Source organism: Helianthus annuus, chromosome 1 (assembly GCF_002127325.2).
Source record: "Helianthus annuus cultivar XRQ/B chromosome 1, HanXRQr2.0-SUNRISE, whole genome shotgun sequence".
Classification (NCBI taxonomy): Eukaryota; Viridiplantae; Streptophyta; class Magnoliopsida; order Asterales; family Asteraceae; genus Helianthus; species Helianthus annuus.
This window is the reverse complement of record NC_035433.2, coordinates 127,399,268-127,471,356: the sequence shown is the minus strand read 5'-3', so window position 1 is coordinate 127,471,356 and position 72,089 is coordinate 127,399,268. Positions and strand designations below refer to the sequence as shown.

Here is a 72,089-nt window from a genome sequence, read left to right as displayed (position 1 = left end):
GGTACAAGGGAAATCACCCCAAGTGCAATCGTTGTGGCTATCACCACAGCGGGCCGTGCACAAAGGGCAACTGTCAGAGGTGTAACAAACCTGGCCATGCGGCCAAGGATTGCAGGAGTCTCTATCCTGCGAATCAGCGACGACAGCAGCAGCAGCAGACCCCACCGAATCAGCGTCAGCAGCAACAGCAACAGCAACAGCAACAGCAGGGTAACAACAAAGGATGCTTTCAGTGTGGTGCTGAAGGCCACTTCAAGAGAGACTGTCCCCAGCTGAACCAGATGTAACACCTCGAATTTTTGTGTCCAATAATGTGTTAACACGTGTCATTTGATTACACGTGGCATTGATATTAAATAAAGGACTAATATTGACAAACCTTGAAAGTATATAAATTCGAGGGTTATAAATGTCAATCAAGGGTAAATATACTGTATAGTAACCCTAAATGATGCTCGTACCTTCAAACGAATAAGTCATGGATCGTACGGAAGCAAAACGCGGAAGAAAGTGAGAGATTACAAGCTACAGGGGTTAACCGTGTCAACATGTTTAATTATACCTCTGAGTGACCCTTTAACGTTCCCAAGGCTTTGTAACAGTATTATACGCTCACTAGAATATACTGTATAAATTCCGCGAAGTTCCATTTTAAAACGAGAAAGTTATGATCAGATTCGTACGAGAAGGGTTAAAAGCGTCAATAATAAAATTTAAGGCTTTCCGGATAATAAATAAATTAACCGGGGGCTTAACGATACGGGTAAATAGCGCGAGGTCCTTAATTGTAATTAATCGAGGGCCATATCGCAAAGTTACCCCTTCAAACCCGAAAGGTCAGGTAATTAATTACCGAGATTTTCTAAATCATTACTAAAAGATTTAAAAAGATTTATTTTTAACCCCTTACGGACCGTAAAGGGTATGCCTTACGGACCGTAAGGAGGGGGAATGATTGCTGATGATCCGCCTATGGCTTACGGACCGCAAGGCCGAAGCCATACGGTCCGTAAGCGATGCCCAGCGACAGAAAATTGGCTGTTGGCTGTTGTAAGCGGCAAAACAATAAATGATGGGTCTTCCAGAGTCATGGGCGCCCCCTACTCGACCCATAGCACCATGGGACACCTGCCCATCATCCATGATCAGTTATAGGCCAATGTGTGATGATCTTAGGAGCATTCTTGCACTATAAATAGGCCTTCTTTGTTCACAACTTAAACATAACTCAAACACACCTTCTCTGATCATTCTAAGAGCTTTCAAGCATCCTTCTGTGTTCTCTAAGCAAGCCTAAGCTTCTGTAAGTCGTTTACATCTGTTGTAGTTTGATTTATACTTAGTAAATAGCTAAAAACCAAACCGTCGTAAATACGGTTTGACTTCAAAATAAATCCGTAATGGCTCAGGCTTATGACGGATCAAAAGTAGTTATGAGTTGGTATTTATGTGGGTAATAAACCTCTAAAAGGGTTCCCTCTGATCACCACTCTAACTAGCTCAAATGTCGAGTCAAACGAATGCTTAAAAAGTCAACAGGAAGTTATTTTTGCGAATTGTGCATAATCTATAATGTATATGCTATGGAACCTGTTTAGACACTCATAAAACATGATATTAAGTATATAAACTTGTTTACGCTCGTTTGAATCGACCATTTGCTATATTGACCCGGTTCGGAGCCGAATGTCGCAAAAGTTTGACTTTTGCTTTGACTTCAGTTCTGACCCGTTTTAGTGAGGTATAGATATGCCTTAGGACTCTCTTAGGGCCAGATTACATGATGGTTTAACCCTCTGTGACCGGTTCATGATTTGTCCGAGTCTTTTACGCATTTCCGTTAATCGCCTAAAAGTTGACCGTAACGGCCTTTTTAAAAATAAAACGAGTATTTCGGACACGTGAACGGACCATAACCTTGCTTACTAAATTATAAGCATGTCCTTAAAGTTTCACGTCAATCCGAGGTCTAGAATGAGAGTTATGCTAAAAAGCGCAATTAAAGTAAACTTTTGTAATAAACGGCGCAATTAGCATAATGCATATCTAAACCAAGATTACGTCACCAAAACTTTTACCCACTGTTGTAAAATAATATTTCTGGAATTTTAAAGATTTTTAATAATTTTTACCTTGCTCATAACCTGCGGTTATGGCTACGGTTCGGTAAATACCGAATATGCCCTTTTCGGCCAAAACATGAGTTCTACAAGGTCTTTTGACCCGATTCCAGTTGCTACTAATTTTAAATAATAAATAAAGTATTTTAAACTTTATAAACTGTTCGGGAAACTCAGATTTCCTGTAGAACTCGAAAAGCTCTTTAAAAGTCTTTAAAATGACCGAAAAACCCCTACGGGGCGTAATATTAACTTAAACTCGTTACGGGCATCACGGAAGGTATCCTACTGATACCACAACCTCTTTAAGGCATATTGACTTAGGAAATAAACGTAAGACTCTCATGGTTAACCGTTTCGCCTATTGCGCGCACGGTTCGGCTTATGGAACTAGTTTTCATAAAATAGCCGATACGGGTCAAATTATATTATTTGGACCCCAAAATCCAGAGTGTGAACCTCCAACCTATATAAAACAAGTCTCCGAACTTGTTGGGTCAGAATCACACTCCGTTCCCGGTTTCCGCCTTTTCGCGCGATTAAACCGTATTCACATTTCGGAACCAACCGGTCTAGGCTACAGCCAATATAAAGACTCGTTAGGATTCTAATAGGTTAATTAAAACCTTCGTTCCAGAATAGGAGCCCCAGTAAAAGCTATCGGTGATTTAATCAAATTAAGGAATATACTTGCAAAGGTAAATACTTTAACTTATTTTCCCCTATACGGGCTTGGGATACGGTACAATATTTACCGCTTGATTGAGCATCATATCTTCCATCGCTTAGGTGGTTAATTGAATAATATGATCGGCTCATTTAAACAGTTTTGTTTCTTAAAAGCCTTTGGGGGGTTAATGACCGTTGTCCCGGATATCCTTGGCATCATTTTACGAAATGGCCATGACCTCGACATCCCGGTGTAGGCGTACACCCGGTATATTATGTCGACATTATTATTTAAAAGACGTAGCCGTTGGTTTTTATACTACGGTTTTACGCAATGTGGTGTGTCTATTAATCGTTAACCCGGACAGGATCCGGGCTACTGAACGCATAAAAGGACATGTAATACGTTCACAAGATTTTAATAATTTTCCCAAGTTATAAAAGAATTTGTGCCTTGTGCATTCAAATCAATTTTAAATAAACATTTTCAAATGTGTCAGTTGAACGTATTTACCAGTGTAAACTGACGTATTTTTCCCCAAAAGATTAAGTGCAGGTACTATACGAAATTGGCTGGTAATAGCTTCCTAAGCATCACGAATAGTCTCGCAAACTCGATGCTGTATCTGAATGAACAATATTTTATCATTATTTTGATCCGCTGTGGATACATTCGACTTCTGTAATATATTTGATATTACAATCCAGAGGTTGAAGTATATATTTATCTTTAAGCTTCCGCTGTGCATTCATATAATTGTGTGGTTTGACTATATTGTTGCCAACTACGTCACGGTAATCCCCCACCGGGCCCACCGGTGATACACGTGGAAATCGGGGTGTGACGGGTTGGTATCAGAGCCAACACTGAGTGAATTAAACACTATCCTAACGTGTTTAATCTCAGTGACACAATTGCACATACTTGAGTCTAGACAAGAACTTAGGACAAATTCGAATTGTTATTCCAATTTTGTCTTTTTCTTTTATTATTTGTATTTAAAGTTTTATAAAGCAGGAAACATGCCGCCAGTGATATTCCGAGGAAGAGGAAGGGGAAGAAGAGGCAGAGGAGAGATCGTTACTCATCACGATCACGAAGCCGGACCTTCTGGTACGCGAGCTCCTTCGACTACAAGGAGTGAAGAACCACAGAGGCGAAGAGACCTTTACGAACCTGTGAGGCATTCCACCTCGCACAGCTCGACGCCATCATACCGGCACTCATTTGGGCCAAATTCAGAAAATGATCCCAACAACCCGCAACCTTCCTTCATACCTCTACAACATTCGGTATCGCACCGGAATTATGACGACCCTACTCCATACTTCATAGGTCAGTTTAATCCAGCTGACTACATACAGGAACCTTCAGGCTTTGTTCCATTAGGGCCACAAGATCACTTCTCCGAAGACCATATGGATGAAGATACTGATCCAACAGAACCTTCTCGTGGTACGCCTACGCATCCGATAGAAGTCTCTGATGGGTCATCCTTCCATGGCACACCCTATCAGGGACCTGATAGCTTTCAAGCGTTGTTTGACCGACATGAGTGGTACTACACACCACCTCAGCAAACATCACAACAACCGCGACATCCGCAAGATCCCTCCGAGGATTCACGCTTTGTGGCAGTTACGCCACCACCTCCGCCACCGGCGCAACCAGTAATGCCTGATCCGCCAAGGCGTAGGAGGACAAATGCTCGTATGTCCACACGAGGAGGAGGGGGTATCCACTTCAGCACCCCTTGACACTCTAGTAGTAGCCACTATCCGCCACTACAAGAAGAAGGACCTTCAAGTCCTATACAGGAGGCGAACTCCGCACCAGCTGCACCAAATTCGCCACCATTTGGGTACGACCAACCCATACCTGCTTACACGGGTCCAACGGCTTACAACCCGTTCGAACCATCACAAGCACATTACAACTACAATTATGAGCGCGACCCATATGTGGTGTCAGCTAGATATAATGCGCGCTATCCTGACGGAGCTCATGGGAACATGGGAGCACCGGACTACTCAGCTCATGGGTATCCAATACCTCCCAGACCTCCAGTTCCGCAACAAGCGCCACAACCACGTTTCTCTCCTCCTGAACAGGAAGAGATACTCTATCGACTAGATCGTGTGGAGAGAGAGTTCGAGGAAGAGAAAAAGAGCCACCGAGGATTTCTCAAAGGCTTGGCGAACCTACTAAAGGGCAAAAAGAAGAAACGTGATCACTAGCCCTTAATAGTTGTACTAATCTAATTTCTACTTTGAAATAAGTCCCTGCGTGGACACTTATCGTATTTCAGTCCCTACGTGGACTTATCTTTTAGTCCTTGCATGGACACTTATTTTATGTTAGTCCCTGCGTGGACTTGTCACTTATTTTAAACCTCTATGGAGGTATGTACTATTTGAAAGACCCATTTAGGGCAATGTGTGATTGTATTTGAGATTATGGAATGTATGTTATAAGTTTTGTTTTAATATGTATGAAATAAATCAAAACCATTCCTTTTAAATTGATCTACCTAAATAAAGAATCTTACGAGTGAAACCTAGCCTGGCGTCTTTTAAGATCCGGCCACGATGGTAAGACCGAATTAAAAGATTCAGATTCCCTGTTAACCTCTGCAAGCATGTTGACATTCATGGCAGATGCGATTCGTTAAAATCACACACGTCATTCTTATACAATAATCCTTTAAGGGATTACAAAGACCCAACTAAATGATCTATAAGTCATGGGCAAAGATCATCAATAAAGGTGATCAAATTATTAAAACATCCATTAGAGATGTAGCGCCTACGGGCCAATCTTATTAAAACATCCATTTGAGATGTAGTGCCTACGGGCCTATCATATTAAAACATCCATTAGAGATGTAGTGCCTACGGGCCAACCTTATTTAAAACATCCATTTGAGATGTAGTGCCTACGGGCCTATCTTGTTAAAACATCCACTAGCGATGTAGTGCCTACGGGCCTATTTTATTAAAACATCCATTAGAGATGTAATGCCTACGGGCCAACCTTATTAAAACATCCATTAGAGGTGTAGCGCCTATGGGCCGTAATAATTGTCTTACAACAACAAAGGACAGCGGTGGTCTATGACTCCCTGTCAGAAAGAGATAAAAGAACTACGGTTCAAATCTCTATGCCTTTGATTCTCTGAAATCTCGGCTAATATTATAAAACATCCTCGTAATTAGGCTTTATGCCGCCAATATTATTGATATAGCTAAAATAGGATAATTTCAAATCCTAAGATTAAATGAGTAATAAGTTAACCAAATATGGTCTCTGTTACCATGGTTGACAAATTGTCATAAAAGACAATTATATAATAATCTCCTGAATAAAATTTTGTTATCTTCTGTAACAGATTCAAGTTACAATGGCGGATCCCAATGGAGAGAATAGCCATACAAATGAAGATGACTACGACAATGCGCCAGTACATTTGACAGGCGCACAGTTAAAGGCTCTGATTGACAACGCTGTTCAGGCAGCTCTGGATCGTCAATATACTGAGTCCCAAGGCAGAACCGTATCAAAACCACCCTCCAAACCAAAGTCGCAATCCAAACCACTCTCCAAACCCAAGAAAGATGACGATAATCACTCATCCGCTGAGAATAGTATTCGTCGTGAACGAGAATACACTGATGCGTCCGGTGCCAAGTGTTGCACCTACAAGTACTTCGTGTCTTGTAAGCCCCGGGAATTCACAGGGGAGAAGGGTGCTGTTGATTGTATCACCTGGCTGGATGAGATGGACACTATTGTGGACATCAGTGGGTGCGCGGAGAAGGATGTGGTGAAATTTGTGTCACAATCATTTAAGGGCGAGGCCCTAGCATGGTGGAGAGCGTTGGTACAGGCATCCGGTAAGTCTGCTCTATACAAGATGACATGGGAGGAATTTATTGCTCTCATTAAGGAAAACTACTGTCCTCAGCATGAGGTAGAGAAGATCGAGTCTGACTTTGTGTCACTGGTAATGACAAACCTGGATTGCCAGGCCTATTTGACGAGCTTCAATACGATGTCTCGCCTGGTCCCGTACCTTGTGACACCAGAGTCCAGACGAATCGACCGTTTCATTGGGGGCTTAGAGCCTGCGATAAAGGCGAGTGTAAAGGCCTCTCGGCCGACGACCTTCAGGTCAGTAACTGACCTCTCCTTGTCTCTCACTTTAGATGCTGTCCGTCTGAGGACGCTAAGGAGCAAGGAGGCGGAAAAGAGAAAACGTGAGGATGATACCTCACGAAGGTCAGGAAAGAAACACCGTGGAAACGGTGATGGCAAAAGAGGGGCGGAAGCAAAGAAAGATGGCCAAGCTGGAGAAAGGCCCAAATGCAAAGTCTGCCAGAAACCCCATTCTGGAAAATGTAGGTTTGGGTCAAATTCACAGTCCCAGCCAAAGTCTTTTGCCTGTGGACTATGCAAGTCCAAGGACCATAAGACAGTGGACTGTAAAAAGATCAAGGATGCAACGTGCTATGTTTGCAATGAAAAAGGGCATATCAAGAGTAACTGCCCTAAGAATGCCAGGAAACCAGAGGAGAACAAGAAGACGAATGCGAGAGTCTTCCGCATGGATGCAAAGGAGGCTGTGCTGAACGACAACGTACTTACAGGTACTTTTCTCGTAAATAATATATTTGCAAGAGTACTTTTCGATTCAGGCGCTGATAAGTCCTTTGTAGACCAAAATTTTTGCGAACTATTGAATATGCCTATCAAGACCCTAGACGTAAAATACGAGGTAGAGTTAGCAGACGGCACGATAGAAACCGTCTCCACTGTTCTAGCGGGATGTGAAATGTCCATTAAGAACCATTCTTTTCCTCTATCTCTACTTCCTTTCAAACTAGCGGGTTTCGACATTGTTCTAGGCATGGACTGGTTATCCCGTAATCAGGCTCAAATCGTTTGCAACAAAAGGCTTATAGTGCTAAAGACTCCGAGTGGTGAATCGCTCACCATTCGAGGAGACACGCAGTATGGATTACCCAAGGACGTATCTATGCTCAAAGCTTCTAGATGTTTGAACAGAGGCTGTGTCATTTACATGGCTCAGGTGATAATTGAAGAACCCAAGCCGAAGATAGAGGATCTTCCTGTCATTTCTGAATATCCCGAGGTCTTCCCCGAAGAACTACCTGGTTTACCGACAGATAGACAAGTGGAATTCAGAATAGATATCATACCAGGAGCAGCTCCTATAGCTAGAGCACCTTACAGGCTAGCTCCTACTGAAATGAAGGAACTAAGGACCCAGTTGGATGAACTGTTGGCAAAAGGTTTTATCAGACCTAGTTCGTCTCCCTGGGGAGCACCTGTCCTATTTGTAAAGAAGAAGGACGGATCGATGCGGTTGTGCATCGATTACCTTGAGCTGAACAAAGTTACCATAAAGAATAGATATCCTTTGCCAAGGATCGACGATCTGTTCCTTCTCAAAGATCGACTTAAGGTCGGGCTATCATCAGCTAAAGGTCAGAGATGAAGATGTGCATAAGACAGCATTTAGGACTCGCTACGGTCATTATGAGTTCCTAGTGATGCCTTTTGGGCTCACAAATGCACCGGCTGCGTTCATGGATCTCATGAATCGCGTCTGCAAGCCGTACTTGGACAAATTTGTCATCGTCTTCATCGACGACATCCTTATATATTCCAAGAACCAAGCTGACCACGAGAAACACCTCCGTTGTATTCTTGAGTTGCTACAACGTGAGAAACTCTACGCCAAATTCTCTAAATGCAAATTTTGGCTACGAGAGGTTCAGTTTTTGGGTCACGTTGTAAGTGAGCGTGGTATCCAGGTGGATCCCGCTAAGGTAGAGGCAGTCATGAACTGGCAAGAGCCAAGGACGCCTACCGAAATTCGTAGTTTCCTGGGGTTAGCAGGATACTACAGGAGGTTTATTGAGAATTTTTCGAGGATTGCTGCGCCCTTGACTTCCCTAACCAAGAAGAAAGAAAAGTTCATTTGGGGCCCAAAGCAGCAAGAATCCTTCGAAATCCTGAAGCAAAAGCTGAGCAACGCACCTGTGTTGACCTTACCTGAGGGTACAGAAGAATTCGTAGTTTACTGCGATGCATCACACACAGGCATGGGGTGTGTGCTTATGCAGAAGGGCAAGGTTATTGCCTACGCTTCACGACAATTAAAGGTGCACGAAAAGAATTACACCACCCATGACTTGGAGTTGGGTGCCGTTGTATTTGCACTGAAATTGTGGAGGCATTACCTCTATGGTATTAAATTTGTGATTTATTCTGATCACAAAAGTCTTCAACATCTGTTCAACCAGAAAGAGTTGAACATGAGGCAACGCCGTTGGATGGAAACATTGAATGATTATGATTGTGAGATCAGGTACCATCCCGGCAAAGCGAATGTAGTCGCTGATGCCTTGAGCAGGAAAGAAAGGGTAAAACCTATTCGAATCAATGCCAAGAGCATTGAAGTCAAGAACAATTTGATTGAGAGGATATTAGCTGCACAGCGAGAGGCTGTGTTGGAAGCTAATTATCCTAAGGAAAAGTTAGGAGTAACTGAAGAACAGTTGACTCTTAGCAAGGATGGAATCCTTAGATTAAACGGACGAATATGGGTTCCGATTTATGGAGGACTACGAGATGTTATCCTCTAGAAAGCCCATAGTTCCAAATATTCGGTCCATCCGAGAGCGGATAAAATGTATCAAGACTTAAAGGCAAACTATTGGTGGATAGGCTTGAAAAAGTCTGTAGCCGCCCATGTAGCAAAGTGCTTGACTTGTGCTCAAGTCAAAGCCGAGCACCAAAAGCCGTCTGGCTTGCTACAACAGCCTGAACTTCCCGAGTGGAAGTGGGAATGCGTAACTATGGACTTCATAACCAAGTTACCTAAAACCAGGAAAGGAAACGATACAATATGGGTTATAGTCGATAGGCTGACTAAATCAGCTCATTTTCTACCCATCAAGGAGACGTATAGCTCCGATATGTTAGCCCAACTTTATGTTGATAAGATTGTAGCTTTACACGGCATACCTGTGACTATTATCTCCGACAGGGATACCAGGTACACGTCTCATTTCTGGAAGAGTTTCCAGCAATCTTTGGGCACGCGTTTGAACTTCAGTACGGCTTACCATCCACAGACGGATGGTCAGAGTGAGCGTACCATTCAAACGTTAGAGGACATGCTACGCGCGTGTGCAATCGATTTAGGTGGTAACTGGGATAAGAACCTACCCCTAATCGAATCCTCCTACAATAATAGCTACCATACCAGCATAAAGGCTGCGCCTTTCGAGGCATTATACGGTAGGAAACGTAGATCGCCTGTTTGTTGGGCGGAAGTAGGAGAGGTCCAATTATCAGGACCAGAGATAGTTTTCCAGACAACGGACAAGATTGTCCAGATTCGGGAACGTCTCAAGGCTGCCCGTGATAGGCAGAAAAGCTACGCTGATCCGAAGCGTAAGGACCTTCACTTTGATGTAGGTGAAAAGGTGTTGCTTAAAGTGTCGCCCTGGAAGGGGGTGATGCGTTTCGGCAAGAAGGGCAAGCTGAGTCCGAGATACATAGGACCTTTTGAGGTCATTGAACGTGTCGGGTCAGTTGCCTATAAATTGAATTTGCCTGAAGAGCTCAATGGAATTCACAATGTCTTCCACATCTGCAATCTCAAGAAGTGCTTCGCCGATGAATCATTGGTGATTCCACACACAGATGTGCATATAGATGAGAGCTTAAAATTCGTAGAGAAACCGTTGTCGATTGAAGATCGACAGGTGAAAAAGCTTCGCAGAAAGCACGTACCGATTGTAAAAGTCAAATGGGATGCTCGTAGAGGTCCCGAATATACGTGGAAAGTCGAAGCCACAATGAAAGAAAAGTACCCCTATTTATTTGAGTAAATCTCGGGTCGAGATTTATTTTAAGGGGGTGAGGATGTAACACCTCGAATTTTTGTGTCCAATAATGTGTTAACACGTGTCATTTGATTACACGTGGCATTGATATTAAATAAAGGACAAATATTGACAAACCTTGAAAGTATATAAATTCGAGGGTTATAAATGTCAATCAAGGGTAAATATACTGTATAGTAACCCTAAATGATGCTCGTACCTTCAAACGAATAAGTCATGGATCGTACGGAAGCAAAACGCGGAAGAAAGTGAGAGATTACAAGCTACAGGGGTTAACCGTGTCAACATGTTTAATTATACCTCTGAGTGACCCTTTAACGTTCCCAAGGCTTTGTAACAGTATTATACGCTCACTAGAATATACTGTATAAATTCCGCGAAGTTCCATTTTAAAACGAGAAAGTTATGATCAGATTCGTACGAGAAGGGTTAAAAGCGTCAATAATAAAATTTAAGGCTTTCCGGATAATAAATAAATTAACCGGGGGCTTAACGATACGGGTAAATAGCGTGAGGTCCTTAATTGTAATTAATCGAGGGCCATATCGCAAAGTTACCCCTTCAAACCCGAAAGGTCAGGTAATTAATTACCGAGATTTTCTAAATCATTACTAAAAGATTTAAAAAGATTTATTTTTAACCCCTTACGGACCGTAAAGGGTATGCCTTACGGACCTTAAGGAGGGGGAATGATTGCTGATGATCCGCCTATGGCTTACGGACCGCAAGGCCGAAGCCATACGGTCCGTAAGCGATGCCCAGCGACAGAAAATTGGCTGTTGGCTGTTGTAAGCGGCAAAACAATAAATGATGGGTCTTCCAGAGTCATGGGCGCCCCCTACTCGACCCATAGCACCATGGGACACCTGCCCATCATCCATGATCAGTTATAGGCCAATGTGTGATGATCTTAGGAGCATTCTTGCACTATAAATAGGCCTTCTTTGTTAACAACTTAAACATAACTCAAACACACCTTCTCTGATCATTCTAAGAGCTTTCAAGCATCCTTCTGTGTTCTCTAAGCAAGCCTAAGCTTCTGTAAGTCGTTTACATCTGTTGTAGTTTGATTTATACTTAGTAAATAGCTAAAAACCAAACCGTCGTAAATACGGTTTGACTTCAAAATAAATCCGTAATGGCACAGGCTTATGACGGATCAAAAGTAGTTATGAGTTGGTATTTATGTGGGTAATAAACCTCTAAAAGGGTTCCCTCTGATCACCATTCTAACTAGCTCAAATGTCGAGTCAAACGAATGCTTAAAAAGTCAACAGGAAGTTATTTTTGCGAATTGTGCATAATCTGTAATGTATATGCTATGGAACCTGTTTAGACACTCATAAAACATGATATTAAGTATATAAACTTGTTTACGCTCGTTTGAATCGACCATTTGCTATATTGACCCGGTTCGGAGCCGAATGTCGCAAAAGTTTGACTTTTGCTTTGACTTCAGTTCTGACCCGTTTTAGTGAGGTATAGATATGCCTTAGGACTCTCTTAGGGCCAGATTACATGATGGTTTAACCCTCTGTGACCGGTTCATGATTTGTCCGAGTCTTTTACGCATTTCCGTTAATCGCCTAAAAGTTGACCGTAACGGCCTTTTTAAAAATAAAACGAGTATTTCGGACACGTGAACGGACCATAACCTTGCTTACTAAATTATAAGCATGTCCTTAAAGTTTCACGTCAATCCGAGGTCTAGAATGAGAGTTATGCTAAAAAGCGCAATTAAAGTAAACTTTTGTAATAAACGGCGCAATTAGCATAATGCATATCTAAACCAAGATTACGTCACCAAAACTTTTACCCACTGTTGTAAAATAATATTTCTGGAATTTTAAAGATTTTTAATAATTTTTACCTTGCTCATAACCTGCGGTTATGGCTACGGTTCGGTAAATACCGAATATGCCCTTTTCGGCCAAAACATGAGTTCTACAAGGTCTTTTGACCCGATTCCAGTTGCTACTAATTTTAAATAATAAATAAAGTATTTTAAACTTTATAAATTGTTCGGGAAACTCAGATTTCCTGTAGAACTCGAAAAGCTCTTTAAAAGTCTTTAAAATGACCGAAAAACCCCTACGGGGTGTAATATTAACTTAAACTCGTTACGGGCATCACGGAAGGTATCCTACTGATACCACAACCTCTTTAAGGCATATTGACTTAGGAAATAAATGTAAGACTCTCATGGTTAACCGTTTCGCCTATTGCGCGCACGGTTCGGCTTATGGAACTAGTTTTCATAAAATAGCCGATACGGGTCAAATTATATTATTTGGACCCCAAAATCCAGAGTGTGAACCTCCAACCTATATAAAACAAGTCTCCGAACTTGTTGGGTCAGAATCACACTCCGTTCCCGGTTTCCGCCTTTTCGCGCGATTAAACCGTATTCACATTTCGGAACCAACCGGTCTAGGCTACGGCCAATATAAAGACTCGTTAGGATTCTAATAGGTTAATTAAAACCTTCGTTCCAGAATACGAGCCCCAGTAAAATCTATCGGTGATTTAATCAAATTAAGGAATATACTTGCAAAGGTAAATACTTTAACTTATTTTCCCCTATACGGGCTTGGGATACGTATAATATTTACCGCTTGATTGAGCATCATATCTTCCATCGCTTAGGTGGTTAATTGAATAATATGATCGGCTCATTTAAACAGTTTTGTTTCTTAAAAGCCTTTGGGGGGTTAATGACCGTTGTCCCAGATATCCTTGGCATCATTTTACGAAATGGCCATGACCTCGACATCCCGGTGTAGGCGTACACCCGGTATATTATGACGACATTATTATTTAAAAGACGTAGCCGTTGGTTTTTATACTACGGTTTTACGCAATGTGGTGTGTCTATTAATCTTTAACCCGGACAGGATCCGGGCTACTGAACGCATAAAAGGACATGTGATACGTTCACAAGATTTTAATAATTTTCCCAAGTTATAAAAGAATTTGTGCCTTGTGCATTCAAATCAATTTTAAATAAACATTTTCAAATGTGTCAGTTGAACGTATTTACCAGTGTAAACTGACGTATTTTTCCCCAAAAGATTAAGTGCAGGTACTATACGAAATTGGCTGGTAATAGCTTCCTAAGCATCACGAATAGTCTCGCAAACTCGATGCTGTATCTGAATGAACAATATTTTATCATTATTTTGATCCGCTGTGGATACATTCGACTTCTGTAATATATTTGATATTACAATCCAGAGGTTGAAGTATATATTTATCTTTAAGCTTCCGCTGTGCATTCATATAATTGTGTGGTTTGACTATATTGTTGCCAACTACGTCACGGTAATCCCCCACCGGGCCCACCGGTGATACACGTGGAAATCGGGGTGTGACACCAGAATCAGAACAACAACAACCAGGGGAATGGAAACAACGGGGGCAACAATGGTGGCAATGGTGGCAATGGTGCCAGGGGTCGTGCGTTCGTGATTGGTCAGGGAGATGCGAGGAACGATCCCAACGTTGTGATGGGTAAGTTTCTACTGGATGACTTCTTTGTTTCAGTTTTATTTGATTCGGGTGCCGATACTAGTTATGTGTCCTTAAAAGTTAGTCAGATGCTTAAGCATACCCCAACACTTATGAACACCAAGCACATTGTAGAACTAGCGAATGGTAAAAATCTTGAAGCCACACACATAGTTAAGGGTTGTAATCTTGTTCTTACTGATCAGACCTTCTCTATCGACCTCATTCCTATCATTCTGGGTAGTTTCGACGTTGTTATTGGGATGGATTGGTTGTCTCAGCACCAAGCAGAGATCATTTGCAAGGAGAAAATTGTTCGCATTCCTCATTATGGTGAAGAACCTCTCATAATTCGTGGTGAAAAAGTGGTACTGTGGTAGGCATCATATCTTTCCTTAAGGCCCAGAAGTGTTTGCGTAAGGGCCACACTGCCATATTAGCTCTCGTTACTAACACCTCAACAAAAGAGAAGAAGTCAGAAGACATCCCTATTGTACGCGAATTTCCAGAGGTATTTCCTGAGGAATTACCTGGTCTTCCGCCTCATAGACAAGTGGAGTTTCAAATCGAGCTAGCTCCTGGAGCAGCACCCATAGCTCGTGCACCTTATCTATTAGCCCCATCAGAACTGGAGGAACTGTCCGCACAACTACAAGAACTCTTGGACAAAGGTTTCATTCATCCTAGCTCTTCTCCCTGGGGAGCTCCAGTATTTTTTGTAAAGAAGAAAGATGGTACCTTCCGTATGTGTATCGATTATCGTAAGCTCAACAAGGTGACCGTGAAGAATCGTTATCCCCTTCCGCGTATCGATGACCTATTCGACCAGCTGCAAGGGTCGAGCTACTATTCAAAGATTGACCTAAGGGCGGGATATCACCAGCTGAGAGTCCGAGATGAGGACGTCCCCAAAACAGCATTCAGGGCTCGTTACGGGCACTACGAGTTTCTGGTTATGCCTTTCTGGCTGACAAACGCACCCGCGGTCTTCATGGATCTTATGAACCGAGTATGCAAGCCTTACCTAGATAAGTTCGTTATTGTTTTCATCGACGACATCCTGATCTATTCCAGGAGTCAGGAGGAACATGAGCACCATCTGCGGCTTATACTGGAACTTCTTCGAGCAGAACAGCTTTATGCCAAGTTTTCGAAATGCAATTTTTGGCTTAGAGAAGTACATTTTCTAGGCCATGTGGTAAACGAGGATGGGATTCATGTTGATCCATCCAAGGTTGACTCGATCAAGAACTGGCATGTGCCCCGTACACCAACAGAAATCTGCCAATTCTTGGGTTTGGCGGGTTACTACAGGAGATTCATCAAGGATTTCTCGAAGATTGCGCAACCTCTCACTTCATTGACTCAGAAGGGTGTCACCTATCGTTGGGGTGATGCCCAGGAGTCCGTGTTTCAGCACTTAAAGGAAAGACTTTGCAGCGCACCTATTCTCTCATTGCCAGAGGGCACAGACGATTTTGTGGTCTTTTATGACACATCGATTCAAGGTCTTGGTTGTGTGTTGATGCAACGGGATAAAGTCATTGCGTATGCATCGCGCCAACTTAAGGTTCACGAAAGGAACTACACTACTCATGATCTGGAATTGGGAGTTGTGGTTTTTGCACTCAAGATATGGAGGCACTATCTGTACGGTACCAAGTGCACCATCTACACCGATCACAGGAGTCTCCAGCATATCTTCGAGCAAAAAGAGTTGAACATGCAACAGCGTCGATGGGTCGAACTCCTGAACGATTATGAATGCGCGATCAAGTACCATCCGGGCAAAGCCAATGTGGTGGCCGATGCCCTCAGCCGAAAGGAATCTAAACCTAAGCGCGTGCGAGCGTTACAACTTACCATCCAATCTAGTCTTCCTACTCAGATACGAGATGCTCAGGTTGAAGCATTGAAAGCAGAAAACATCAGGGCTGAGTCCTTGCGTGGATCAAGGAAACGGTTAGAACAAAAGGAAGATGGCGCTTATTACGTGTCAGGGCGCATCTGGGTTCCACTCTATGGTAATCTACAAGAGCTTGTGATGGATGAAGCGCACAAGTCTCGTTACTCAGTACATCCTGGTTCGGATAAGAGGTACCACGACCTAAAGACTACGTACTGGTGGCCTAGCATGAAAGACAACATAGCAACTTACGTTAGTAAATGTTTGACCTGTGCTAGGGTCAAGGTTGAATACTAGAAACCATCAGGCCTACTTCAACAACCAGAGATACCGACATGGAAATGGGAGCAAATTTCCATGGATTTCGTTACTGGCCTGCCTAGATCCCAACGCGGAAATGATACCATCTGGGTGATCGTGGATCGACTGACCAAGTCTGCACACTTTTTGGCTATCAAAGAAACAGATAAGTTCTCTACTCTAGCAGATGTCTATCTTAAGGAAGTAGTCTCGAGGCACGGGGTACCAACCTCCATCATTTCTGATCGTGACTCACGTTTTACATCTGAGTTGTGGCAAGCTATGCACAAGTCCTTTGGCTCTCGACTAGACATGAGCACGGCATACCATCCACAGACGGATGGGCAGTCCGAGTGCACCATCCAAACCCTGGAAGACATGCTTAGGGCATGTGTGATTGACTTTGGTAACGGCTGGGAAAAGCATCTCCCGCTAGTGGAGTTTTCGTATAACAATAGTTACCACAGCAGTATCCAGGCTGCTCCGTTTGAGGCATTGTACGGACGTAAATGCCGATCACCTCTCTCTTGGGCAGAGGTTGGCGACAGCCAAATCACTGGCCCAGAACTTGTAGTAGATACAACCGAGAAGATTGCTCAGATACGACAACGAATGGCGGCGGCTCGTGACCGTCAGAAAAGCTACGCTGATAAGCGCAGGAAACCACTCGAGTTCCAGGTTGGGGATCGAGTGCTACTCAATGTCTCACCTAGGAAAGGTGTTATTCGTTTTGGTAAACGAGGCAAACTCAACCCGCGATACGTCGGACCTTTCGAAATCATAGAGAAAATAGGCAAAGTGGCCTACAAATTGAACCTACCTGAAGAACTCAGTGGAGTTCACAATGTTTTCCACGTGTCAAATCTGAAGAAGTGTCTATCAGATGAGACCCTCATAGTTCCTCTCAAGGAGCTCACCATCGACGATCCGCTGAGATTCGTCGAAGAACCTGTAGAGGTTACAGACTGAGACGTTAAGGTTCTCAAGCGTACCAGAATTCCTCTTGTTCGAGTTCATTGGAACTCCCGTCGTGGCCCAGAGTTTACCTGGGAACGAGAAGACCGAATGAAACACAAGTATCCCCAGTTGTTCGAGAAACGTGAAACAACTACTGAGGCTGAAGCTACCGCGGAATTTCGGGACGAAATTCCAAACCAACGGGGGGATGATGTGACACCCCAGGAAAACCACGCAACTTAACTAGCTTTCTCAGTAATCACGTGCTAAATTTCGGGACGAAATTTCTTTCAACTTGGGGATAATGTGACAACTTTTATTTCAGAACCTTTCGTGTACTTTGATGTAACTTGTTTGGACTATATGTAATGTGTGGTTTAGTTGGAATGTTAGTTATGTTAGATGATTATGTGTTTAATGTATATATATAATGTTGTCGCACAACACAACCCAACCACACAACACTTGGCCGATCGCACAAGTCTTTGGGCTTTTGTTCCACACCTCTCTCGGCCCACTATACTCGAACTCGAAACCTATGGGCAGCCCATGCTAGGGTTCGGCCCATTCCATTGATGCGCATAACCCTACTCTCTCTTCCTTCTCTCTCGAAACCGCCGGCAAACACCCCCCTTTCCATCGAAGATCTTCTTGTTCGGATCATCCTCGTTTTACTCTATTAACCGGTTAGTGTCATGTCATTGTTTGATTTTGTTATGGTTGATGCTTGTTGTATGATTGAATATATGTTATTCGAGATTTGATGCTTAAAAGTGTTTTGATGAACAAACTGTTCGATCATCATGGGGTTAGATAAATGCTTAATGTTGATTTAGATGAGTAAGACCAAATAGAAGTAGTGTTCGTTCAATCGGCTCATATGTGTAGAGTGATTAAATCAATATAGGGTTGGCGATCATATGATGTTAATGATAATCTTGAACCGGATGAATATAATTGGCTGTTGAGTATCATATTTGGGTTAATTGCATGATTTGGTGAAAAGCATTGTGTGATGAAAATGTGGAACTTGAATCTGATTATTTTATGTTATGAGTTATTGTATGAATTCAAGAAGGTTAAACAGTTTAGCTTGATTATATTGATGATGAATTGTCTAAGTATCAGTTAGGGTTCATGAGGATTTACTTGGTAATTGGTTGATTTGATTGAAGGATGCAAAATAGGAAAACTGTTAGAAATTAGTTGTTGTAATCGGGTAAATAAGGAAGGAATAACAGATCACATGATTTTAGGAACCTCAACTAATCGCGCAAGATCCACTCTTGATCGTGCAAGAGATGGATCGCACAAGACAGTCGCACAAGTTGAGGTACAACTGGTTAGAACACAGTGTACAACACAGCATTGCATGATCGCACAAGACCTTGTGGATCGCACAAGGCACTGCCGATCGCACAAGGCTTGGGCCACACACAAACTACTTGGACTTTATTATACTGTCGGGCCTCAAAGCCCAAACTCAATCGCACAAGTTTGTCCAGTCGCACAAGCTGAACTGGACCGCACAAGACTAAAACAAACTGTTTTGGGCCGCACAAGTTATTGGGCTTATTCATAAACTGGGCCGGGTGAATATTGGAACGCACAACATGATGTGGGTCGCACAAGGCTGTGCTGACCGCACAACATGTTGGGCCGGGGTGTTTAGTTGGGCTACATTACTGAATCGCACAAATGGTTCGGCCCAAACTATTGGATCGCACAAGTTGAACTTTGGGTTTGTTTAACTGAGTTGCTTAACATGTTCAATGTGTATGCCATGATTATTATGTGTTCTTGACTTGTTAGTTCTGTGTAAACTTATGTGCACTACTTGAACCTAGACCTGACTTGTATGGTAACCATGTTAGGACGTGGTTGACCACTTATAGCTCAAGTGACCTTTTCGTGTATCTGCCGAGCAAACCAAGGTGAGTTCACACTTTCCACAAGGCATGGAATTCCCCGGGGTTGGGAATGGGTAAAGGATTGAAATTGAAACTGCGTGATCTCCTGGTTTGGAACATGTACACACCCTCTTCATTGAAGGGTGACAACACATGATAATGGTATAATTGGAAACTGCGTAATCTCCTAGTTTGGGGTTTACGTACACATCCTCTTTATTGAAGGGTGACAACACGGATACTAGACCAAAAACTCTATCATGAAGTCCCTCACTTTTATATCGACTTAATCGCTGGGCCAATGGCGAGCGGGTCATTAGTTAGATAGCGCTATTTAGGTTTGACAAGCCTCACACCATGCCGCAGAGGACGGGCGTGAACTAATGGATCTGGGCACTAGTCAATGATGATAGACATTGACGTCAGGGCACCAACTTACTTTAGTTAGTGGTCGATATGGTAAACGGGTCTAGTGGTTCACATGGGGAAGCCCCCACTTGGTTATGGATATGGTTTGGGAACAAGGAAAAACTGGTTAACACTTGGTTTGCAAATGAACTCATGGTTTTGAAACAACTTTAAAACGAACACCAACTGTGAACTCGCTCAACTTTGTTGTTGACTCGTTGTTACATGCCTTGCAGGTCGTTAGAGGTTTAGCTGGAGCTTGCACGAGCAGGAGGAGCCGTTGTGGGGCATGGACCATTGTGTGCCATGTTAAACTTTATGAACTTTAAACTATGTTTGGTTATTTAAACTTTACTATGCTTCCGTTGATTACTTAAACTTGTTTGATTTCTTTTGGACACCAATTATATTGTGGTTGGTTTTGTTTATTTAATTACATTGTTCAATATGATTTGTGGCTTGATCCTGGTCATGTCATGCTCCCTGCGGTGATACTCCGCGTGTGGATTTTGGGGGTGTGACAATTAAGATGGGTGTTCCAGAAGGACAACCACATGTTTGTAATGAGTCTATTGCATGTCTGAATCATGGTAGACTAGTCGATTCCAATAATAAGATTCCTGGAAAGTTAGACCAACTAATTAAGATGGTCAAGTCGAGGTTATATTCAAAAGGTCTCCTGAAGAGACATTAGACATGATGGTTCCAGAAGAACCTCAGGTACCTGAAACTATAGAGATCTCGTTAATTTGTATCATGACTAAATATATATGGAATCGAATTGAAATCGGCGTCGTTATACTTTTGTATTTAAAATAGCACTTGAAATGATAAAATGATAAGGATCAAAATTTAAGATCTGCCTATGAGAAATAATTGGCCAAAAGCGAAAAGACACGAATGAGGCAGAGTTGAATTCTCTAATGAAATGGAAAGTTTTCAGAACAATAGTCCATACAACTGAAGTTGTGAAATATGTTGTATATAAACGGGTCTTTTATGCAAATTATGTGAAAATCAAATTGAATGATATACGGAAAAATTGGTGGCACAAGAATTTTCACAAAAACCTATGATTGATTATGAGGATACGTATTCTTTAGTGGTGGATGCATTGACTTTCTAATATTTTATTAGTATGGTAATATAAAGAGAGAATTGATATTCGTCTTATGAATGTTATGTATCACTTGATACTGAAAGTTTGCATGAAAGTCCCGAAGGATTAAAGTATGTAGGTCATGTAAAGTAAGTTCTCGAGAACAATGTGATCATTTATACATATTCGGATTTGAATAGGTTATGATTATTTTACATGTTGGATATAACTGGAACTCCTGATGAGTTTCTAAAGCAATTGAGTGCTTAAAAGGTTAATTGAAACATCTTAACGATGTAATACTTGTGCACCAAGAAACATACATAGAAAACTTGTACCGGGTGATTGTGATATCTCAATAAATAGTGTACACATGGTACAATATGGATTTTGGAGATAAAAGCAAATGTTCATGACATTTTTGTTGGACTCTGTATGCCCAAGACACATATTAAATTGATGTGGCTAGTACGTTATGATCCAAGTCGAGTCATACCCAAATACAAGCTAGACAAACACTTATAATATTTATTTGTGATATGATCATACAAATAAATATTAACACTTAGAATATTTAGAAATCGGTTTTCTAAATAATTGCACTTGACAAACTAATAAATTATATGCATAATTTATTTTGAGAGAATATTTTACTTTGTTATTTAATAGGTTAAATAACATTATAAAAGTTATGATTTGTTGCATAAAAAGTCTTTTATATATATATATATATATATGTTGTTATATTTATAAAAGTTATAAATATATAATACAAGACTAAAAAATAGAAAAGGAAAAATTTTGGTTGGCCAAAATCGATGGCCCTATGGGTGGCCACCTTGTCTTCCCAAGACAGTTTGGTCGTTTTACATAACATGCAAATGTTATAAAAGTTGCAACTTTGATTGGGTGAAGAATATACACATCTTGACACACTAATTAAAGTTGCAGGAATCTCACAAAAATGCATATGATGATTTTCGGCCAAGAGAGGGTTTATTCAAGGGTTTTCAAGTTTGAAAATCAAGTAAAAATACTCTCTAATTTTCAGCCATGAGATGGTTATTCAAGAGGGTTTTTCATGTTTGATAAATCAAGTGCAAGAACTCAAAATAATCCTTCTAATTTTCGGCCATATGATGGTTTCAAGAGGGTTTCAATTTTGAGTTATTAGTGTATAAAATCCTAGCTAAATCAAAGTGTTTGTTGGAAGGCTTGGGGTATACAAGCTTGAGGTCTTCTACACTTGAAGGCAACCGTTCAAGAAGCATCATCTTCTTCTTTTCTTTTTACTCCTTGGAAGGTAGTATTCTAAACACCCTATGGTTGTGTTTTATTTTTGATAGCATGCATATTCGTATATGGATCCGGGTATTGGGTTTTACATATAAAATGGTTTTTATATCTTGTAAGTAACATGTTTTAAATTATATTTTCCGCTGCATTTATTTTTTATATGGATAAAATACTTTGATAAACATGTGAAAAACCCAACAATTTTTGCATATGATCTAGATATCTATGTGTTAAATGGGCAAATTTATGTAGCAAAACTTTTAAAGAGTGAAAGAACATGCATATTTGGATAAGATGGAAAGAATTCCCTCATGGATTGATAATGCTAGAAGCATTAATGATGTCAAAACCTCAAGAACGTATTATACGAAGTTGACAAAATACGTATGGACTAAATAGTCGAGACGAGTGTTGTACAACTTGAGATATTCGGATAAAGAGGGATATAAGTTTCATGTTCTATCAACATTCTACTTTTAAAAGTTCACTATAATTGCAATTTACAGTAATGATGTCTAGGCATCATCGAGAGAAATTGTCGAGCTTTTAGAGGGAGAATTTTTGAATGACCTTGCATGGTCAAATTATTACTCGAACTGCAGTTCAAGTATATATGTAATTATATTTTACCAATCCCTAAAGTACATCTAGAAGATGATGTTTAGATATTTTAGTATGAACATAGTTGAACTTTAAAAGTTGTTAAGTCATTTGTTATAAGAAATGCATATTATCATCTCCTACCAAAGTAGAGATTCTCATTCTAGAAGTACCATCGTTAAATGCATAAGTGCACTAATATGTTTTCTCTAGCTATGTATGGTTATAATATCTTTCACTTGAGCTTATTGTCATGATATAACCTTTGTCAAGCGAAGAGACATTGGAATGAGTTCAAAGAAATATTTCAGGTATAAACGATATTTGATTATATTTAACAAAACACAGTCGTGCACATTAAGGGATCAAGCGACAAATCATTGGCTACAAAAGCTTTGTTCGACTTTCAAGCAAGATGGACACACGTCACTTAAAGGATACATGTTAAAATGATGGGAAGACTTATTCAAGTTGCACTCTTTTTCTCTTGACTAAGTTTTATCTCACTGGGTTTTCTTAGTAAGGTTTTTAATGAGGCAATATACCTAATCCAGAAGTATTAGGGGGAGACAATACGCGCTGCACTCTTTTTCCCTTAGCTGAGGTTTTGTTCCACTGGGTTTTTCTAGCAAGGTTTTTAACGAGACAGCATCACCAAGCGTATTAAAGAATAGTATATCATCATGTGGATAGTCAAGGGGGTGTTATGAATGCGTCCATTATGTAGTGACTATCCACATCTATAACTCATATCTCTTTAGTGCATCCATTATGTAGTGACTATCCACATCTATAACTCCTATCTTTTTAGTTACTATTGTACTAATGTAAGGGCCTATATATAATGGCATTTGTATATGATGTTGAAATCAATCAATAAGAAATTCATCTCCCATTCTTTTCTATACATTGCTAATAGGTTCTAGTTGTTGCATAACAAAATTGTTTTTTTCATGGGGTTCATAAACTCTTTTTAACGGTTTTAACTAAAATCTTTTTTAATGTTTTTAGTAACCAAAATATACACACAATATGCTTACCGATATATCACCGCAAACTTATGAAATATCATGTATATCCAATGGAAACTTTATGTATCATGTATGACATTAAATTAAAAATCTATTAAACTACTAGATGTAACCATTCATTAAGGTTATAGGGTGTGATCATCACCCTCATGACCACCATGACCCTCCACGTCAGTGTGTCACCCATCTCTAATTCACAATCCAAAACCACTACCCTAAGGGTGTGATCATGACTCAAACCACCATCCCCTTATTTATTTTAAATTATCTTTATCTAGAGAAAAAGAAAATGTTTACTTGAAAAATGGAAAAGGAGGACCATGGTTGAAATGGTTTAATCCATGCAAACCATGGTGGATTAGGGAAGGGGTGGTATAGCCTTCCATTCATATTCCTACGTGGCGAATCATGTCCCAACCATGACCCCCAGACCCTTTAACCTAAGAATGGTTTACCAATTGATCATTTTATATTTATTTTTCTAAAACTAAAAAACTTAATATTTAACACCTAAAAATTTTATATTTACTCATCCAAGATATTATGATATTTCTTACGGTGTATATATACATATAGGGGGGCGCTAAAATGAAAATCACCCCTAGTTGCAAGAACCGCGAGAACCACTCTTCACCAATCAGATAATGACAACCAAAAGGGTAATATATTCATTTAATCAAAACCATCAAATCATCTCTCTATCCTCATTAAAGTCTCTTTTTTTAAAGTCTTTTCAATTTCTCTCTCTTCACATTTATCTTTCATCTTTTTGTTATTTTGTTAAAAAGTTTTTGTAAAACACTTTTTGTAAAAAAAAAAATTTAAAACCGTAAAAAAAGTTTTCGTAAAAAATGTATAAAAGTTTAAAAACGTGTGTGTAAAAAAGGTTTTTGTAAAAAAAATGTTAAAACCGTAAAAAAGTTTTCGTATGAATTTTTGTCTTTTGTAAAAAACGTTTTTATGAAAAAAAATTGTAAAAAAATTTTGGTAAAAAAGTTTTTGTAAAAAAAATTTTAAAACCATAAAAAACGTTTTCGTAAAAAAAACGTAAAAAAGTTTAAAAAACGTGTGTGTAAACAAAAAGATTATGTAAAAAAAAGGTTAAAAACGTAAAAAAAAATTTCTTATAAATTTTTGTTCTTTGTTAAAAAGTTTATGTAAAAAAAATTGTAAAAAAGTTTTTCTGTAAAAAAAAAGTTTAAAACCGTAATAAAGTTTTCGTAAAAAAAGTTTAAAACAGTAAAAAATGTTTAAAAACGTGTGTGTAAAAAAAACGACGCGAAAATACAGGTCGTAAAAAACGGCGCGTAAAAACGAGGCGTAAAAAACGGCTCGTAAAAAGACCGGGTGATAAAACGACACGTAAATATGGGGCGTGAATACGGGCGCGTAAAACCGGGCGTAAAAAAACGGCGCGTAAAATCGGGCGTAAAAACAGCGCGTAAAAAAGGGGCGTAAAAAACGGCGCGTAAAAAAACCGGCTCGTAAAAACGTTTTTCGTAAAAAAAAATCCTGATAAAAATTGTTTTTTTTAAATCAGATTTTAAAATGTTTTTTAATTAAAAAATATGATTTTAATAAAAACAATTAATTTAATAAGACAAACAAGTAACAAAAACAATATATACAATAAGACAAAACAAGCAAATTTACTAAACTTCTCTTTTAACATTAAAATATTAAAAAGATAATAAGAGAAAAAGAATTTAATATTGTTTTTATAACTTTTAATCTCATCCATCCATCTTCAAAGATCAATGGTTGGAAAGTGGTTCTCGTGGTTCTCTTAACTGGGGGTGGTTTTCATTTTAGCGGCCCCTGATATATATATATATATATATATATATATGGAGCCGCTAAAACAGAAACCATCCCTAGTTGTAAGAACCGCGAGAACCACTCTCAACCAATCAGAAAAAGGGGTAGTTTGGTCATTTCCCTTAAAAGTCCAATCTATCATCTCTCCTCTCTCCTCTTTAAATGTCCAATATTAAAGTTGCAGACCTTCATCTTCAAAACACAAACATCATCCTTGCTCCATCTCTCTCTCGATGACATCCAACCCCAACCTCACACCCACCACCACATCGCAACCACAGCCCCCCACCTCCTCGTTACACGCTGAAGAACCACCACCACCACCGCCTGGTGGTGGTGCGACGACGGAACCGAGAAAGGCGGGTGGCGGCGAGGAGATGAACAACGATGAACGGAGATTCGACGGCCACTGAAGATGTCGATCGAAAAGGATGCAGGTTTGGTGGTGGTCGCCGGAGAAGTCGATTGTTATACCAGTGAAAGATCGATGAGCAGTGATGTGGTGAAAGGTGTTGATGGACAGCGACCGGAGATTATGCAGGTTCCAACGACGATGCAGATGACAGGTGTTGGTGGTGTGGCGGTGGGTTTGGTGGGTGTGGTGGTGTGGCAGTGGGTTTGGTGGTGTGGTGGTGGGTTTCGCGAGGTGGCAGTGGTTGATGTCGACGGCTCCGATGTTGGGTTTTGAGGTCGACGGCTCCGATGTTGGGGGGTTGATGTCGACGGTGGGTGAAGGGCGGCGATGGTGGTGTGTTATTGAATCCGATGGTATTTTGGTATGTTAGGGTTTTTATTTGTGTGTGCCTGGAATCTGATGGGTTTTTGCTACGCTAGGGGGTTTTGATATGTGTTCTTTGATCTCTGTTTTGATTTGTTATGTTGGGGGTTTGATTTGTGTTCTTTTGAATCTGTGGGTTTTGATATAGTCGATTGGGCGATGATGCAAAAAAAACGTAGATTTGGATGACGATGGCGCGGCAATGATGGCGGAGGGTAGGTTTTTTGAACCTGCAACCCCACTTTTGCAGCCTTTTGATTATCGGATAATCTGAGCCAAAACCCGTTTTTTTTTCGAGATACACTTTGTTTTGATATTGTTGGTTTTTTATTGTTTTTCCCCCTAGTCGATGATGATAACAATATATCTGAGACACCTCCTGAGTTTGCGATTTCTGAGTGCGTTCGTTTTGGCGTAAAAAAGTTTTTGTAAAAAAAAGTTAAACCGTAAACTTTTTAACGTAAAACGTAAAAACGTAAAACGTAAAAGTTTTACGTAAAACGTAAAAATTTTAACGTAAAACATAAAACGTAAAAAGTTTTACGTAAAACGTAAACAGTTTTACGTAAAACGTAAAAAGTTTTACGTAAACAGTTTTACGTAAAACGTAAAAAGTTTTACGTAAAACGTAAAAATTTTAACGTAAAACGTAAAAGTGTAAAAACGACGCGTTAAAAAAAACGTGTAAAAAACGGCGCCTTAAAAAACGACGCTTGAAAAAATGACGCATAAAAAACGGCGCGTTAAAAAACGACGCTTGAAAAAGCCCAGCGTGCAAAACCGGGGCGCAAAAAATTTGTCTTGTTAAAAAAATTGAATTTAAAAATGTTTTTAATAAAAATATTCTTTTTAAAAAATAAAAAGTAATATAATAATACAAAAGTAATAAAAAATAATAAAGACAAAAAGACAAAAAAGAGTAATTTTACTAGACTACCCTATATATATATATATAGGGGGCTGCTAGAATGAAAACCACCTCGAGTTGTAAGAACCGCGAGAACTACACCCCACGGGTGGGTGTTCACCATGATTTTTTTTTACAACTAGATGTGTATATTATAAACACAGTCGTAAAAAAAATTTAAACGCCGCGGCCGAGGGGGTAGTTTTTTACACCACAAGTTTGGTGTTTTTATTTTTTTTCTTTTTTCTTTTTTTTTTCACCAAACTTGTGGTGTAAAAAACTACCCCCTCGGCAGCGGCGTTTAAAATTTTTTTTTTACGGCTGTGTTTATAATATACACATCTAGTTGTAAAAAAAAATCATGGTGAACACCCACCCGTGGGGTGTAGTTCTCGCGGTTCTTACAACTCGGGGTGGTTTTCATTCTAGCGGCTCCCTATATATATATATATATATATGTAAAGTGTTCTGTACAAATGCCCTTATCGTACATTACGTACGCTACAATCTCAGCCGTCAGATCATCTTCCCGCATTTTAAAATCGCATGTTTTTTTATAACAATTTCGCATGTGATAATTTTTTTATGAATTCGCATGTTGTTTTTTTGTACCAATTTCGCATGTGATAATTTTGATGACATAGCATGTTGTTTTTTTATAACAATTTCGCATGTGATAGTTTTTGATGAATTCGCATGTTGTTTTTTTGTACCAATTTCGCATGTGATAATTTTGATGAAATAGCATGTTGTTTTTTTGTAACAATTTCGCATGTGGTAGTTTTGATGAAATTGAATGTTAAAAAACCAACATGCGAAATTGTTACAAAAAAACAACATGCGAATTCAATGCGGGAAGATGATCGGACGGCTGAGATTGTAGCATACGTAATGTACGATAATGGCATTTGTACGTTAACCTAACCCTATATATATATATATATATATATATATATATATATATATATATATATATATATATATATATGTATGTATGTATATATAGAAATCCGCTAAAATAAGAACCACCTCCAGTTGTAAGAACCGTGAGAACTACTTGATCCGGGGCGAGTTGGACCAAAATTTTTTTTCATAAACGTAGATGCGTGTATTATAAACACATTTGTAAAAAAAATTCAAAAAAAAATGTCGTGTGTGTAGTTTTGAGCACCACAAGTTTGGGTTTATGGGTACCGTAAATATTAAATAAAATTTACAGTACCCGTAAACCCAAACTTGTGGTGCTCAAAATTACACACACGACATTTTTTTTTGAATATTTTTTTTTTTACAAATGTGTTTATAATACACGCATCTACGTTTATGAAAAAAAAATTTGGTCCACCTCGCCCCGTACGGTATAGTTCTCACGGTTCTTACAACTGGAGGTGGTTCTCATTTTAGCGGTCCCCTATATATATGGTAAGGTTATTGTAGAAAATGTTAAAAGTGTGAGAAATGTGAGAAATATTGTGGAGATGACATGTGTCCTAAATCTAAATTAATTCAAAGGGGTAAACAAGTAATTTTATTATTAATTAAATTAATGCAAAACTTTCCATAACCGCCACCTTAATTATAGGAACTGGATTTTTTTAAAAGATCTATATAAACACCATTCAGCAAGTATATAACACCATTCAGCAAGTATATAACACCATTCGGCAAGTATATAACACCATTCAGTAAGTATATAACATCTTTCAGTAAGTATATAACACCATTCAGCAAGTATATAACACCATTCACTAAGTATATAACATCATTTAGTAAGTATATAACACCATTCAGTAAGTATATAACACCATTTCATAAGTATATAACACCATTCAGCAAGTATATAACACCATTCAGCAAGTATATAACACCATTCGGCAAGTATATAACACTAGTCGGCAAGTATATAACACTATTTAGTAAGTATATAACACCATTCATGGACTAAACATCTGATCGAAACATATTTTTTCTCTTTATAAGTATATCAATATGGTACTCATATTAAAGATAAAAAACGTTATGGTGTATTTTTTTTTAAAGTTACGTATAAAAAGTTATTGACGTTTAAAAAAGACGGGGGGAAGTTACATGTGCATTAATGTTAGTTTCTTAATTTAAAAATTTTACATTTACCAATATACCCTTAATCTAGAAAATTAATATGTTTAATAGTAAACATTATTTACAATTTTGCCATTATGATCTCAACCATTAGATCAAATATCTCATGCTGTAGATTCTTTCTTACCTTTCTCACAAAAAAACCTTTTTTTACAGGAACATCTACCTATATATATATATATATATATATATATATATATATATATATATATATATATATATATAGAAATGGGATCAGGAGAAAACGCTCAAAAGTGTGAGAATGGTGAGAATACATCCTGGCCCAACACGTGTCACGCGGCATAGAGAAGGGCGAAGGGGCTTTTTTGTCTTTTCAATCCTCTTTTATTTTCCCAACGCGGTATAATATTTTCTGGCGTCTAAGTTTTTTTTGGCGTTAATTGTATTTTATTAAACTTTTTAGCGTTGAATTAATTGTTTTTGTGTCACATATATAATTTTTTGGCGTTATAGCGTTTTCTGGTTATTTTTTTTGGCGTTTGTGGCGTTTTGTATAATAATTCACTACGAGTCATTAATATTTGCATAAGATTACAATAAGACCAATTTTTTTTGGCGTTTAGTGAATTTTTTGGTGTTTGATACCCTTTACAAGGTACTTTGCCAGCACCCGTTCTCCCAGTTCTCATACTACTAGCGTTTTGGTGTTTGTAGTTTTTGGCGTTTTATATAATAGTGTATTTTAGTTATAGAGAATTAGATAACAAAACAACATATAACCTGATATCAAAACAATATAAAATGAAAACAAAAATAATAAAAATTGGTAATCTAATTTCTCTTCCGAATCTTCACTGTCATCAGCTTCTTTATTCTTGAATTTGTTTTTGGCGTTTTGAACCTTTTTTGAATACTTTAGCTAGATGCCAACTTTCCTTCATAAACCCCGTCTTTTTCAGAAGTAGCTGCTTAGTGGCAACCTGTTTTTTGGTGTGATATTCTTGTTTGGTGGCATGTCATTAAAGATCAACTCTTGCTTGATGCTATTTGTAATAATGGAGTCCAAAATAGCATTTTACACTTGTGTTGATCCCTTTATTCCATGCCTATATTCATCAAGAACAAAGCTCACATGATAGCATAGCACTGTCATCAGTCTCTTTTTCTTGAATATTTGTCCATCTCATTCAGCAAAATATTATTGAGATAACCCCCTCAGAAGAAAGAACCATTTCAGTGAAAGCTTTGCCATCTGTGGCGTTTTAAAGTGAGTGGTTTCAAGAGGATATGGCGTTTGTGTTTTCTGGGTATGATTAATTCATTGTGTATAGACCCCTCTCTTATAGGAGTTTTTTAGCGCGTAGTTTAGGCGGGACTTTTTATTGTAATAAATGATAGTAATAAGGTAACTGTCTTTTCAGTTACTGTTTTTGTATTTACTGTGTTGATCAGCTTTTATCAGTTTTATAGGTTATAGATGTCCCATGTTCTAAGTTTGGCGTTTTTTAAATGGCGTTATGGAGAATAAGTTGACAAAATACAATAACGGAGTAAATAAAATATTAAGCAGGAAAAATATTTTTTGTTATTTTTGGCGTTTTGTAAGGATTAACCATTTTTAGTATTTTTTTTTTGGCATTTTGCTAATAAAGATAGAAATATATCATTTAATTATCTTTAAAAAAAATAAGATTACATAGAAGAAAAAAAAGAGGGAAAAAATTAAAAGCATTCGTCAAAAGGTACTTTATCCGAAAAGTATCCATCACTTACGTCATCTTCTTCCTCCTCGGAATCTTCATCTGGATCTTCATCCATGTCATCACCTTCACCTTCATCAGCTTCTTGTTCCTAAAGATTCTAAAGCCTCCACTTGAACATGTCTTGCATTAACTCCAATTTTGAGTCTATTTCTGTGTTGGTACAAGTGGCGTTATGCAATTCTTCCATGAAACCCAGACGCTGCTTTGTCATGATGTTTTCTAGCCAGTATACTTCCTGCTCTCCGTTGTCGTATGTAACCGTCACCATGTCTGTTTCATCATCAAAATGCCATGATGTCATGACAGGGTCCGGCTTCCCATCTGCTTTGATTGGTCCAAATTTCCTGGTTAATGCTTTCATAAGCATATGTGTTTCATGGCATTCGTTGTCTAGAGCGATTCTTCCATCTTCAGAATTTCCCTGACCGTCTTAACATACACCCTCCTTCTGTTGTCAAACGGAGGACGAATCGCCTGATTGCCAGAGTGTATCTCCAGGAAACGATTGTTGCCATTTTTGGCGTTTTGGTTAAAGATGTTTTTTGCAGAAATGGATAGATTTAAGTGATTATGGAAGCTATGTTTTACCTCGTTTATATAATGATGTTTTTGACGCGTAATTTAGGAGGTAATTTCTTCTAATAAATGTTAATAACTGAAATTCAGTTACTGTGTTCTTTCATCTTCTTTTTTGGCGTTTTGTTTTTAATGGCGTTTTATTTTTATTTTTTTAATGGGGTTTTATCATTTGATGGCGTTTTGAATATGAGCGGTAAAAGACCCTTTTACCCTTAATTAAGCGCGTCCCACATAATATATAATTGATGTTATTTACGAAAACGCCACCGCGCAATCTAGTCCATGGATTGTTTTGATCGGACGACCCATAAGCGTTCTCACCGTTCTCACACTTTCTACCGTTTTCTGTAGATCCTGACCCTATATTTATATACCCAACATATAACTTAAAAGGAACTAACTTTGCAAACTATAAATTTTCAACCTATTATACTAAATGCATTCACCCATCAACTTCTCGTTGCGCCATCCCCTTTACCGCATCTATTACAACTCATATTAGGGCAGTGTTGTAGTAATCGCTAGTCACTAGTCGGGCGGCGGGGTGGGGATTAGCGATTAATCGGGATTAATCGGAATTAATGGGGATTAATCGGGATTAATTTGATTAATCGGCGCCTAGTCGGGATTTTTACAACCATGTATTTGGGTTACATGATTTTAAATGTGTCTGGGTATAGTTGATATAGGCTAGGTTCAAGTTCAACGATCCGATCAACCCGACATGATTTACACCCGCTGAAATTAGGATTTAAGATCCAAGATTTCATTTCATACTCATATTGTTATATGTTGATATACATGCTTTCAAAATAGAACTTAATAAGAAATACTTGTATCCATTAATAATCATATAATCAAATTTCAAACATACTACCTCATTATTTACTATAAACTTATTTGATGAATGATAGCAGATTGTAACCCAACCCAGAAGTTGATATCTAATAACATTAGCCCATACGAGTTATGTTCACTGCATAAACAGGACTCCCATCATGAGTTAACATGCCCCAGTGTCTTTCAGTAGCCGGCCCATATTTCTGATCCTCATCATACAACGAGAATATAAAGGTTGGTATAACCTGCCCGGGTCGGGCCGGAGTTCCAATACTTGGGACCGCAGTCATCTTTCGTACGAGATTGTTGTTGTACTCAGCTGCATTGTTCGGGTTTGCACCAGACCCGCCTTCGTGTGGCCAACCTGTTTCTGAAATAGCAAGCATCACATTATCATAGCCAAGTTTAGACATTGCATAGACCACTGAGTCAAGCATTTGGTCCAGGAGGTTGGTGTACACGAGCCCGGTTTGCGGGTCAGTGTAGGTTACATTTACACTTCTAAGTAAAGCAAAATCAAGGCTTATGTTTGTTTGATTCGCGGTTTGGTTTTCGAACCATGCGAGGTAAGGGTAAACATCTAGGAAGAAAAAGGATTTCGTCCCGTTTATGTATTTAAGCAACGGCGTCATGAATTCGCGTAATTCGGGCTTGAAGCTTGCGTTCGATGGTGGGAATGTCATTTCCATCATGTCCATTGCTAGGGGAGTGCCTACTTTAATGTTGCGAATCCCTCGCGCTTTTATGGTGTTTTTAATCCGTCTAATGGCGGGTACAAGATCACGCGCTATTTGGATATCTTGGTCCGTGCTTAGGGAGCTGAAAACTTCATCTCCAACAAGCACGAACCGGATTTTGGTGTTGGGATGGTGAGCTATGATATGTTCATACACCCATTGGTCCGCGAGGCGTTGGTTGGCAGCGATTCCAGAGATTTCGTCGTTCGTAACCGTGATCGCTACCTCGATGTTCTTTCCCGAAAGAAGGTTTAGGATTTCGTGGTCAGCGTCATAAAGTTTGACTCGGCTCACATTCATGTCTTGTAGGATCTCGATTGACCGAGCTGGAGACGGAAGGTTGTTTCCTAGTCGTCCGTAGTTTACACCGATCATGTTCGATACCGTCGCCCCTGAAACCACACAAGAAAAGGGGGAAAAGGGTTAGAATTATGTTGAAGAACATTACTAAAGCTATTGATGTTAATTGATAAGGTACCCGAGAAAGCAATGAGAGACAAGAAAGAGAGGAAAACAAGAGCCATTTTGGGGAAATTTTTATTTTCCATATGACAAAAAAAGATTTTAATATATGATATTGATGGGAATTATATGTAAACATGAGATTATATATATACACACTTGAGGATGGTGATATAAATAAAGAGTGATTGTTCAACTTCATAAGTTGTGTGAGTTGTATGGGTGGCAATGATCTTTGTGAGAGTTAATTCACAATATAGTTTAGAAATGTTAGTTTTTTATACCCTTGCAAATGATGGTGAGGTGGTTAAAGATTATGAGTGGAGACCTTTGACTTGGTAGCAATTTAGGTATGGAAATGTAACAAAGTTGAGCAAGATAAATCTAAGTTTTTTTTTCATATATTATATGGTTAATTAGGAATTGTTTACTAGTGAACCAAACTCTCAAAAGTCAAAACCAAAAGCTTTAACAACAAAAACTATAATGGAGTGCCTAAAAAGATGTTAAGTGGAACTAATATTAGGGGTAGGGGTGCTTCACTTTTCATCACTCACCACACTCAATCATGTTTTGTCACGTCATCGAACTTGATTTCATCACTAGTGATGGATTTTAGTGGGGGTGTCCATCACTCACCACACCCAACAATTTCCCTCCTCAACGGTAACATTCTGCAACTTTTCACGCGTTGTGGCTACCACGAGTGATGAGTTTAACAAGTGATGGAATTAAGCGGCGACGGTGTTCCACGCTACTCCATGAGTGATCGTTGCTCCATAACGCGGCGCCCCGGGTGCCCTTATGCACTGCTCGTTGCTTGGTTGTAATTTTAGGTGTACATGGTTTAATATTAAATCTAAATTAAGAATACAACAACCGTATCTAGTAAATTCCACAAATAACAAAGCTATTGGTTGGGTCTAGCTAGGGTAAAATATAGACAAACATTACCTCTATCCTAGAGATGTTGTTTCTAGAGAGACCTAGACCTTCAATTTCAAATCAAACTGTTGTCAAACGGATGAAACTAAAAATAGAAATAAAAAGCTACCAAATAACAAAAGAAGTGGTAAAATAGTAACATAGTAAAACAGAAATAAATATATCATCATAAAACAACATATAGACTAAATACATGAACAAACTCACATAATCACTATGTACACCTAAAATTTAAACAAAGCTACCACATATATCTAATTTATACTAGGATAGTAGGTTGCAAGTTGTAACCTACCAAGTGGACTCATACTTGGCAAATTGGACCCAAGCGTGTCCATTATGGGGGCCTTTTACATCGTATCTTTAAGACTTTTAACAAATCTGAGTAGAAACCCATTCTGGGCTCAAACTGGCTTGAGTTGAAACTTGTCCGGTTACTTTCTACATTGGGCTGAAATCATTTTGCTTAAACCGGTCCGCGTTGAGAACCAATTTTATGGTTGAAAAGCCCAACCCACTTAAACCAATTTGTATCAGGTTCAAAACCGATTTAGCCACCCGGTTTTATTGGGTTCAAACGTATCCGGTTCGAGTGTTTGTACGATACCTGTATCGTAACGGACCGATACCGACCAAACAACAATAGTACTGGTACGGGCATTCGTTTTTATGGGTTTTCAATCGATTTAAAAATCGTGTCGACGGGAAACGATTGTTATGCCGAGTGCTGGTATAGTACTGGTATTGTAATGAATCAGACCGATAATGCCCAAAGACCTGCAGCGAAGCGCACAAGAATCCCTCTAGTATATATATATATATAAAGGTTCATTTGAGAAGAAAATTAAATTAAGAAGAAAAAGAACAAAGGGTACAAATGTAAAACATTAAATAGTTTTTCTCTCAACTCATTTATTATTATCTTTGACTAATTAATTAGTAATAAACACTATCATCCTCCACACTTAAATTTTTGCTTACACACATCAAAATTTATCCTACACGTTTTGAAAATTATCCTACACATATTGAAATTTATCCTACACAGCTCGTAATTCATCCTACACACCTCGTAATTTATGCTACACTTTAAATTATATATTTTTTCTTTTTTTGAAAAATATGTTTTTTAAAATAAGTTACAAATTTAATGTAGTTAGCTATTAAAAAGGAAGACTACCAATTAATGATCCATCTAAGTTTACCAATATACCCTTACACTAATATTAAATGCAAAAATTAAATGAAGTAAAATGAAGCATTCTTATTGGTTGAAATTTCTTAAATTTTATTCTTACAAAAAATTTCTTCTCTGAACTTTTCACTATATATATATATATATAATAGAAGGCAATGAATAGTGTTTTTATGAATGCTTTTAATATTATATTATAATATATATACATTAATTAATTATTAATTAATTAATTATTAATTAATTATTATTATTAATACTAGAAGCCACTAAATAGTGTTTTTATGAATGCTTTTAATATTATAATATACAAGGCATGTCAGCGAACATCATCTTTAAGGTTTCGTCTTTCGACAGGTTTCTGTTGATGGTTTGAGACGACAGGTTTCTGTTGATTGTTTGAGACGATGTTGTTTGTGAAGCAATTGAGCTTGATCTGTAGAGGTTTGAACTTGAAGATGTGTGTGAAGCAATTGAGTTTGATATGTAGATGTTTGAACTCGAGATCTGATGCGATACGGGTTTATGACTTGCAGTGCTTTTCAGTTCAGTGTCTTTGTTGGTTCCTGTTATTTAATAATATACAGTTTTTTAATAATGATTATTTTCTTTACTTTTTAAGTTAGATAAGCTTGGTGTCAATCAGTACTGACATCGAAAATACCGGTACGGTCTGGTTTGTTATGGTATATGAAGGTAAAAACCGGCACCAGTCTGGTACAGAAAACGCCAAAAGTCGGTATCGAAATGACTATGAAAATATTTTAGTTCGGTAAATTCGGTACTGCTACCCGATATCGTTTACTCATCCCTGATCACGGATACCGTACGAACAACAACGATATCGTGCAACTTTTTTTCTTGATTTTCTTCAACTTATAATGATTTTTTTTTTAGTTTCAGGGGTAGGGATGAGCTCGGTGCCAACCGATACTGATTCGGTACTAGTACCGAAAATACCGGTTACGGTACCGGTATATGAAAGTGAAAACCGGTAGGCGCCAAAAGTGGTACCTAATTGGTACTTAGGATCTTTCGGTTTGGGAAATTCGGTACCGATATCTAGTACCATTTGTTCATCTCTGACCACGGGTTTCATACGAACAACATCATTACCATACAGCTTTTTTGGTTGATTTTCTTTCGGTTATCTTTTAGTATTTTTTCTATATTTTCCTTTTTATTCTTGTCAGCAGTTCTGTGCGTAACACGCTCGTAGTGATTTCAAAACACATGTAAACACAGACTAAATAATAAAAAAATCGCCGCAACGCGGCAATTGTGAAAAACCTAGTTAAAATGAAAGACAATACAACTATTTATTGTAAATTGAAAATATATTGTTTTAGTTTGTTTCTTTTTGTATTCATTTGTCTAATAATATGTTATGATTATATATTATGTTCAACTTTATAAGTAGTATATTGTAAAACGAATGATATGAGCTCGGGTATAATAATCTATATAAATTCTAACTGAATAATTTGCCATGTTTGAGGGCATCACATGGTCTGATTGGTTGGTGAACAACTAAACCGTAGTTGACCCACATAAAATGCTTGTCATGTAAATTATAAGTGAATTATATTATTTTTATCAGTCAAATTTGGACTATCATTTACTTATATATTTTATAACCGAACAACAAACCAAATTAACCGTACACCTTTTTTATCTAACCATACAAAAGAAGCCACAACTTCAAAATTTTGGTTAATCGATCTACTCGAACAAAACAACTTTAACCAAAACCGATTCGTTATTGTTTTTTAATGGCTTAACTATTCACTTGATGACAATTACCGAACCAAATCGACTTATGCTCACCTCTATCCTAAACTAGTGAAAATATAATAAAGTAGCATTCAAGGTGTACAAAAATTGCCGACGTAGACAATCAATTATATCATATACGATGATATGAATTTTTATGGTCAAAATTGTGAAATGGTCGTTCACGCGAGCAAAAAAGTCTACACGATGTAGCCTCAATATATAATAAGTATACTTGCAACTGACGTTTACAGTTGGTTTGTATATAAATGTATTCTAAATAGGTTTATGAATTTTAATATACCAAAACCGACTTCGTTTACAATTGATGTTGTTTGTTTTTTAAGAGGTAAAATGTTTGAAGTCTGCGGACCACATCTGTAGAAGAAGAGGTGGACCAAATCTCTGCAGTCTGCAAAAAGAAGATTCTTTGTTTTAAAATAAATTGGTGGTGGTGTACGGACGGTGATGGTGGTGGTGGGTGGTGGACGTGGACTGTGGGTGGTGGTGGTGGACGGTGGTGGTGGGTGGTGGACGGTGGTGGTGGTGGTGGTGGTGATGGACGGTGGTGGACGGTGGGGGTAGGGGTGGTGATGGACGGTGGTGGTGGTGGTGTTTAACGGTTTGCAGACCTTAGAAGATCTTAGAAGTGGTTGGGCCAAGTCTGCATCAAGAAGAGCTCACGTAAACGTTTTTTAATGAAATGTTTTTGGAAAAACAAACAGTCTGCAGATGACAATGTTTGTGCGTGGTCTGCGCGACGTAGACAAAAGAGTCTGCGCAGATCTTTTTTAGAAAAACAAATACCACCTTAATACTTATTTGGGCCATTATTGTTGAGATTTGAGAAATTAAAAGAAATTAATCCAGCATAACTATGAAGGGTCGCTGTCACAAACTCACAGCCGAAACCAGATCATCTATTGAAGTCGTTACTAACTACAATCATTGAGTCGTTATCCATCAATAGCAACCAACCCATGTGCATACTTTGCTTTATCCTACATTATAAAACACCCAACATTTTTATAAAATTTGACAACTGAGATGTCATCTACCCAACCCAACATGTTTTTATTCCTCTCAAGCCCACCAATTGCTTCCCTTCTTATCTTTCCACTCCATTGCCAGCTTTCATTCGACCCCACAACCTCATTTCCATTTTTATAATAAAAAGATTATTATTATTATTATTTATTCTAAAAATCAGTCGTTTTTGCGGAAAAATGGTAAGCGTGTGATTCCACTCTAGCAGAGGTCTCACGATAAAATCTAGCTTTTACTTGTGTCTTGATCCTCTATACTACGGGGTGTGGGGGGTTTGGGTTGGGGGCTTGGGTTAACATATGGCGGAGGTGGGCTCCACATGGCTGGACGTGGCTTTTTTTGGGTGTGGCGTGACGTGGCTTTTTTTTTGGGGTCAAATATGCCCAGCCAATCTCAGCCAGCCACATCATCCCCCGACCCCACCTGTCTAGTGTAAGATGTTTTATCTGATTCTAACGCTTTTTAAAACGCGGTCGCAAACACCCTCCAAAGAATATTTTTTTAATGAATAAAAGCATAAAACAAGAATTGTGCATGTGAAGAACAAAAAAATGAAGCAATTCAAGAAACCCTGTAAAGATCACACATTTAACTATCTTTCCAACATTTATATATCTTTTGTAATCAAAAAGATTTAAGGAATCCACATTTAACTATCTTTTCAACATTTAGCTATCTTTTGCAATAAAAAAGATTTAAAGAATCCAGCCAATAAACAAAGAGAAAAACATTGCTTTAAAGAATATATCCTCTAATGTAAAAGAATGAACAAATCAAAAAGTGAAATGAGTAAATTTACATATTCTGATCAAAACTTAACAATCTTTTAGCTACCGGCCCGTTGACGTGAATGTGTCTGCTAGTCCAGGGGGTTTAGAGACGATGCTTGACTGAGTTTGACCGAACGAATCATCAAACATTCTTGAAGTACCTTCATCTGCCTGCCACCTTTGAAGAATTTGAGGAAGGCTCATATGAAGGTCAATGCCGTAACTATCTTCTTCTTCGGATTGTGAAGGTTTCCATTGTTGTACTAGAGGGCCCAACACGTTTACAGCATGACCCATGTCGGGTCTTTGATATGGCTCGCGTGCAGTACAATGGCCCGCCAGCTCAGCAACTTTGCAAATGCTTTCTAGGGTTTCTTCGTCTTCAGTGTCGAGAGTTTGGTCTATAGCTTTGATTATGTTTTCTTTTGAGATCAGAACCCTTCTAAACCATGTCACCAAATGACTTCTGTCTTCTGGCATAGTCTCATCTAGCGCTTTTCTGCCTGTTATTAGTTCCATTAGTACCACCCCAAATGCATAAACATCCACTTTTGTAGTCACTCTTCCGGTAGCTACAAAAAACCCGAGGTTAATATTTATCAAATAATTAGAATTAATAATCAACAATAATTAAAGAACACGTATATAACCGAATATCATACTTACCAGCATATTCGGGTGCAAGATAACCAAAAGTTCCAGCCAATCGAGTCTCAACAGAATACTTCCCATCCGGGGCGTTTCTCACCAAACCGAAGTCTGCAACTTTAGCCCGCATATCATCACCAAGAAGAATATTAGACGGTTTTAAATCTCTATGAATAAAACTTTGCTGTGCCAAACTGTGCAAATACTCGACCCCCCTCCCAACATCCAAAGCTATAGACACCCGTTGTTTCCAGCTAAGCGGGCCGGTTTTATATTCCCTCCGGTCAAACAAGTGTTGACTTAAAGTTCCTTGTGGCATGTACTCGTATACCAAAAGTCTCTCGTTACCATTGATACAATATCCAAGAAGAGCCACAAGATGTCTGTGTCTAACTTTGGTTAGTACTGCAATTTCGGCTTGAAATTCTTTCAACCCTTTTGTACCCATTACACCCGACTCCATTCGTTTGACGGCTATTTTAGTCCCGTCATGTAACTCCCCTTTGTAGACGACCCCAAATCCACCTCTTCCTAAAACATTATCTTCACTGAAGCTGTTGGTGACTTCTCGAAGAAGTTGAATGGAAATTGTAACGTTACCTCCTTCAAAAACCGACATTTCTGTATGATCACCGCTGCTTTGACTCTGTAACTCACTAACACCATTATGAGCATTCGAACTACCGCCCATTACACTAGCTTTAACTATTTGTTTACCGTTTTCAGGATCTTGAACTTTCACGGGCTTTTGATTTTTCTTCTTCGTATAACACTTGTAACACACAAACAATATAATCACAACAAAAACGAGAACACCGATAACAATCCCAACAACCATTCCAGTTGAACCCGAACCTCCTTTCTCCGTCCCTTTTGAACTCCCGCCCTTGTTACTAGGGCCCGGCCTTGACCCAGGTGGCCCACTAGGCACAGTTTGACCCAATAACGCATTACCCGTATGCGTAAACTTGACCCGTGGTGGAAAAACAGGTATCGGACCAGAAAGATCATTATTCGACACATCAAGAAGCTGAAGGTCGGGTAAAGAAGTCAAGGTCTCCGGGATTGACCCAGAGAGATCATTATCATTCAACGATAAACTCCTCAACGAAGTCAAATTCGCAAACGCAGGCGAAATCGTCCCAGAAAACTTCTGCTTTCCAAAGCTCACACTCGTCACATTCTTCTCTGAAGAATCACAACTAATGAAAAGCCATCCATTGCAGGCATCATTACCTTTCCAAGACTGCGCCAGTGATATCGGATACCCAATCGCTCCAGCGACCGCAAGAAGCGCCGTCACTTGCGGGTCACAAGGTCCAGCTGTAGGCAAACAAAAACTATTCGTATTTTCATTACCCAACTCCGTAATCACACCACTCTTAAACACAGGCAATGGACCTTGTAACCTATTGTTTTGCAAAGTAACATTCGCTAACTTCGGCAAACCCATCAAACTCTCAGGAACCAAACCCGTCAACTGATTATCCCTAAGTTGCAAATCAAACAAAATCGTACAATTCGTAAGATCCGGAATCGCTCCAGTAAACGAATTCGCCTGCAACCATGCCTGACTAATCTGAGTCATCAAAGAAATCACATCAAGATTACCAGAAAGCCCTTGCACCTGATTATTCAGCCACAAATTCTGTATCTGCGAACCACCGAAACTCGGCGGCAACGCCCCAGTAAGATTATTATAAGACAACCTTAAATTCTGCAAATTAGTGAACTTATCAAATATATCTGGAATGGACCCAATAATGTTAGCATTGCTAGCTTCAAATGTTTGTAAATTACTGTTTTCCCCTAGGGTATCCGGAACAACCCATGGGGATAGATCTGGGTTATCGGAAATTCTTACGGTTTGAAGATTGGTGAGGCCGGAGAAGAAATCGGGTGGGATTGAAGTGAAATTGTTGGATTCGAGAATAACTTGTTCGAGTAGAGTGAGATTGGCGAGGGTGGGGAGGGGGCCGGCGATGTGGTTGCGGGGTAGGGATAGGGTTTTGAGTTGGGTGAGTTGGTTGAGGTCTGAAGGTAGGGTTCCGGTGAGGGATTTGTCGGGGAGGTTTATGGAGGTGACGCGGTTGGAGTTGTCGCATTGGATGCCGTCCCAGTTGCAGAAGGAGGAGGTGGTTGTCCAGGTGGATGGGGTGGAGGAGAGGGTGGTGGAGAGTTTTGACATGACGGCGGCGTCGTCGCCGGTGGTTTGAGTGGTGAGGAAGAGGAGGAGGGTGGTGGTGATTAAGAGGTGGGGGTGGAGGTGACGGTGACGACCGTCGTGGAGTAACATTGTGGGGGTCAATGGGTGGCGGATGAAGTGCCGGTGGGGAAAAGGGGAAGCTGTATAGAATTAGAAATACCGCGTTGTGTTTAGCCTAGCTTTAACGGTGCGATATAGTTTTAAAAAGGTCCCTTAAGTTTAAGGGTGTTACATTTTCAATAGATTATGACTTATGAGATTATTATGTTATATTGTCAACTTATCATATCCTCTCAATTTCTTAAGTGGAATGGACCATACAAAGAAAATGTTGACTTGATGATGAACTATCCCAATCGTTTTAGCTAGGCTTATGGAAGTAGAGGTGAACAAAAAAACCTAAATTCGGACCCGAATCTGAGAAAAAACCCGGACCCAAGTATTAAAAAACTGGGTTCTTTTTAACCCAAACTCGTATGGGTAGGATCCGGTTATGAATATTCTCATCAATACCCGAACCCGGGTTTTTTGTATACCCGGGTTTAGGAATACTTGCACCGGGTTTTACGAATACCCGATATTAGGTTTTTTTAGGAATGTGTGCACTTTGATTATTCTAGTTCCTAATAGCATGTAATCTTGTAAAATTAAAGTTTTATATAATTAATTAAAGTTCATGTTTATACCCATCTATGTTTTTTTTTAATACCCACCTAGGTTTTTTTCATACCCGACTAATACCTGAACCTGTAAATAGGTATAATACCTGGTTATAAAAAAACCCGAACCTGATCCTCGGCACACAGGGTAGGGATTTCCTGGCCAATACCCAGACCTGACCCGGGTATTGGCAATACCCGAAAATTCAAAACATGGTCATACCCGTACTCGAACCGGGGTATTAAAAAAACCCGGTTTGTGCACCTCTATATGGAAGGTAAGGATGAGATTGGTACCGGTACGGTACTGAAAGTATCGATCCTAAACATCGTAAATAAATGAGTACCGATACCGGTATCAAAAGTACTTAGTACAGTATGATATTTGAAGGTAAATCAACTAAAAATACTTATACTATACTGAACCGAAAGTACTGCTCTCGAAAAACATAAAACGCTAGTACAGATAATGGTTTGGTATAGTAAATGGTATTGGTAACAGTTAGATTTAGGTACTCGGTACCATTTGCACATCTGGAATGGAAGGGGTCAAGACCGGGCCGGACCGGTGGGATTAGACTCAACTTCAAGACCTAAGACAGACCTGGTCGGAGCCCGGAAGTGTCTAGGTCTATCTTGGTCAAGTTGGTTCAAAGGTTGGGCCAAACCAAGAAATTGTTGGGCCTTTGAAAACTAAATGTGTCAATATCACTTTTCAGCCTATTTCAAGCCCATTGGGCATTATCTCAGCCCAAGAATTACAAACATATAGAACAAGATATTAGAAGTTATAGACAACACCTTTCTTTCCAGTTTGTACATATTAATTTGATGAATTACATATTAAATTGTTGGCCTTTGATATCAAAAACAGTTCCACCATCACTTCATTCAAAAAACAATATGATTAGCATCATGTAATATCAATTCCGAGGATTCTAAAAATGATCAACAATTTTATAGGATTCATATCCATTTATCAATTTGAACAATGCACCCAAGGTTTTCAAAGACAGATAATATAACAATTCCAAAGCACGTTTTTCCTTCAATCTTCAACATTTAGAACTAGAACTGCATCTATTCATAGAGTTTCTTATAATTGACCCAACGTTTTCATAAACATACAAAAATAAAAGTCAAAGAAATAACTAAACTGATAAATTACATAACAAAATTACCATTAACAATTTAATAACCTTTTGTAAGATCTACTTTAACTAAAACTCCGATGTCATTAATGTTTTTATCTCGACTATCAAAATTCTGTCTTTTGTGTTTTTTTTTTTTTTTTTGCTTCTAGAATATGAAGGATAAAGAATCTCTATACGAGTCTAATATCCTCCACCGGTATTGAAAATCAACTTAAACAACAACTGAAAGTAGAACCACCAATATATCTAAACAAAACAAAAAAGAAATAAGCATTTAAGATATAGTCGAAAAACAAAACATGTACGATACCTTTATCATTTTTAGAGAGTTGGGTATTGTAACGTGTTTTGCTTCCACCGTATCAATATATCAAACCTCAAACTACTTTTTGTGTCAGATCCTCAATTTTTTTTTTCAAATTTGACTTATATTCTAATAACATTGTACAGTTTAATAGTTTAATGTTAAGAAATACACACTAATACAAACACCGTTACGATTTAACTCATTCTAATAGCAGACCACGAGCAAACATTACCGTATGCAGACTGTTTGTTTTTACGAAGACGTTTCACTAAAAAACTTCTGCGCGATCTCTTCTTGGTACAGACTTAGCCGAGCTACTTCTAAAATATTCTAAGGTCACACCACCACCCACCACCACCGTCCACCGTCCATCACCCACGACCGTCCATCATCACCACCGTCAACCGTCCACCACCACCCACCGTCCACGTCCACCACCGTCCAACACCACCACAACCACCCACCACCACCACCAGTTTATTTTAAAAGTCTACATATATTAAAAAAACAATCAATTTTCTTCCTACAGAGTTTTGATTTATCTTTTTTTCTAGGTATGTTCAAAAATATGTCCGAACATTTTACCTTTTAAAAAACAAATAGCACATAATCAGCGTTTAAGCCTTTAAAAAAAATAAAATAAAATAAAATAAAATAAAAACATAATCATCGTTTAAATAACATTTTCCTCTAAAAGAGAAAAACACACACACACACTTACAGAACTGCCATGGAGATACTCCTTCCTTCCATGACCATTACTGACAAAATCTTCCTCTGTAAAACCCTAGTTCTTCCCAAACCCTCAACCAGAGCCCTAACACGTACAAAACCCCAATTCTCTCGTTCATCCAAACTCCCTCCTTCAGCACATATCCCACGTCGTAAAACCACCTCCTACAAACAAAACACAGTCCAATTCGACGATCTCCACGAAAATTGGACCCTCAAACGAACTCTACTCGAGAAGCTCAAGCATAAAGACTCTGACCCAGTTCGGATTCTCGAAGAAGATGGAGATTGGAGCAAAGAACTCTTCTGGGCTGTTGTTGGATTCCTCAATCAAACCTCAAGATCGAACCAGATTCTTCAGGTGAATGTTGATTTGTTTTGAATTGTGTTTGTTAGATGAATTGAAAGGGTACCCGTTTGGGGGAATTGAGCTTTACATTGTTAAATTTCCATGTTTTGTAATGTTGGAATGTTGCACACCAGGTGTTTGATGAATGGTCTAGCAAAGACGAATCTCGAGTTAGCGTGTTTAATTACGAGAGAATTGTAAGGTTGTTGGTTGAGGAGGGATTGGTTGATATTGCAGTGTTGGCTTTAAACCAGATGAAAGATATTTGGGGTGTGCAGCCATCGTCCGAGATTTACCGTTTGATCGTCTACGGTTTTGTTAAAAGCGATCGATTTGAAGACGCGTTGTTTCATCTTAAGGTGATGGAAGATAATGAAATGAAGCCACATGCTTCAATATATAACGGGCTGATTAAATCATATGCGAAGAATGGTTTGTATGATGAAATGGCGAAATGTGTGAAGAGAATGGAATCGAACGGATGCTTCCCGGATCAGTCGACTTACAATTTGCTAATTAGGGAGTTTTCACTAGCGGGATTGATCAAGAGGATGGAAAGAACATACAGGATTGTGATCTCGAAAAAGATGGATCTTGAAGCTTCTACCGTCATGGCAATGCTCGAGGCGTATGCTAGTTTTGGGGATTTGGAGAAGATGGAAAAGATTTATAGAACAGTTATGAGGTTGAAACCGAGAGTTTATTTGAACGATGATTTGATTCGTAAAGTGGCCGCTGTTTATATAGAAAACTACATGTTTTCTAAGTTAGACGATATGGGTATCAGACTTTATTCCAGAACCGGCAACACGAACATCATGTGGTGTTTAAGAATGCTTTCGCATGCTTGTCTTCTGAGCCGAACGGGAATGGAGTCTATCGTGCGTGAAATGGACTACAGGAAAGTTAAATGGAGTGTGACTATCGCAAACACAATACTATGTGCGTATGCCAAAATGAAAGATTTTAGACGCTTTAAAGGCGTGATCTTGGAAATGGAAGCTCGAAATGTGAAACCCGACATTGTTACTTGTGGGATTTTGTATGATGCACATGGGTTTGGGTTTGATGAGTTGGATTATAGGATAAAGATGGGATTTTTTGGGGATGTTGTGGAGTTAAAAACTGACCCTTTGGTTCTTGTTGCTTTTGGAAAGGGGGATTTTCTAAAGATTGTTGAAGAGGTTGACCATACAAGGAGTCAAGGTTGGAGTTATGAGCATCTAATCGATTTGGTTAAGCAGCGTCAACAAGGCATATGATGTCATTTGGGGTTGATTAAGTGAATATCATCCTCACTAATTTTGGCATGACTTTAGGAGTGTAAACTAGTCAAGCTGAATATTTTTCATGTGTGTATATATATATATACTTATGTAACATAAAGCATCGGTTCTTTCTATTTTACACTTCTAAATTCCGTCTTTGAGTGCTTACCTGTATATTATTTTTCATTGTTCAAAGCTCCTTTACGGGTCATTCATAAACTCGATGGGCTAAGAAAGCGGTTCTTGCGGGGAGGGAAGGAAGGGAAAAACTGCATCCATTGGGCGTTGGGAGAAAGTGACTAGGCCGATAAATAAAGGGGGGGGGGGGGGCTAGAGTTGACTTCCCTCAGATTTTAACCTCAGCCTGCTGACCACATTTTCACGGGGTGCCTATTTTTGAATGAGGTTTGGCAAGCTGTGTCAGCTGCCAAAATTTACGCCTTTTCTACAAAAGACATTCTCAACCTCCACACAAGTTTAGAAGACGGAAAGACTTATAGGCGGATGACTCAATCAGTTCTGCTTATGGCCTGCTGGATTCTTTGGAAGTCAATAATATCGTCTTCAACCGCAAGAAAGCAAAGGCTGCAGGTGTTGTGCAGGAGCTGAAAATATTAGGCCTGCTGTGGATTAAAAATAGGGCCAGGAAAGTGAGTTTGGATGAGTCAAAGTGGAACAGTTTTGTTTCTGATTAGTTTGCTGTTGTGTTTGTTGTTTTGTTGTCTGCTAGCTTCTTGCTAGTGTTGGAATAAAATATCGCCTTTTAAAAAAAATCTAAACTTCTGTTGTAGACGTTTGAATGTCCGAACATTCGATCTTATTCTTTGAACATCCAGTTTATGTTATTAGTTTCCGAATATACAAGTTTATTTCAAAACTTAAGATTTTGTATTTCTTTCGTATTCGGCAGTTAGCAATTTCAAGGATCAAATATTTTAAAAGATATAAGTTGAAATAACCAGAAAACTCAAAAACCTAAATAACAAATACAAAAATGATTGAGAATAAGATTCTTGTGCATGTTGATTGAGATCAAAGTCTTAATCACAAACTAAACAAATAATAATACAAGATTGAGTTGTTAATGCTCATGGTTCCATTCCTTGCTTGAACCTCTTAATGCGAAATGCTTTCTTTAGCATTAACTTTAGTCTTTAAAAATGACTAAATGTTTTGTGTTTATGGGAAGCAGAGAATAAGTGATATGGAGGAAACATGAATACTACTCTTTAATTAAGCATATATAGTCTTCCATAATCCATTTGATTTCAACTAACAAGCCATTAGTTTCTTTGGTACATACATAGTCACTTTTCATTTAATTTTTCACTCATGGCCATTGAAGAATCATGTTCAGGGGATTTGAGAACAACATCTGTGTCACCACCTGCTCACTACATTCTCAACATTCAACAGTTTTCTTTGTTAACAAAACAACACGTAGAACGATATGAATCAAACGAATTTGAAGCCGCAGGCTACAAATGGTACGTTGTTTTTTTTTTCTCGCCTATCTTCCTAAATAAGGTGCGTAGTGATGAGATTTGTAACTTGTAGGAAGTTGGTGATTCACCCAAATGGCAACAAGAGTAAAGATGCCGGAAAATTCTTGTCTTTATATCTAGCCATGGCAGACGCAACCTCTCTCCCACCTGGTTGGGAGGTCTATGCGACTTTCAAGATCTTTTTACTTGATCAAAACAATGATAATTACATGACACTTGAAGGTAACTTGGGTTCATATGTACCAATATCGTTTTGTTTTTTGTTTGAATCATTTTAATCCATATACGTTGGACTTGTCACCCTGCAGATGAAATGAGGGAAGGAAGACGATTTCATCGATTGAGAACTGAGTGGGGCTTTGATAAGTTCATCAGTCTTAAAGAATTTGGTGATTCGGAAAACGGGTATCTTGTTGGAGACAAATGTGTGTTTGGAGCCGAGGTGTTTGTGTCTAAAGAAACAAGTAAAGGCAAAACCGAGTGTTTGTCAATGTTAAAGGATGCACTTTCTTACAAACACTCGTGGATGTTCACCTTCTCAAAAGTAAATGCAAACTGTGAAACTTCCAACATATTCAATGTTGGGGGTCACAAATGGTAAGAAGCAATAACAAAATTGCTCAACATAAGTTGATCAAGTTCATATTTCAGTGCATGACTTTGTGCAGGAAGATACTGCTATATCCTAACGGAGTCAAGGGTGTTGGTGGTGGCTATATATCCCTTAAACTGGCTCTAGCTGATGTTGAGAATCTTCCATCTGGAACCAAGATATTTGTAGAATTTACTCTTCGTATCTGGGATCAGTTGAACGCAAGGCATGACGAAGGCAAAGGTAAAATATATATATATATATATCTCATTGCTCACAATGATGCGTATCATATTACGAGCTCAAAGTGAATCTTATATAAACTGCAGCTAGTCACTGGTTCAGTGCTTCAGATTCAGAACACGGCTGGCAAAGATTCGTTTCACATGCCATATTCTTCCAGACAAATAGAGGGTTGTTGCATAAAGATATTTGCTATATACAGGCAGATGTTGCCATCCATGGAGAGAAGACTGTCTTTGGATAGGTTTATTCAAAATTTGTGTAATGCAAGAATAAAGGTTGTCATATTCATATGTTTCCACAAAACCTAAATAAGTCCATTAACTCACTTTTTTATATTTAAGTCCATACACTTGGCGTGGAAAAACTAGTGAAAACACAAAAAATTGCAAAAATAATCATATTTTAATAAAAAATTTCAAAATAAACATGTTTTTCAGTCCTTTCAAATTTGTACCAGCCAATCAGAAGTAGGATCTTCCAAAGCAGAATCTTCCGACTAAGACATCTAGCACTCAATCATTACTTTTTGACGCTCAAATACATAATACTCAGGAGTCAGGCGTGCGGATAAATAAACATCCAATCAAAGTGTGACACGTGGGCAACTGCCAATTGTACTGGCCGGTTGATCCACATCATCAGCCTAATTAATGAACCTAAGGGTGGGCGGGGTACCCACCGATTTGCAATCGGGGACCCCTCCTGCCGCTTCGGTAATGTGCCGCCAACAAAAGCGGTGAAGAGAGAGAGGACTAAAACGGTGGTGAGGTGCCGAAGAGGGGGGAGGAGAGAGGGAGGAGAGAGAGAGGAGAGAGGGAGACTTGGTCCAATCAATGATTTTTTTTTTTTTTTTTTTTTAAAAAAAAAAAAAACCAATTCACCTAAGAGGGGAGTGGCGCCATCAAATGGGGGTGTTAGGGGAGTTTAAGAGGGGAGTTGACGTGGCACACGGGGATTGGTTTGGCGTAAGAGAGGGGACTCACCTATTAGGTGAGCACCCCCTTCACCCTAATATTTATATAAATATGACTACTTGTATAATTTACTAAATATGTAATTATTATTATTATATAGGATTAGGATCAAATACAAAGGATCCTAATTGTAAGAAGTGTAAGAAGGATTTATAGAGTGACAAGTGTTCAATAACCTAAAAAATCCCACTACACAAAAAAAAACCCCACTACAAAAAAAAAAAAAAAAAAAAAAACCTTAAACATCCACCACCACCACCACCAAAAACCTAAACCCCCCCCCCACATCACCCACCCTAAAAAATTTTTTTTTTTTTTTTTTTTGCCGAGGGGGTGGGGGTTTAGGTTTTTGGGTGGGGGTGGGTGTTTAGTTTTTTTTAGATTTTTTTTAGGTTTTTGGGGGGTGGGTGGGGGGGGGGGGGTTAGGTTTTTTTAGGTTTTTGGGGGGTGGGGAGGGGGGGTTTAGGTTTTTTGGGGGTTTTTTGGTGAGGTGTAGTTTTTTTTTTTTTTTTTCTTTTTTGCGGGGGGGGGGGGGGGTAGGTTTTTTGGTGGGGGGGGGGTAGGTTTTTGGGTGGTGGGGTGGGGGTGGGTGTTTAGGTTTTTGGTGGTAATGTAGTGGGTTTAGTTTTAGGTTATTGGACACTTGCCACTCTATAAATCCTTCTTACACTTCTTACAATTAGAAGCCTTTGTAGAATAACTTGACCCATATATATATTAAAACACAACTCGAAAGTACTGTAGCACTGCTACAGTACACTAGGAATGTTTGGGTTTTTTTTGTTTTGCCACCAAACTTTACCAACTTCCAAGTCTTCCTAAATCATAAAAAGCTTCAACACAGTCAGACCTCGAAAGCAGATTGACAAAGAGTAATGCAATGTGAAAGTCTTTGGTTAAATTTAAATTGTTCTTGTTTAAGAAAGGGCGCTCAAAGCCTCACGGCATGCATATAGATATGTAATTTATAATACCGAAAGTTGAGTGACTGCTAGGTTTTCAGAGAATGACACCTATAAGGCTAAAGGGTATTGGGTCATGGTTGGGACATGATTCGTCACCTAGAAACATGAATGAAAGGCTACCCCACCCTCTTGCTTGATCCACCATGGTTCCTTTCCATTTTTCAACAAATCATTCTTTTTTCTTTAGACAAAGATAAATTAAAATAAATAAGGGGTAGTGGTTTGGGACATGACCACACTATTAGGGTAGTGGTTTTGAATGATGATTTAGAGGTGGATTAATGTGAAGGGTCATGGTAGTCACGAGGGTCATGACCACACCCTATAGCCTAAGTAGTTTACATGATAGAAACAATGGAAGAAATGTATTAACACTACTAGAAAATAGGTCTAATGCAACTTTTTAGAAGCAACCTTTTTCAGATGAGTTGCATTTGACTCTAACGCAACATAGTTGAATGTAAAAGTTGCATTAGAAGATCTAATGCAAGCTTTTTCATAAAAAGTTGCAAAATTATGTTATATTTGCAACCTTTTTAATAAAGAGTTGAAAATTTTATATATAATTGCAACCATTTTCATGAAAGGTTACATTAAGAATAAATGGTTTTAGATTTGCTATATATATATTTAGATGGTATACGAATCTCATGGTAAAAGATCAATAGGTTATTGAAGATCTGTTTTGAGCCAAAGATTGTTCTATAAAGTCACCTAATATGTCAAAGAACTACTGTAATTTTGACCTTGATGAAAACTGCCAAAGTGAAGATTAAGGTAAAAAGTCAATTTCATGATAAAAAAATTATTAAATTGATAGATTGCGAATGTCAAAGTAGGTCAAATAAAGTCAAAATATCAATGTAGTGCAGTTGGAAAGTCACAATATGGGCAATATTTATTTGGTGCAAAAAATCCTGAACTCTATTGTATGCTAATCTGAAAAGCCAAAAATGGGGGAGTTATAACTTAAACAAAACACCCTTTCAAATAACGCAAGCATACCATAATTCAACATCAAAGAGAACTTATATCGAAATTTTAAATCTGCCTTTGAAGACTCATACCGAAACTACATGATGTTACAGCCCAAACATGATAACTCATCCCAAAAGACTACTCTACTGGGTGAGGGGTCTATAAACCCTACATTTGTTGTCCATACAATCAATGTGACATATTATAAAAACACAAACGAATTAAGTAATCAAGAACAAGATGAAACCCTCAATAACTGATCTTTATTGATATAACTACAGATTACAAAGAAAGAAGAGTAAATTGCTATTTTGGTCCCTGAGGTTTGGTCACTTTTGGCACTTTAGCCCAAATCTCAAACCTTTTAAATCTGGGTCCATGTGTTTTCACTTTTATTGCCATTTTTGTCCAAAAATGAAATCAGCAGATATATAATCCTGTTATTTTGTCCTTTTCCTTAGGGGCAAAATGGTAAATATAATTTTATTATAATACATTACTAATTAAATTAAATAACCCTTTCTCTTTCGGTTCTAATCAAACAGTAACTCACTAATTCCTTATCATTTCATCTACACATCTAAACCTAATCTCAAACTTTCAATCAAACACATAACAGTAAAATTAACAATTATCAGTCAACAACTAACAATTAACAATCAAACAGCATTCAAAACTACCTCCGACGTCTACTTATCGCAGTATTTCAACACACGGAGACCAAAAGACGACAGAGTCGGAGTGATCGGCATACGCCGACGAGCATCTGAACAACACGATTCTGGGTTTTGTGTTGTCCAGGATGTTCTTAGTTGTGTTCAAATACACTAACAACGTCATTCAAAAATAAATTGTTAATGTTTCTGGTAGTGCCTTAATAATTAATGTTACATACATTTTATTTTATTTTATTACTAGTAAAATGCAACTCCATAAATAGTCAGTCACCAATGTTAAGATTGTTGGTTCAGACCCAAGATCACAACTCAAAGCTCACTCACGTAAAAGAGAAATAATAAACAAAATGACAATGCTTTCTGACTCTTTCTTTATTCAAATAAAAAGTGGGTACAAAGAACTTCTGCTACTCTATTATTTATAACAGAGAAATACACACATGCATAAACTTAAGCTTTCAACTACGTGTCCTTTTTTGCAGCTAACTAACGTAAACTTTGCAATTTACTCGGTCAAACATCTAACTACTCCGTTAACCAATATTTAGACCATGTATGAATATACCCACGTTCCCATGATCCATTTTCCGACCCGCTAGCTGTTGACTTGACCTGTACCCGATTGGAAACATCCCGAAACATCAAGATTAAACCTAACAAAGAATGTGTTTGTTTATGAAGTACATGTTAAAAAAAATAAATACATAAAAAAAATAAGAAAAAAACCTTTATTTGTAAATCTTCTTAATCTATTTAAATTTTTTTTATTTATTTGTTATACGAAAAACATAATATGCGCATTTAATATCACCGTTGTCGTGTATATTGCTATTCAATAACAAAATCTACTTCCTAACATGTTACGTTCTCATCTAGTTCCTTGAAGTATAAATTTACAATGCTTGAGCCATTTGTAAGAACCATAGCCTTCAATAATCCTTTGATTTCAACATATCAAGAAATTATAAGTATGTCATTTGTCAAGTTTTATGTTGCAATCTTGCTCATACTCACAATTGCAGGTATTCTACACATTAATTGATACTTATAGATCCGTTAATGTTTTAAAATCTGACCTTATCACTCACTGTTAATGATTTATATGTATTACTTACTTATTGTTTACTGCTAATATAGGGAGCACCATGATGATTGCCGAAGCGTGTGAAGAAACTTGGTACTCGTATCCCTGTGAGTATAACCAATGCCACAATGAATGCATTGCTATCGATACCAATGACTGCGGGTTGACTGCCCGAGGCAGTTCGCAATACATGATTACCACCGTAATCCATGCAAGTAATTGTCCTTAACAACCCCCGTGTGAACGGGTGCTGAGTCCAAACTATAGTACTCTCGTCGTTAAGGCAGGTAGACAGCATTCCACGTGTAAACATAACAACAAGCATTCATTTAGTCACGTAATACATGTGGTAACGGTTAGCGTTTTAAATGATTGAGTAGTGTGTTCGATGTGATTTCGTATAAGTAACGTATGTAACACCCAAAAGTGCTAAAAGCAAAAAGGGATCGAGTATACTCACAGTGATTGATGAGTTGAAGGGAGCACTTGAGAGTAGGGTTAGCCTGAATAGTTCGATAGCATAACGATAAGCAACGCGTAAAACGAATACAAGTGTTGATGGGTCGAACAGCCTGGTCGATCGAACGGTAGGTTTGATCGGACGGGTTGTTCGTTCGGTTTGACAGTCCATTCGGACAGCCTGTTCGGTCGGCCGGTGGGCTCGATCAGTCGGACTGTTCGAGTGGATTGTTTCTTCCTTCGTGTAGGATATGTTTGTGTATGATGGCTTGTCCTTTTGAAGCCCTTTTGATATATCTATGAATAGCAAAATAATATGACATCCGAGAAAAATATTTAAGCAAAGCGTCTTACAACACTAACGACAAATATTTAAGCGGGTCGCATGATTGAATGATTGACATAAAATATCATGAAGATGGCCATTTTGACCAAGTAAGTTATCAAAATAGTCATTTACTTTTAGCAAAAATACATCATTTCTCATTCTCATTCCTAGCTAGTGTAGGATATCCATACTACTCTGCTTGACACAACATATTCATTTCTTTGTGATGACCTGACCCAGGAAAACCATGCTCTTACGCTTGAGAAAATAGCTTAGACGCGACACATCCATATAAGGTGATCAATGCAAGGCGCAAGATAACATGCTCCTGAGTCAATATACCAAGCTAGTGGGCAGGAAATTGATGTGCGTGAATCATGCACTGAATTCGTAAAAAAGAAACTTTAGAATAAAAATATTAAGTAAATCTAAATTGAACAAATAGTTAGAAGTGTTCTTAACTAACGAGGATTACATATATACCCTTACAAACTAGTGGAATATTATATACATACCAAACCCAAACTTAAAATATCACAAATGCCAAAACTAGTTAAAATATCAAATTTACTCACGTCACTAAAAACAATTCAAAGAATGACCCTTTAGGGTATCGTTTTGTACGCCTTTCGATAGATGGAAACTTCTTTAGAAAGTATTGAAATTTAAGATGCTTGAAACTTGCCAAATGGTAATGGATGTGACAAGTTGGTTGTCTAATTAAAGTTATGTCTACAATATTCTTTTGCTAATATGTCCATTATTGAAGACCTTGAATTTGAAGACCAAGTGCCACTTGAAAAATCTGGAAGACAAAGTGCCATTGTTCACCTTTCCTGAGTCATCATTTAATAGACTACATATTAAAGTATGTATTTTTTTTTTTTTTTTGAACGGCAAATTTGGATCACTGACGGACCACTGGAGTATCATCGTGCCACCAGAGGAACCACCCGATCATATCCATCTCCACTAGGCATAATGCCACACCAATTCAGGAGGAAACCCAATAAACATAGGAAAACCCCCCTTGTGAGAATCGAACCCAGGACCTATTGGTCCCAAAGCCTTATCTCACCACCAAGATGCCACTAGGCTATAAAGCCATGGGCTGTACTAAAGTATGTATTTAGTATGTATTTAAAGTTGGTAAAGTATGTATTTAGTATCAATACTAAAGTATGTATTTAGTATTGATTTTAGTCATGAGCTGTACGTATTCTGTCATCATTCATCCCAAAAATATGGGATTGTAACATCTGTATATATTGACCAATACAATGAGAAGGCAACCATTTGAAAGATATTTTCCTATTCTCTATCATGGTATCATACCAATAAAACAGCCGCCACCTCCTTTTTCACGGCTATCTTTCCGATCCTTCAACCTCCGACCACCTCTTTCTTTTTTTTTTTCTTCTTGACCTACTGCCCTTCTTTTTCCACCCATGGAGTCCAAGCTACACCCGGCCGCCACGGTCACACACATCAAAAACTTCATCACTGTCACCCTTGATATGGACACCGCTCAATATTCCGCGTGGTCGGAACTCTTCCGCATCCAATGCCGCGCCTATCTTGTCAGTGATCATCTCACTCAGCGCAAACCATCCACCACAGCCTCTGCTTCCAAAGACGGTGACAAAGACAACGACACCGCTCCAAAGACTGCTGACTCATGGGAACGGATTGACGCCATAGTCCTTCAATGGATCTACGGCACAATCTCGAGTGATCTTTTACACACCATTCTTAAGACCAACACTACTGCCTACGACGCATGGCATGCTCTTCAATCCATCTTTCAAGACAACAAGGCCATTCGTGCCATTCATCTTAAGAATAAGTTCTCAAACACACGTCTCGAAAACTTCCCTAATGTCTCGGCCTATTACCAAGAGTTGAAAGTCCTTGCGGATCAACTCTCCAACGTTGATGCTCCCATAGATGATAACAGTTTGGTACTGCAAGTCATTGCCGGTCTAACCGAGCAATTTGACGGGATTGCTACAATCCTCCAACAAACCAAACCCTTACCTTCTTTTTATGAAGCCCGATCTCAGATATGCCTCGAAGAAACCCGTAAGGCCAACCAAGCCATGCACGCTGCCTCTGCCGCCGCCACGGCTCTTGCTGCCTCCACCAACAAACAGCCTCCGAACTCTTCCGCACCCAACCAAGACTACCGCACTGATCAATATTCTGATCGTAATCGAGGGCGCGGTAATCGACGAGGAAGAGGTCGCGGCAGATCCTCAGGGGGACGCGGACGTGGTCAACCATCTCAGCAGACCTACGGGTACCCACATTGGGGCACACATCCGACCCAATGGGCCGGCCCACCTCCATTTCAGGCTTAGCAACAGTGGCCCTCGCCACCTTGTCCATACCCATCAACTCAATCAGGCACTAACAATAATTTTGGCAATGGGATTCTCGGACCGGGACCAACACAAGCATACACAGCCTACACGCCTACTAACATCGAACAGGCGATGTATTCCATGTCTCTCAACCCTCCTCAGTGGATCCCAAACTCGGTAATGGACACCGGCGCAACCGGTCACATGTCCCAACCTCAAGGTAATTCTCACTCTCCTCTTAATAATTGCATTAATAAACATATTGTTGTTGGAAATGGTGAAACTATTCCGGTTACTGGACAAGGCAATCTCACACTCCCACCACCTTACCCTCCTCTAAAATTAAACAATGTTCTTTTTGCACCCAAACTAATAAAAAATCTCATTTCTGTTCGTCGGCTAACAACTGACAACTCTCTTTCTATCGAGTTTGACCCCTTTGGTTTTCTTGTGAAGGACCTCAAGACTCGGATCCTTATCCTGCGATGCAACAGCACCGGTGATCTCTATCCCCTTGTGCCTCCAGATGCATCACAACAAACATCACCATCCGCATTTGCTGCTCTCTCTCATCAACTTTGGCATCAACGTCTCGGTCACCCGGGACCTAGTTTATTACATTCCTTGAAAAACAATAATTCTATTTCTTATGGACGTTTGAATAAAACTATTTGTCAATCTTGCGTTTTGGGTAAAAGTGTACGCTTACCATTTATGCCTTCTAATACTCGCACTACATTACCGTTTGACATAATTCACAGCGACCTTTGGACATCACCCATCCTTAGCACCGGTGGTCATCGATATTACATACTGTTTTTGGATGACCGAACCAATTTTTTATGGACCTTCCCGATTGCAAAGAAGTCACAAGTATATTCGATATTTTGTACCTTCTATAATCAAATCCATACACAATTTGAGCGAAATATAAAAACTTTCCAATGTGATAATGGCACCGAATATGTTAATAATGCGTTTAAACAATTTTGTGACCAACATGGAATGCTTTTTCGCCTCTCATGCCCTCACACCTCCTCCCAAAATGGCAAAGCGGAACGCAAAATACGTCACATTAACAACACCATTCGCACTCTCCTTGCCCATTCATCCGTTCCTCCATCTTTTTGGCATCATGCTCTCGAAATGGTCACCTACTTACACAACATCCTACCAAGCAAAAACCATCAATACCACACACCCACCCATCTTCTCTACAAATGCATACCCACATACGACCATTTACGCGTATTCGGTTCCCTTTGCTATCCACTCCTACCATCCACCACCATACACAAGTTAGCACAACGGTCAAATCCATGCATTTTCCTCGGTTATCCACCCAATCATCGAGGATACAAGTGCTTCAATCTCACCAACAACCAACTCACCATATCACGACATGTAATTTTCGACGAAAGTCACTTCCCGTTTAACAATGTTCACTCACCTCGGCCTTCCTACGAGTTCCTTGACACTACTGTGCATCCACACCTTTGGACCTCAATAAACTCTACAAGCCCAACACAAGACACCCCACACACCCCACCTACAACGTCTCAACATCCAACCACCCAACCCTCGGCCCAATCCATGACCGCCCCTTACCCAACGGCCCAACCCACTTCTGTCCTTAGTCCACGGACCAATTCCCAAGCCCAATCAGCTCCTCCTTTTTCACCGTCCACATCTCCCTCCCAACACCAACAATCAGCCCACTCCTCACCACCCACATCTACTCCTACCTCCCAGGCCCAACACCAATCGGCCCAACCGTCTCCCCTCTTCAATCCACCTGCTCAAGTCATCCCGCCCTCTCATACCACCAATCCCACTCCCAACTCTCAACCCCCTGCTGCCAACCCTTCTCAACCCATTCCATCCGAAACAGTTCGCACTATGCGGACCCGCGCGATGGATGGGATTCTTAAACCAAAGAAACTATTCAATCTTCACTCCTCCACCATCGTCCCTATACCCAAAAACCCGACATATGCCTTGTCCATTCCGGAGTGGCACAAAGCCATGACCGACGAGTTTAATGCTCTTCTTAAGAACGAGACTTGGGAGTTAGTTCCTCGGCACCCACAAATGAATGTTATTCGTAGTATGTGGCTCTTTAAACATAAGTTCAAGTCCGATGGCAGCCTGGAACGGTACAAGGCTCGATTAGTATGTGACGGTCGGTTACAACAGGTAGGCGTGGATTGTGGTGAAACTTTTAGCCCGATTGTCAAACCGGCTACAATACGGACCGTTTTGTCTACAGCCCTCTCAATGTCATGGGCCGTCCATCAACTGGACGTCACCAACGCCTTTTTACATGGTAAACTGAATAAAACAATATACATGTACCAACCCATGGGGTTTAGACACAAAGACTATCCGAATCATGTGTGCTCGTTGAAGAAATCATTATATGGACTTAAACAAGCACCACGGGTGTGGTATCAACGGTTCACCGATTTTGTTCTTAGTTTGGGATTTCGACAAAGCGGATGTGATAATTCGTTATTCATACTTCGCCAAGCTCAACACACGGCTTATCTACTTCTCTATGTTGATGACATCCTTCTCACTACGTCTTCAGATCAGCTTCGGCAACAGCTCATGTCCCGACTTTCGGCTGAATTTGCCATGAAAGACCTCGGGCCCCTCAGCTACTTTCTTGGAATCTCGGTTAAACGAGAGAAAGACCACATGTTTCTTTCACAGCAAACTTATGCTCACGACATTATCCAGCGTGCCGGTATGCTTTCATGAAAATCAGTAGACACCCCGGTTGACACAAATGCTAAGTTGAGTGCTGCCTCTGGTTTGCCATTTGATGACCCAACCCTGTACCGCAGCCTTGCCGGTGCCCTTCAGTACATCACATTCACACGCCCGGATATTAGTTATGCCGTACAACAAGTATGCATGCACATGCATGCGCCAATGACCAGTCACTGGCATGCTCTGAAACGCATCATTCGTTATCTCAAAGGTACAACTTCTTTCGGTCTTCATCTTGGAAAAACGGCATCCGTATCCTTAATCGCGTATACCGACGCTGACTGGGCGGGGTGCCCGGATACCCGCCGATCCACATCCGGATATTGCGTATACTATGGTGATAATCTCATCTCTTGGTCATCGAAGCGTCAATCTACTGTCTCATGCTCGAGTGCGGAAGCTGAATACCGGGGCGTTGCAAATGTGGTCGCCGAAATATGTTGGCTTCGAAATCTATTGCTCGAGCTACATCGACCTCCCCCTCACGCCACATTAGTCTACTGTGACAATGTGAGCGCTATTTACCTATCCGGGAATCCTGTCCAACATCAACACACCAAGCACATTGAACTAGACATTCACTTCGTTCGTGAGCAGGTTCAACGTGGTCATGTTCGGGTCTTTCATGTGCCATCTCGTTATCAGATTGCAGACATCTTCACCAAAGGTCTCCCACGAGTTTTATTTGAAGATTTTCGCACCAGTCTCAGCATCCGTTCCCCTCCCGCTTCAACTGCGGGGGTATAATAGACTACATATTAAAGTATATATTTAGTATTGATTTTAGTCATGAGCTGTACTCATGAGCTGTACGTATTCTGTCATCATTCATCCCAAAAATATGGGATTGTAACATCTGTATATATTGACCAATACATGAATGAGAAGGCAACCATTTGAAAGATATTTTCCTATTCTCTATCATCATTCAAAGAATTCATTTTGTGTTTATAGATGATTTTTGGCTATTCAAATCATTATATTATACCCTGTCAAAGGTTCTATATATGCAAACTTCATGTATCTGTTAAAATGGTATGTTCTATCAAGTCTTTTTAACCTGCTTTGAGTTAATTTTTTGAGCCAAATAAGTAAGGCACATCTTGTGTATATTTAGGATGGACCTTAAGACTTAAACAGCCATGCAAATTAATGGTTTTTGAATTGACAGTGAACCTGTTTGACTTCTTCATGGTTTTTGAATTCTGTTACAACACTTCTTCATGGTTTTTGAATTCTGTTACAACACTTGATGCCATACACACAATGGACATGTGAACCTGGTTCTGGATGTGTATGGGCTTCAGCCAGGTTCATGGAGATGGGACAGTAGCGAAGGGTGGTCAACGGTGGCTGAGTGGCTTGAATTCTGTTACAAGCCTGTTTATATGGTGGTGGAATCGAATATGGATGGTGGTGGGAAAGGTTTTGGAAGTTGCAGGGGGTAATTTTGCTTCTAAACATAAATTATAGGGGGTTATAAGAAAGGGTTTTTTAGTAATTTACCCAAGTCAACACATCAGCCAACATATTTGATTCCAGGGGGTAAACATGCGACATGACAGCAAACGTTGGGGGGTAAAATAAAAGGGTAAAATAGTCATTTCACCCCCAAGTCAACGGACCAGTCAAGAAAATTGAAGCCGGGGGGTAGAATTGCGACATAACAGTTAACAGTGGGGGGTAAAATTGCAATTATTTCCTTACGGGGGGTAAGGGTGCCAATGACCCCTAACCTCAGGGGGTAAAATTGCAGTTTACTCTAAAAGGTATATAATTTAGGTAGTGTTTTTTTAAAAAAAATAAGAGCTTACTAAAAAAATTTTAAAATATAAATTGATAACACTTTTTACCTAAGGGGTGCGGACGAAAAATTCCAAGGGGTGCGGACATAAAATTCCATAGGGTGCGGACAAAAAATTTCAAGGGGTGCGGACGGGATTTTCGACAGAACTTAGCACTAAATTTTTTTTTCTCGGGGGTGCGCCCGCCCACCTTGGGCCAAGCTTAAGTCCGCCCCTGTATAGGTAAAAAGAAATATGTAAGCATAAATGAATCGACTTTTCTTTTGAAGATAAACACAGGTCTTGATAAGAACGATATATAGACAAATTGAGCTAATATAAGAGCCTTTAGCTCATTTCAATTTGTTGAAACAAAACATCATATTCACGGATCATTTTATTGAATCCTGAGTTACATCATTTGAATTGTTGTTTTTTTGAACCAAAGGTCGTTTGTTTCTTTTTTCTAATCGAGCATAAGCTTTTGTATGGGTAGATTGAGTTACAGTCAAAACGGGTCTGGATTGGCTTGGCCTAAATACAATCTTTTGTCTATATCTTTATAGGTCAAAATATTGTGATATCTCATATTACTTCAGGAGATTCATATTTCTTCAAGAGATCCACTTATTTGGACGCTTCACTCATATGATTGTAATAACCTTTGTTAAGGATAAGAATCATATTTTTCACAACATGGGCCATGTTAGCATCAAGCCCATAGGTTTAAGTTGTTGCTTTCTTCATGAGATTTTCATTCGTTATATTGTGGTTGTTATGGTTTATATAGATTCATGGAAAGATATGGTAGTAGAATCCATCTACATAAGTGTGGGTGACTATGCCATTGCATTAAAAAGTGGTTGGGGTTAATTTGGTTTTGCTTATGGTGTTAATATTGTTCTATGATGAGGTGCGATTTCCATGCAATTTGTTTCATCTTTAATGGTCCAAATTTGTCATAATTGTTAGTCATGATAGTTGTATGAATACCGACCTGTAAAAACTCAAAACTAGACCTTATCTCCAAGAATTGGTGTTCCTTGTGACCCAGGTTCGATTCTCACTCTACTCATTATTTTTAGCGGCATCCAGGTGAAGAGCGAATACGGTTGGCGCCAGTTCGACTTGGATTGGAGGCAATGTTTTACCGATTATTCCACTGTCGTGCCTTCGGGCGGGTGGAGGTCGGGTTTCCGCGCATCCGGGGAGAGCCAAGGGGCTGACGGCGGTCGAGTAGTCGACCTTGGTCACGGCGTCTGATGTTAAGGTAGTTGACACGTCGTTCCTTATCGTTAAAAAAAGTTAGTTGGGCTTGGTGCTATACACTTTTATTTTTTTGTTGAATTAAATATTATACATCTTGTAACAATAAATTACATTTCTTTCATTTTAAAAATATTAGGAGAATGCTATGCAAAAAACCCTATTTACTTAGAAAACTTAGGAAACCTTACTTATGGCCTATATTAATCCACGTTGCCATAGTCCCTTGTTAAGCCTTTTTGCTCTCAAGGTTATATCAGTAATTTCCCAACCCAAGTTATTTTCCCAATTTGATCTGACATGATCATTTAATGCCAATCAACTCATGTGTTCAAATCAGCCACCCCATATTTCTTTTACCCTATTTCATTTCATTTTAATTTATATCTTCTTTTAACAGAAAGAGAAAGTGCATATTTCATCTTCTCCTCCAAATTATCATTTCTCCATTAATGGCCATGGAGACAAATCCACCAACCTCCGAGTTAATGTCACCGGTCCATAGTTTCCCCAACAGGTTCATTGACAACGATGAAGAACGAAGTGAAGAACGAAAATCAGATCGATCAATCCCTGATGAAGAACGTGGTTTTGTGATGAAGATGTTAATATATGAAGTCGGATCCACGTGGAAACCCCTTCCAGATCTTGTTCCGTTCCTTTTAGATCTCCTTTGTCCACATGTTTCATAATGTTGTTACAGATTTGGATATTTGTGAGTTTTTTACACTTTTTTTGTTTATATAAAATATGATTTGTATATGTTGTTTCAGATCTTGATATTTGTGAGTTTTTTACACTCTTTTAGTTTTATGCAACATATGTTTTCATATATGTTTGATTATGGGTATTTTGTATGGATTTTTCTGATTTTGTGGAGTTTATGTTAGTTGATAACTTGAGCATGTAGGTATGAACTTTTGAAAGATGATTATAATTTACGGTTCTACTATTTTACACTTAAATATTGAACCAATAAAATATTGAATTTAAAATTGATATAGGTATGGACTTTATAAGATGATATTCAACGTCTGGCTCCATTTTTTACACTTAAAATATCAAAAATTATTCATAAAACCTGGTTGTTAATAGGTTTTTGTGTAATGGCTGTTTTAGAGATGAAACATGATTTTTTTTTTGTTAAAATGGTTCTTAAAAGGGGTAAATGTTTATGTAATTTACAGGTTTTTATTTTTGTGTTACAGCACAACATAAATAACACGTGTTATAGCAAACGTTGGTTTCGTCAAACGTGGATCAGATGCTCAAGGATCATGACCATGTTTATGTTACAGCACAACACAACTAACACGTGTTATAGTTTGAACTTCTCGGACATGCATGTGTTACATGTGACATGAAACCCATGTACAACATAACACGTGTTACGTGAGACATGAAAACACATTTTTATAACTTCCATGGAATACGCACACCCACATGTTTACAAACCGTTTCAAGACCGACCCAAACAATAAAGCAAGGGTAGCCGCTGAAAAGCTAAGGCAGCAAAGGTAGCCGCTGAAAAGCTAAGGCAGACTGTCAAAGGAAGCTCCACCATTTTTCTTAGTGCTATGTATTTTCGTTTACTAGTAATATGTATTTTGAGACTCTTATTGTTTTGTCTAGTACATGATGTTAAAACGGTATGGACTTAACACATTATGGAAGCCTTAACACACGTTATAAAAGAGACTTAACATACGTTATATCAGGTATACTATGTTGTTATTAAGTTACTATTGGAGTTTATGCATCTATTCTAGAAGTTTTAACACATATTACTATTGGAGTTTACTATTGGACTTAACACATTCTGGAAGTCTTAACACACTATTGGAGTTTATGCATCCATTCTGGAAGTCTTAAAACATGTTATAATAGAGGCTTAACACACGTTATATCAGGTTTACTCTGTTGTTATTAAGTTACTATTGGAGTTTATGCATCTATTATGGAAGTCTTAACACATGTTATAATAGATGCTTAACACATGTTATATATTTCTGTCGCTTAATACATGTTACAGTATGTATATACACATCATGGTGTTTTGGAAACCACTAGCTTATACATGACACCATGTTAGGTTAAACCAAGATTATAACAGAGGCTTAACACATTTTATCCCAGGTATACATAACACCATGTTAGGTTAAACCAAGATTATAACAGAGGCTTAACACATTGTAAACCACTAGCTTATACATGAATACATGTCAGGTTACAAAAAGATTATAACAGTGGCTTAACACATGTTATACATTCCAAAATGTGCAAAACAAATGACCCGTTTCATATTATACCGGTACATGTGTTACCATAAATGGCTCGTTTCATATTACACGTTACATACTAACTTGTACATTTATTACTTGTACAAGTTTTACGCTCAGTATCCACATTATCGGATATTTTAAACATCAACAAAAATAAAATAGATATTACTTGTTTTTTTTAATTAACAAAAGGTTAATACATGTTATATATCATTCTAACAGGGGGGCTTAACACATGTTATACATGAACACATGTCAGGTTTACATCATGGTGTTCTGTTACAGTATGAACCACTAACACATGTTATAAATGAACGAAGACTTCTTTCCCAAAGGATGTGACTTTTTCAATGTCCCCGCATTAACGTCGCCTACATCCATCCAGCTTGTCAATTGAATATCTTTTATGGATCTGTTTCTGTAAATCAACACACGTTATATATCATTCTAACAGGTGCTTAACACATGTTACAGGTCTGTCTCTGTAAATCAAGCAACCCAACAAAAAAAAATATTGTTAAGATCAAAAGCCCCAAACAAGCAACCAAACCAACAAAAAAAACCCGTTCAAAATCTCATCCTAAAGTTTTGGATTTATTTAAAATACATTAACATTAACCATTACTAGAACACACATTAACTTCTCCTACATCCATCCAGCTTCTCAATTGAATATCTTTATGGGTTTGTTTCTGTAAATCAACACACGTTATATAACATTATAACAGGGGGCTTAACACGTGTTATGGGCCTGAGTCTGTGAATCAAGTAACCAAACAAAAAAAACACTTACTGTTCAGATCAAAAACCCAAACAAGCAACTCAAACCAACAAAAAAACAACTACTATTAAGATCAAAAGCCCCTAACAAGCAACTAAACCAACAAAAAAAACCCGTTCAAAATCTCATCCTAAAATTTTTGATTTATTTAAAATACATTAATATTAACCATGGATACCCCATTAACCAATACTAAAACACTTTCAGCACACAAAAACATATTAACAACCATTTCAACAAAAAATCAAGTGTGAAATGATATTTCAAGAACACTTACCGGATCTATACCCGTCCGATGAACACGAAGAAGATCTTCAAACCTTCTTCTCACACACACACTCGTACGTGTGTCTTTGTGATAAAGATTGTTGTTTCTCTATCTAAAACATCAACTTTCTCTCTCTAAAAACATTCATCTTGTCATCGCTCTTCTCACACACACACTCGTGCGTGTGTCTTTGTGATTTTTCAGACCACATGACGCTGAAATTATCTTCAAATGAATATCACCATTGAAGGATCACCATTGAAGACCATGAAGCTTTCTTCTCTTCAATGATGAAGAAAGAGGAGAGAGATAATAGTTAATTGAAAGATTTGACTAGAAGAAAGAGGAGAGAGATTATGACACAAGTGGGTTTTGTCATTTTCAATGCCAAAAGGTGGGTTTTGTTCTACCGAAAATGGCCTCCCAGACTTTCAAATGTGCATTATGCTATTTCTTTTAATTATAATTGTTACTAAAATGATGAGAGCCATTGATCAAGTTGGATGAAAGAGAATCAATGGATGAGGTTGCGTTTCCAAGGTTTTTTAAAAAAGATGGTGTTTCTTATAGAGCCCAGCCCAAAAATATTATTTCCAAACTTATAATTTATATATTTGACATTTTACAATCCGTGTTTCCAATTAAAAACAAGATTGTTGCAGCTCCCCCATATGCACCAAACAGCCGTTTGCATAACCAAGTATACTAGTACTTAGTACCCCGCGCGTTGCGGCGGGACAAACCAAATTAAGCAACATAAGCTTACGCAACGGAAGCTTGGTTCATATCTCGTTACGGTATTGACTTGAGTAAAATTAGAATGTATTTGTATAGTCAGTTTTAGTCAACTTTTAAATTATATAAATTATTAACATATTAAAGTTATCGTGAAGTTGATGTAAGATTTAGGGGAGGCCATATTTTGTATATCATATAGACAAAGCCAAAGGTCAAAGTACACCTATCAAACGTGTTTTGTTAAATCTAAATTCTATTATTCAAATCTAATCCCTATTATGGCTTCAAGCATATTCACATTTCTAAATACAAATCAAAAGCAAAACAATCTTTTTCTTGTTCAAAACCAACTGATTCAACTAAGAACTAAAGGAGAAAGGACAAAGTCTTTTTATTCTATGTTTTACCATATAAATTTCTGAAAATAATTTTACCACCCTTCAACACCCAAATATTTTAAGTTACACCACCGTGTAGGCTTATCAACATCGAGTTATCACAGCCAAGGAAAAGTGGACAACGTTAAATGTCAAAACTGGAGTAAGAGTGTAAATATGCACTATTTATTATATTATATAGTGAGCTGAATTACTTCTATTATAGCAATATGAAAACAAATGTTGTATATTTAACCCACTCCATCAAGTCAATTTCGGTATATAAACACAAAACAAAATTCTTTTGTTTGCAAGCGTGTCTGTTTGTGTGTGTTTGCAAGACATAAGGCCATGGGTATGGGGCTTGGGTTGGGGTGTGGGTTGGCTGAAAACGCCCAAGCCACCACCCCGGGGGCTTGGGTTGGGGCGTGGGTTTGGGGCGTGGCCCCATTGGCATGGGTTTGAAGCCGAGCGTGGGGCGGGGTAGTAAATGACATGGCAGGCTCTCAATGGCCAAACCAAAATCATACCCCTAACCCAAGCCCCCAACCCAAGCCCCACCATACCCCATGAGCGTGGGTTTGAGTGGTGGGGGCTCCCATTCCACGTATCAACAAATGCCCCAACCCAAGCCCCACCATACCCCATGGTCTGAGAAGCAAACTAAATCCAACACTGTAGTGATGCGCAAAAAAAGGTAAAGTATACATACATAAAAAGAACCTCTACAACTGGTTGGGAACACGGGAAGAACATTTGGGTAGCTTTCCTATGGTTAAAGTCCAACCTTCTCTCTTTCTTAGCAGATTTAAGTGGGTTTTAAACCCATGTATAAAATTTCTAGAAATCCTTAAACACAAAACCTATCATCATCATCAACATAGGCAGATTGCGGCTATGGAGGCTCAGATGAGGTCAACCTCAATACCTCATCAGTCATCATCATAACCTTTTATCACCTAGATCCAGACTCACAGTCGGATTGTCACTAACATCGAGTCAAACAAAAAGGTTCAAAGCGAAAAACAGAAAACAACATAAGGGCATCGCCCATTGTAGGTCTTCCGCCGCCGGTAACTGCAGATCAACACCCCCTTTCTCTGTTTATCTCTCTCCTTCTCTCCATTACCCTCTTTAGAAAATTCAAAGTGGAAAGAATACAGCAAGCCTTTGATGTTTAGAGAGAGAAAGAAGATCTTGTGTTGTTTTACAGCAAGAAATAAAAGAGTGCGACCCTGTGACCTTGATAAAGATGATAGAAATAGATGAAATTAAAAAGAGACATGTGTAAAGGAAAACCACGTGTATGCTCACAAAAGAAAGTACCAGACACATTGTACAATGTAGACGAAGATCATTTGTGTAGAAGTGAAGATAAAGGAGGGGTCATTTAAGGAAAATGCACCGACTTTTGGTTTTAAGATAGTTATAAATTTATATCAAAATAGAAATTTATTAAAAATTATTACTATTATTATTACTATATGATAAAAAAGAAACACAATGAATAGTGATTGAATATTTATTTTTTAAATAAAAATTATGATGGTATCGGGTATGGATACCGGTCTCAAACTTATCAAACCGGTGTATTTTCGGTACCGGTTCTGCACAGGTAGTCACCGGTTTTTACCCTCGAATACCGGTGCCGTACCAGTACCGACCGGTACCGAACCGTACCATGTTAGGTATATTCGGTACTGGTACCCACTTTTGGGGATTTCGGTAACGGTATTTTCGGTACCGGTTGGTACCAAGCTCATCAATTCCTGTAGCAACGCAGCAATGCAAGTAATTGCACCGTTTAGGTTACTTTTCATGCACACAGTAAGTAAAGTGTATTTCGTTTGAATGAGGTTTTATATACACAACAACTTATTACTATATGATAAAAAAGAAACACAATGAGCAGTGATTGATTATTTATTTTTTAAATTAAAATTAGGATGGTATCGGGTATAGATACCGGTCTCAAATTTATCAAACCGGTGTATTTTCGGTACCGGTTCTACACAGGTATTCACCGGTTTTTACCCTCAAATATCGGTGCCGTACCAGTACCGATCGGTACCGAACCGTACCATGTTAGGTATATTCGGTACCGGTACCCACTTTTGAGGATTTCGGTAACGGTATTTTCGGTACCGGTTGGTACCAAGCTCATCAAATCCTGTAGTAACACAGCAATGCAAGTATTGCACCGTTTAGATTACTTTTCATACACACAGTAAATAAACTGTATTTCGTTTGAATGAGGTTTTATATACACAACAACTTATTTTGCTTTCTTTTTTGTCTTTTTCTGTAATGAATGAATTGTAGCATGTAAAATTAACTTGGATATTTAGAATATTGATGAGCAAATCGTATCAAATCCTGTAAACGAACCGGTATCGTATCGGTACCAAATTTACTATACCAAATCATTTTCGGTACCAATTTGGTACCCACCTTTTGGCGTTTTCAGAATCGTTACTTTCGGTTCGACACCAGTCTAGCACCATACCTGTATTTATTGATTTTTACCTTCAAATACCATACCGTATTGTACCGAGCATTTTCGGTGCCGGTACCTAATTTCAATGATTTTCCGGATCGGTACTTTCGCTGCCGTTACCGGTACCGAGCTCATCCATATTTTAACGTGTTAGCGCCGTAATAACTGAACTGAAAACAACCGAAATTTCAACGTGGAGGACGTGTGGGTCCTATTATTATATATTAGGTTATTTAAAATCGTTTTTTTTTTATGACGGAGTGACTATCCTTACCACGTCTTTTTATTTATGATTTGATATTCGGTATTTGTTTGTCGTTGCTGACATGCCTTTTGTAGTCATTGGGTTCCGCCGCAACGCGCAGGCGGAAAGTAACTAGTTTTGAAAAAAAAGTCAATTATAATGTTGACTTATTTTGATATTTAATATTTTTTTATTTGACAATATATCTTTTATTTACCCACCCTATATATTACACACGATAACTAACCTAGTTTAAATCTACATTCATGTTCCCAATGTCTATTGAATTCATAAAATTCTATTGTATTCTATGAATTAAGTTTGTGACAACTTATCGGTAAGTCATTTCAAGATTAGTGTAAAGTCAATTATAATGTTGACTTATTTTGATATTTAATATATTTTTATTTGACAATATATCTTTTATTTACCCACCCTATGTATTACACACAATAACTAACCTAGTTTAAATATACATTCATGTTCCCAATGTCTATTTTTTTTAAAGGTATAATTCACAACAGACGGTTAATACACACCCGCAAGTCGCAGGCTCGCCCCATTTCTGTCCTAAGGACTATGTTGTCTTAACGGGGCCCACGCCTCGGTAGAAATGGGACATAGCTTTCCCCAAGAAAATTCTATTGTATTCTATGAATTAAATTTGTGACACCTTATCGGTAAGTCATTTCAAGATTAGTGTAATGACTTATTTTGCGGTGTGTTTGTATGTTTTTATTTTCAGTTCTCATTAAATAAATAATTTGGGGCGTTTAGAGATTTGAAGTCATTGCTTGTATTCAAATAATTGGAGATTCTTAGGTGTCAAGTAAATCATAAAGAAAAACTCATATTATAAAATTGCATAAAACTATAAAGTATCACAATCTATAAAAGAATTTGTTTAAATTTATGCAACTGAAAATCTTTAAATCAAGTAATGTTTTGAAACAACACATCTTTGGACGAGAGTTATTATGGCCATACATGGTAGGAGACGAAGCTATCCTTCCATTCCGTTGATGAGTTCGATAAGAGGTGTGTGGAAAAACATTGTACACTTAGGAAAGGGGTCGAATATCACATAGGAAAGGGGTTGAATCTCACTTTGTCAGATGTACAAAACATTGTACGCTTAGAAAAGGGGTCGAATCTCACTTTATGGAAAAATGATGAAACACGGGAAGATTTCAAGGTAAGTAATTTGCGCACAGAGTTGGATGGCATTCAGATTATTCCGGAAACACATGTTCTCAAATGGCTTAGCTGGATAACGAAAAAAAGAAACTGTTTTCTATGGAGGGCAGTGCTGGATCGGATATCGACAAGAGACGCATTAGCGATAAGAAACATAATTATCCCATCGGTATTGTGTGCTTTATGTGGTTCAGTCAATGAATCAGTTGATCATTTATTGATTTCCTGTCAATACGCTCAACTGGTATGGACAACGATCTCCTTATGAGTCAAAATACCTCTTCCAAGATATTTACTCAGCTTGGTGGGATTAATGGAACATATTGAAACCTATATAGTTCATCACAAGAGAAGAAGAAGGCGATTTATCTTATCACTGCAGCAACATGTTGGACCCTATGGTGGATTCGAAACAACTTAATTTTTAACAATAAGACAACACATGTATTAAGTGCAGTTGGAGACGTTAAGGCAATCTCTTTCTTATGACCGGAAGCAAGGGCTGGAAAATCGGATCTAGAATGGAAAGAATGAGGCGACTTTAGTTGTTTTAAGTAATGTTTTGAAAATTTCACTGTATCTTTTTACTTTCATGTATCTGTACTGTTGCCTTTAGCATCTTGCTAAGGCATTCCTTTCTGGTTCTTAATATATAGCCTCTTTGAAAAAAAATCTTCTTTGTGATTTTTGTGATTCAATGGGATCCCATCGTAAAAATTAGCATGTATCTTCTTTGTGTGATTTCTTTTTTTTTTTTTTTAATTTCAGACGACAATTAATAGTTAATATTATTCTTGGGATTTTGTATGATTCATCGGTAGACAATTAGGAAACAAAATAAAGGATTTTGTGGGTAATCATTCACCGAAAATCATCTTCTAGTCATTCAAAAATAAATTGTTAATGTTCTTGGTAGTGCCTTTAATTACATACATTTATTTTATTA

General features: G+C 38.5%; 5 protein-coding genes across 5 annotated transcripts; 3 read left to right on the top strand and 2 right to left on the bottom strand.

The window, feature by feature from the left end:
* Nucleotides 1-32,486: 32,486 nt before the first annotated feature.
* On the bottom strand, nt 32,487-33,886 carry LOC110931107 (probable glucan endo-1,3-beta-glucosidase A6). Its single transcript, XM_022174517.2, has 2 exons — nt 33,727-33,886; nt 32,487-33,640 (listed from the first exon to the last, which is right to left on the bottom strand). Exons 1-2 carry the CDS (start codon nt 33,794-33,796, stop codon nt 32,625-32,627), a joined length of 1,086 nt encoding a protein of 361 aa, XP_022030209.2. The 5' UTR covers nt 33,797-33,886; the 3' UTR covers nt 32,487-32,624.
* A 5,377-nt stretch (nt 33,887-39,263) lies between these two features.
* Nucleotides 39,264-42,462, bottom strand: LOC110877255 (receptor-like kinase TMK4). Its single transcript, XM_022125411.2, has 2 exons — nt 40,107-42,462; nt 39,264-40,012 (listed from the first exon to the last, which is right to left on the bottom strand). Exons 1-2 carry the CDS (start codon nt 42,382-42,384, stop codon nt 39,501-39,503), a joined length of 2,790 nt encoding a protein of 929 aa, XP_021981103.1. The 5' UTR covers nt 42,385-42,462; the 3' UTR covers nt 39,264-39,500.
* A 2,660-nt stretch (nt 42,463-45,122) lies between these two features.
* LOC110877245 (pentatricopeptide repeat-containing protein At4g14190, chloroplastic) lies at nt 45,123-47,598 on the top strand. The gene is made up of 2 exons (XM_022125404.2): nt 45,123-45,507; nt 45,630-47,598. Exons 1-2 carry the CDS (start codon nt 45,145-45,147, stop codon nt 46,755-46,757), a joined length of 1,491 nt encoding a protein of 496 aa, XP_021981096.1. The 5' UTR covers nt 45,123-45,144; the 3' UTR covers nt 46,758-47,598.
* Nucleotides 47,599-48,048: 450 nt separating this feature from the next.
* LOC110939656 lies at nt 48,049-49,441 on the top strand. Its single transcript, XM_022181233.2, has 5 exons — nt 48,049-48,250; nt 48,321-48,490; nt 48,577-48,865; nt 48,937-49,103; nt 49,190-49,441. Exons 1-5 carry the CDS (start codon nt 48,096-48,098, stop codon nt 49,345-49,347), a joined length of 939 nt encoding a protein of 312 aa, XP_022036925.1. The 5' UTR covers nt 48,049-48,095; the 3' UTR covers nt 49,348-49,441.
* A 6,578-nt stretch (nt 49,442-56,019) lies between these two features.
* LOC110931097 lies at nt 56,020-56,931 on the top strand. Its single transcript, XM_022174506.1, has one exon. It carries the CDS (start codon nt 56,020-56,022, stop codon nt 56,929-56,931), a length of 912 nt encoding a protein of 303 aa, XP_022030198.1.
* Nucleotides 56,932-72,089: the final 15,158 nt, after the last annotated feature.

What these genes read in the sequence shown, in the direction of transcription:
- LOC110931107 (XM_022174517.2), bottom strand. Translation starts at nt 33,796, where the DNA reads ATGGAAAATAAAAATTTCCCCAAAATGGCTCTTGTTTTCCTCTCTTTC. An exon ending in GTCTCTCATTGCTTTCTCGG is followed by an intron (nt 33,641 to 33,726) that starts GTACCTTATCAA and finishes GTGTGGTTTCAG; the next exon opens with GGGCGACGGTATCGAACATG.
- LOC110877255 (XM_022125411.2), bottom strand. Translation starts at nt 42,384, where the DNA reads ATGTTACTCCACGACGGTCGTCACCGTCACCTCCACCCCCACCTCTTA. An exon ending in TCTTGCACCCGAATATGCTG is followed by an intron (nt 40,013 to 40,106) that starts GTAAGTATGATA and finishes GGTTTTTTGTAG; the next exon opens with CTACCGGAAGAGTGACTACA.
- LOC110877245 (XM_022125404.2), top strand. Translation starts at nt 45,145, where the DNA reads ATGGAGATACTCCTTCCTTCCATGACCATTACTGACAAAATCTTCCTC. An exon ending in GATCGAACCAGATTCTTCAG is followed by an intron (nt 45,508 to 45,629) that starts GTGAATGTTGAT and finishes GTTGCACACCAG; the next exon opens with GTGTTTGATGAATGGTCTAG.
- LOC110939656 (XM_022181233.2), top strand. Translation starts at nt 48,096, where the DNA reads ATGGCCATTGAAGAATCATGTTCAGGGGATTTGAGAACAACATCTGTG. An exon ending in GAAGCCGCAGGCTACAAATG is followed by an intron (nt 48,251 to 48,320) that starts GTACGTTGTTTT and finishes TGTAACTTGTAG; the next exon opens with GAAGTTGGTGATTCACCCAA. An exon ending in AAGGCATGACGAAGGCAAAG is followed by an intron (nt 49,104 to 49,189) that starts GTAAAATATATA and finishes TATAAACTGCAG; the next exon opens with CTAGTCACTGGTTCAGTGCT.
- LOC110931097 (XM_022174506.1), top strand. Translation starts at nt 56,020, where the DNA reads ATGGAGTCCAAGCTACACCCGGCCGCCACGGTCACACACATCAAAAAC.